Source organism: Peromyscus eremicus, chromosome 7 (assembly GCF_949786415.1).
Source record: "Peromyscus eremicus chromosome 7, PerEre_H2_v1, whole genome shotgun sequence".
Classification (NCBI taxonomy): domain Eukaryota; kingdom Metazoa; phylum Chordata; class Mammalia; order Rodentia; family Cricetidae; genus Peromyscus; species Peromyscus eremicus.
In genome coordinates, this window is record NC_081422.1 from 61,606,073 (window position 1) to 61,677,390 (window position 71,318).

General features: G+C 46.8%; 1 protein-coding gene and 1 pseudogene across 10 annotated transcripts; both read right to left on the reverse strand.

The window, feature by feature from the left end:
* Positions 1-867: 867 nt before the first annotated feature.
* Tpm1 (tropomyosin 1) lies at positions 868-27,746 on the reverse strand. 10 transcript variants are annotated; one of them, XM_059268173.1, is made up of 10 exons: positions 27,545-27,746; positions 26,638-26,763; positions 26,309-26,434; positions 14,713-14,846; positions 12,358-12,475; positions 11,157-11,227; positions 10,307-10,382; positions 9,791-9,853; positions 9,434-9,503; positions 868-1,721 (listed from the first exon to the last, which is right to left on the reverse strand). In XM_059268173.1, the coding sequence occupies exons 1-10, from the start codon at positions 27,656-27,658 to the stop codon at positions 1,639-1,641; spliced, it is 981 nt and encodes a 326-aa protein (XP_059124156.1). In that variant the 5' UTR covers positions 27,659-27,746; the 3' UTR covers positions 868-1,638. The 10 variants fall into 10 exon arrangements, with proteins under 10 accessions (XP_059124156.1, XP_059124153.1, XP_059124152.1 ...); XM_059268172.1 differs by lacking the exons at positions 868-1,721; positions 26,309-26,434 and adding exons at positions 6,169-6,359; positions 7,839-7,917; XM_059268174.1 differs by lacking the exon at positions 868-1,721 and adding an exon at positions 6,169-7,917.
* Positions 27,747-36,143: 8,397 nt separating this feature from the next.
* LOC131915637 (small ribosomal subunit protein eS25-like) lies at positions 36,144-60,653 on the reverse strand (annotated as a pseudogene).
* Positions 60,654-71,318: the final 10,665 nt, after the last annotated feature.

The window sequence follows — 71,318 nt, forward strand, 5'->3', positions numbered from 1 at the left end:
GTGCTCACTTCATCTGTGTGGAATACCTCAGGGCTCCTTTGCAGCAGCTCCTGATGGGAAGCCAGATCCGAAGGGAGAGTGCTGTGTTTGGGGGAGGACTTCCATGCCTACAGCAGAGCAGGAGCTGGGGGTGGTGGAACAGGGGAAGGCTGAGACTCACAGAACTGATTTCCTAGGGTAAGGGAACAGCTTTCTATATAGATGGGATGGCCGGACCTCCAGGCTCCTGTTAAGGTTATTTGCCATACAACCAGCACAGCTAATGCTTGTGAGCCAAAATGTTATTTGAGCATGCAATTGAGTTTTTGCTTTATACTCCACGATGTTTGCTTTTGGTGAGAACCACCTCCAGCCCCTTTAAATCTTGCTGTCGTTCAATCAAAGCCAATGGATTCTGTTTATAATGTTTCTGTTTGTTGGTGTCTTCAAGAGCTAAGAAACATTGTTTTCGGTTTCTAACGCTGAGAAAATGAAGATGTATTGAAGTGGAGAACTCACACGAATTTGAAAACAGAAAATCACAAAGCCCTACCAAAGCCAAGCAGAGCCACAGATTTGGTGCTTCAACCCACCACTGGCTGCACTGAACTGTGGACCCCTCACTGTTTAAGACTTAGCTACAGTCTGAGGGGAAAACCCAGAGCTGTAAGCTCACTGTAAAAGATCTCCTAGTCCACAGAGCTGTGCCAGTAACACGGAAAAGGACTTTTGGAAAGGGCTTTTCCTGACCTCTGCCATGTCAACACGTAAGTCATTGCTGAGAGGGTAACCAGGAGATCTAGATGGAACATCACTGCAAGCAACCAAGCAGGTCAATCACAGTCTAAAATTCACAAAGTTAAAAAAAAAAATGACAGGACCACCAGATTTAGAAAATGTCCTACAATGTGCATTTTATTCCATATCATTATACAATGTTTACATATAGTTATAACTCTTAAGAAAATGCCATTTCTTTACCAATTATGTATGTAGTGCCTAGATCTTTTACCCTGACATGGAAAGCTGAAAAGAGGGGCAATCCTCATTGAATGCTCTCCCTGCTGAGCTGGAAAGGGCTGCAAGTGTGTTAACTGGGAAGGAATGGGACTCTTAAAAGACCAGTGTGGCTTTCAGACCCTTGACTTTAATGAACACAGGCATAAGAAACCCACAGTCTTGTCTTGCAGTCAAACTCAAACAAAATAAATTAGTGTTGGACAGAAATCTAAATTGCATAATATTGAACAGAAGACCCCCAGGGATCCTTTTGTTTAAAGTAGCACCGATCCACACCTGATTGTCTCCAACATCAATCTTCTCAGTGGCTCCACCTTGGCACTCTGGCTAGAAACCTTTCTGCTCTTGTGAGGCTTCCTACCTGGCTAAGCAAAACGCATGCCTAAACGCTATGAAGTGTGGCAATGTCAACCTGGGAAATGGCACGTTTAAATCATCAGAGACCCAACATGGGTTTGCCCTTCTGTGTGTCTTTCCCCACCCCCTGCCCTAGCTGGTTCTCTGCAGATGTTTCAGTGACAGTGGTTAAAAGTATATAAAAATGCATCAAAGGAGTTTCCTGGTAAGCAGGTGTTTAAAAACAAACTAAAACAATGATAGGGAAATGAAAGAATGTGGCCGCAGAGGCCAAGGAGGTTTTCACATGTTGTTTAGCTCCAGTAAGGTCTGGTCCAGCATCTGGTGCATACTAAGGTTTTCTTCTTTGGCATGGGCCACTTTCTCTGTGATGGGATTAGAAAATTAAGTCATGAATAGCTGCATGTCAGACTCGGCAGTGGTTTGTACATTTAGGAAGCAAACATCAATCACACACAGAAGAGAAGCAGCCCTCCCCATGCTTAAGATGTCACTCATCTCCAGACAAGGCCCTGGGTGCACCTCCACCATCGATCCACCCTGACTTCAAGTGCAGGGTGCATTTGGTGAAGGCTCACCCACTGCGTGCTGTGGGAACAAGGGAGGGGTAAAAACCAAATACAGGTACAGCATTGTTACACAAACTCAAGTTAATACCAGCACAGGATTCTGAGTTACAGGCAGTTAAAGATCTGGTAGCTGTACGACCTCACAGAAACAAAGATGACATAAAATAGGTTTCTGACCGCTTTTTAAATGGTTTATTTCTACTGCTCACAAACGGTTATTAACACATCTCATGCACACTTCATTAGGACATTCCCTTAGTATTTTTATAGTATCCTATGTATTAGCATATCACCCATCAGATTCAAACACCGTTAAACTGAACAAAGCCTACCTTTCGACCAGGGGCTTCTGATAGGAACTCCTGTTTCCAAAAGCTATTTTGCCCAAGCATAGGTACACTGAATCGCATTTCAAACACTAGACATGTCATGAAGGTGTTAGGAATACAACTTTGTAATAGATATTTAAAGCAGGACTCACAGACACGTTATGAAGATGTTAGGAATACAAATTTGTAATAGATATTTAAAGCAGGACTCACAGACATGTTATGAAGGTGTTAGGAATATAAAATTGTAATCGGTATTTAAAGCAGGACTCAGCTATTTAGAGGAAATAGAAAAAAAAGGTTTTTTTTTTTTTTTGGCGGGGGTGGGGGAAGGGTCCTCATTATCAGTCAGTTCAAAGTGGACCTGTTGATGCAGGAAGGGCTGAACTGGTATAAATATTTTCACATATACATAATATATCATAAAAACTTTTGGGGGTTAATGAGAATCTAACTGAGACATACAGAGGAAAACGAGGCAAGGCGGGCCTTCCAACCAATGCCTTCCTTCCCTTCCCATTTCTGCAGGGAGTGACGTTTTCAACCCCGTGAGTCATCGATCTCCTGAACCATGGGCTCCATTCCTAGAACTCGGCCCAAGTTTTTAATCCTCATTCAGGGCCAGCTTTAGTTCGTTAGTTAGGCGGCGGTTTTGCTCGAGTTGATGGTAGAGTTGATCTGGACAGGTCAGCAAGGGTTAGCAGAAAAGAGGAGACAGAAAGAAGAGGTTAGCTAGAGTTAGCGAGAGGCAGTTAACAGACTGGAAAACACAGATATGAAGGACAGCAACGGTGTGCTCTGGCCCCACGGTCCTGTGCCCTGTGCCCTGTGCCAAGGGTGCACGGCAAGGCCTGTCAGAATGGAGAAACCCGGGATCTTGATGGAGATGTAGAGCAGAGGTAAAGAGGTGCAGGATGCGAGAAGGAACGAGCCTTCCTTCTGCACCTCATTAAAACCACCCTGTGACCTGAGCTGTGTGCAGTTTGGGACAACAGATTTGGGGACAGAGGCCAGGCTCTACCAACTCACGCCTTGCTAGAATTCAACAGAGATTCTGCTCAGGGTACAGAGTGGTGCTGAGCTGGTACTACTACCATTTCTGCCCCGTGGACACGTTTTGAAAAGCTTCCCATTCTCTCCCTAGACACCGGGGCACACACAAAGTCTGAACTCTCCTCCGACTTTGATAGTGTACTACCCACAGCAAACAAGTATTTATCACCACTCCACACTGATTCAGAACTTATCTGTGTGCTTCAAGAGGATGATGACATTCATGCTGGGTGCTGACGGCATGCATAAACTAAATAAAACTGGGCCAGGAGGATGACTCAGCGGGTAAGGTACTAGCCTCAGAGCCTGATGACAAAGTTTGATCCCCAGGTTCTACATAGTGGAAGGGGAAAAAAAAAAACCCGACTCCTAAGAGCTGTCCTCTGACTTTCAGATGTACATTGTGGTATGTGACCCCCCCACTCTCACGCCCCCCAAAAAAACCCTCTCAAACATCTACACTTGCCCAGTGTGGTATAAGCTTTATGTGGTGCCATGTAATCCAGTCAGGTGGTAAAGCAGTCCAGCACAGGACTCAGTCTGTGCCTGACGATCCAGGGGACATTGCTGACAAAGAAGCTGGCCTACACTAGTAGAAGTGGGGTGTCTGTGACTGCTTTGGAGGATGGTGACTCATCCTACTCGATGATCGTGGAGAGCCAACAATCCTACTGCCTAGTGATCGACCACAGCACTCACCGCTGGGAAACGGAGTGGGTCTATCAACGTTCTCTCATAAATGGCAGGAGGTGGGGGAGGTTGTTATGCTCCTTCCGTTTTGTTGGGTAGTATGAAGAACTACATCCAACCCATGCCCTTTCCACTTATCTAAATTTTCTGAATATTCAACACTCCAGTCAGCTGTCACCTCCTCCAGGTGAGACTTTCTGTTCTCTGTTTGGCTCCAAACACACCATGTCTACCAGTGTAGACTCACCCCATTCCTCTCTTCCTACACGGGCAGTTTAGCAGAGCACACCCAGATCAGCTCTTCTGTTACCGTGCTACCTTCCAGTGTCTCCCATCTACTGAGAAGTTGCGAAACAGAAACCCCATGACTACATCCATCGTATCATCATGGGAAACTGCCACCATGAACAGCAGGCAGACTGTCCCATTTGCTGAGCCCAAATGTTGGGCCATCTAGACTAGAACACTGGAGAAACCCTAGGGAATCCACGGCTTACAGGGCAGTGCTCCCCATCTCAACCCACTTTGGGCCTTGTTCCTTCTAGCTGCAAGGGAGCCGGGACTGAGATAACCTGAGGGCAGGGGTCAGACACACCGTAAGTGCTCTTCGTAAGTGCTCTCCCTCCTGTTCTGCACAGACCCCAGTTGTCTTGAGGCCTCTGGTCTCAGGGCTGGTGGTGCTGTCGGTTTGGTTCAACTGAGGCTCTTAAAAGAGTTGCCGATACAGGCTGGCCCTTGCTCAACTAGAAGCCTGCTGAGCAGATCCTTGATCAACTCAGCTTGCTGTCTATGCTCCTGACGTACACACCTAAGCTACCTGGGTGTCCATTTGTTCCTATTTCCCTCACAGTGAACACTCATAGGTGTAGAAATCTCTGGGAGAGCCAAGAAATTTGGATCCCAAGATGCATTAATGTCAGCTCGGCAGAGCTCCAAGAGTCTTGTTTCCTCTGTGGCAGAAAGCTCAGAGAAAGAACATCGCTGTTATTCTGAATTTTTCTGAAGTCATTGAGAAGTAGGCCCAAGGAGCGTCAGGGAAAGAAAAAAAACAAAACAAAAAAACCCCAAAACACTAGAAAACTGCAGAAGCCTTTGTACCCTCCTATGGAGAGACACTGCCTGGATCCTAAAAATTAGTCTACCATGCCATTAACTAAAATATTTTAATTCAGACCCTTGTTTAAAAAAAAAAAAAATCCTTTCTGCTCTGAAGATTTCAGAGTAAATGACTACTTTCAGAGTTTGCCCAGATTTATTTGAGGAGAGTGGTATGCCAGCCCTATTAGGCTAACAAGTACCACACATGAGACAGACGAGGGTTATTCATGCTTAAAACACAAGAATGGAGCCAGGCTTATGTTAAGAGCTAAGAAGCTAAAGGTCACATTGTTTTAAAGTCCGACTTCTGATATAAAAGTTACCAAGCTGCTGTTTGTGACTGAAATCAAGCATTGTTTCTTGGGGGTGTGTCTGTCACGAATCAACTGCATGGTTCCTAAACAAGGGGGGGAAACTCCTCTCATATACACACACCTTCTGCAGAATATACGATGTGCTTCAGAACACAAAAATAAACCACGACTCAAATATAATTACTATTTAGAAATCCTATAATGTGATTTTTGTGCTCAATATGAAGGTATGTGTGTAATGAATATATTTAACGAAAAAAGTTGTATCTCTGCAATAGGACAATAAATAATAACCATGACTTACAACACTAGAATCCTAGTTCTTCACGAGATGCAAACCTCCTAGCTACAGAGTACAGGATGACTACACAGACTTCCATTATGCAGCCAGGCAGCACCATCTCCGTATCAGCACAGAGAGGGTGCCACACCCCAAACTCAACTTTTGGCAGAGAAAACGCTGTTCAGGCCAGAATTTGATTCCCACTATCTACTATGTGGAAAAGGTTCTGAACCTCAACTGTCAGAACCCCCTAAAACCATAGCTACCTGGGCCTCACGCCAGTACCTGAAAACCAGGTATTCTTTTTAAAAGTTGCACAAGGAACTACCACTTTCAAAACTCCTGATGTCAGTATATAGTGTTCAGAAAAAAAAAAAAAAAAATGTTCCCTTAGATCCATGAAGCAGAACCATCGTTTTATTCAGTGTTGAGATGAAACGCCAATAAATAAGGAGTAAAAGAAGAGCGAACAGGAATAGCTTACAGTGTTTATTTTACACTGGGTGAATAGCTCCTGTACAATAGAAAGCACAGTATGTGCCTGGCCCTAAGGTGGGCGCTAATGGAAACCCGGGTCAGCTGGAGAACAGACAGACGCAGAGCTCAGAGAGGTGGGACATGCAGCTTGATGAAGGACTCTTGGGAGGAGTGAAGCAAAGAAACTTATCTGTGTGAAAGAAAAGGTAAGAGAAAGAGGAAAAGTGGAACAATGGAAAAGGAAGAGGAAAACCACACGGATGACAGGAGCAGTTGAAATGCAAGCAAGTATCAGGCATGTAAAACCCACTGCCAGCTGCCCCTGGGGGAGGTCATCCTTGGCAACCACTGCCTGAACCCAAGGCGGTCATGGGCCAACCTCAAGGAAGATCTTCAAAACTTTACTTTAAAAACAGAACTTAAACTAAACCTGCCTTTGGGGACATTTCGTCACACTCAAGAGTTCACCCCCCGGGGGGCGGGGCATCACATTTTAGCACTGGTGGATTGGTGGCTACAGATGACCTGGTTCCACTCTTCATTTACTAATGGTGGAGAAGAGGCATGCCCATGTTTCTATGGTGACCGCCAGGTCTCTAAAGGATATTCTGGAACCTCCAAGGCAGCAGGCACAGGTCATGCTCCTGAAGCTACTATATTTCTGAATGGTTAAAGAAAGGCCACTCCCAGCTTTGATGGAACCCAGCGGTATTAGAATGAAGAGCCCTCTGTGAAACACTCCAGGGGTTAGAATTGCAAGGGGCACAAGTGTGGTTAGTAATATGTAAATTAGCTGTGTATGTCTGGGGGTCCTCAAACAAGGCCGACTATTACTCACATGAGTAAAATATGGACCATTAACTTCCAAACTCATGTTGTATAAATGTTTTATTTCTTGCTTCTCTGATGTCAGTTGTGGCAAGCATTTACTGTGGGGTATTTTAATTCCATTCAATATAATAAACACAACAAATAAAAGACTTGGTTCCTCGGGAGACCATTCATGTTTGCTCTGGAATTCTCTCTCTCTCTCTTTTTTAAAGACAGGGTCTCACTATACAGGCCTAGTTGGCCTGGAACTTGCTATAGACCAAGCTGGCCTCAAACTTAGATATACCTGCCTCTTCCTCCCATATACTGAGATAAAAGCCATGCACCACCATGCCTGGCCGTGCTCCGGAATTCACTACAGGGAGGGATATGTACCGGGTCATGACCATTTCCTTTTCCTCAGGTTTTCAATTATCTGATACTTTAAACTTAACAGTGTGAATTGAAAATGACCATATTGTCCTTCCCAGAATCTCAGGAAACAACCTGGTGTTTCTTCCTAACTTCCTGCACCACTGCATCACAGCACTCTAGTGATATTTGAGTCTGGTTTAAGGTTTTAGAAGGACAGTACTCAGGGCCATTCAGAGTCTAGTTCATCTCTTGGCAGAAAGAGGCCAGGTCTGCATTTATGAAATAAAAGGACTCTGAAATGGTTTGCATGGACTGAGTCCGCTTGGCTTTTGTTAGTACAATGTGAAAAAGACCATGGCTATCCTAGGCTATGCAACCAAAGATGCCGAAATGGAGACCACAGATTGAGAAGGGAGCCGTGGTGAGTTCATCACACAAGCGTGAGAGTGAAGGGTGCAAGCAGGCAGGGTGCATGAACATTTACATGGAAGTCATATCGTTGAGAGCGTGGTCCAGCTCCTCGCTGATGGCTTTGTACTTCAGTTTCTGAGCATACAGCTCATCTAGGAGCAGGAAGTGGAAGGCAGAGGTGCAAGGGCATGGAGAATGGTCAAGAGATGGAGGGTGAGCAAGGGTGGCGAAGATGCCATCCCGACACACCAGCAAGGAAAGGCAATGCATGGAGGGGTTGGTGCCGCAGCAGATGGCCAATGCAGGAGGCGTGCGATTGGTTTTTAAAGAAATTGAAACAAAAACAAAGAGAACAAAAACCCATTAGAAAATGAAATGAGAAAGACCCAATATGAAAAACACAACACCGAGGGTAGGTAACACCAATGAACCCGCTAAATCCTAAAGACACCCACAGAAGACCGTTTCCCCTGGTGGGTAATGGAACCTCTTTCTTTTCACAGAGCTGTCTATTTACACTGGCGTAGTCAGCCACCTGCAGCTATAAGCTATGGGAGGGGGGGGGTGCACGGGCGCGGGTGGGGGTGTGGGGGGCGGAGCTATCCAAAGGCTGCAAGTTCAATTTCCAATGACAATCTGCAATGCTACCTTCAAACCGCTCACTCACTTCCAGCCCAAGCCAGACCATGGGATATTGATTTTTTGGTGACACTTAAATTATTCCCATGGTTTTCTCTCTCTCTCTCTCTCTCTCTCTCTCTCTCTCTCTCTCTCTCTCTCTCTCTCTCTCTCTCTTTACCTGTTGCTAGTAACAGAAGTCTGAAAAGCAAAGGCAGCCACAGTTAGGGGCTTGTCTGCGGTTTAATTTTGGCAATGGTGGTGGGTCTGAGCCTTGCCATATTCCTAGCAGGCTTGCACCCACACTCAATTCTCTCTTCCCTCTGCTATCTTCCTTTTTGTTGTTGTTATTTGTTTGCTTGTTTACTTTTCTATTTTTTTTCCAGACAAGGTCTCGTTAGCTGGCTTGGGATTTGCTATATAGCCCAGGATCAAAGGTGAGTATTACTAGGCCTGGCTGCTATCTTGATAATTAACTGCACCACCACCCTCCAGTCCCTCCTTCAACCCCTTCTGCCTGTGATGTATGGTATTTTTTTGTTTTTGCTTTTAAAAGTGCTTAAGTGTAACCTTGAGACTCAGTGCTCTATTGATCTCTGCCCTCTGTCCTTTCAGGATATAGAATATTTTGCTAATGAATGGCTTAAAAAAAAAGAAAACAAAACCAAGCCCTTCTTCTGGGCATACTTGGAAGATGGGTGTGTCTAAAACAAACCCACATTGTTCTGACAATTAGGAAATACCACTAGAGACAAAGAATATACCAGAGTCACATTCATCTATAATTACTTCACTCAGTGAAAAATAGCTCAGACCCACTTCTGAAGTCCAAGAAGCTGGATGTAAGCTGTCTGGTGGCTGACTAGTCACCCCAAGAGCTGAGGACTTGGGTCCGAGAGTTTCAGTGTCACAGGTGAAAACCCCAGAGGAGAGCCAGACAGGAAGTGCGAGAGCAAAATGGAGCGCCAGGGTGGAAGCCCTCGGATCGGAGGACGGCTTATCAAGACGGTTGTTCAACAAGGACTGAATTTAAAATGTTAAAGACCTTACCTTCTAAGTCATCGATGCTTTTCTCCAATTTAGTTACTGATCTCTCTGCAAACTCAGCTCGGGTCTCAGCCTGTAATGATTTAATTCATTTGAGTCAAGGTCAGGGAGATTCAGTCCAGTAGCTACAGATAGAGGGGAAACCAGACACAGACAGACCCGAAGTGTCTATCACCTGGGAAATGTCAGGTTCAGTCCCTACTGTGAGCTATGGCAGCTAGCTAACACTGGACGTGAACTCCAGGAAAACCTCCGAACATGCCTGCTTTGGACCATCCGTCTCCAAACGACGGTGCCTTGACCCACCCCACAGAACCTTAATCACAATCCAGTCAGTCTCCTCCAGGCTCTCAACATTACCTCCTTCAGCTTGTCAGAGAGAACCTTGATCTCTTCCTCATATTTGTCCTCCTTCTGCGAGTACTGTAATTAGAAAGAGCGTTCCAGATGTCAGGCTGCAGCTCTCACACTCACGCCTTCTCACACAAGGAGCGTGCCAGCCCAACCAACAGATGTTGGGGATCTCCTAGCCGGTAACAGAACCTCGGGTATCACATGGCACACTACAATACATTCTCTGCTCCCTTGCCTATTGCTTTACATGGGATAAGAGTGAGATAACTTATCCACTTGGCACTTTGTGTAAATTAAATTGATGATTTACCCAACATAAGATACATTCTCTGTTCATCTTCTTTAAAACAAAACAAACAAAAGCAAACAAACAAACAAATCCTACTATCCGGTAACCATTAGGAAATCATCTCAAAATATCGTCCCTTGCTCAAATGCCTCCTGTGCGGTTATTTTCACCAGCAGGGCTTCTTTGGAGCAGCTCGTACAAAGGTGTCTCCCCACTCCCTGCTCCTGGCCTACCTTCTCAGCCTGAGCCTCCAGTGACTTCAAGTTGTTCGTCACCGTTTTCAACTCTTCTTCAAGCTCGGCACATTTGCTAAGGTTTTCGATCAGAAGCAGAAAGGGTGGGGGACAAGCCCAAGGAGCGAGGAGAGAAAAAAAGGAGAGGGATGGGAAACAAATGAAAACCGAGTCCTAGAGATGGGGCGGGGGGCTGCCTTAAGTAGCCAAAGCACGAGGCACGAAGCTCGGTTTTGCCATGGGCTCTGCCTTCCACTGCAACAGCGGAGGGACAGAGGGACAAAAGCCAGCATGTCCGTCCGAGTTGTGATCATTTGGCTTCTTATTGGCCGCCCCTCAGAGTATTTATGAGGGGAAAAACAAAGAGCATAAAGGACCAAGAGAAAGCACTTGAAGCAAGATATAAACAGCAGAGGGTGTAGTGAAGGTACAGTCATTACACCAAACCAACCAGTAGGCATTGGAAGCTCAAAGCTGCCTGGGATGCAGTTAAACCTAAAAACCACACGTGAGCCATCAGTACCTTATCCTCGGCAGCCATTAATGCTTTCAAGGTCTGATCCATTATTCTTAATTGTTCCTCCAGCTGTCGAACTTGGCTGTTAGTGGACACAGGAAATGCACAAGGCCATTCACAAAATCAGTGCAGGTAAGGCATGCAGTGCCACACGCATTCACAGACACCCCACGTGGTTCCTCCGTGTTCCACGCTCGTGGCTCATCCACGGGACTTTGAGCACACGAGGAGCCCGGAGCCGCGGTGGGTAAATGTGCAGCAGCCAGAAGGTCATGCTGTTTTTAGTCACTGCTCTGCAGCATCCCCACATGGGGTGGCCATGGGCCCGCTTACCCTTCCGAGAGCTCAGCCCGCTCCTCTGCGCGTTCCAGGTCACTTTCAATGATGACCAGCTTACGGGCCACCTACAGCAGGGCAAACGGCACATACACACACACTGTGGTCTTATGTACTTTGTGGAGGGGGTGGTTATAGGGTAGATTACATCCACTGACCCTAGGGATTCTTCTCTACAAATGGAATGCTCATCTTTCTGCAGACTAGAGACAAGGAACTCTCACTCAGCGGAGGCTGAGGCCCCCCGCTCAGAGACCAGAATGGTTAGCTCTTCCCAGGTGGAGTCTAGATAATTACATGGCACCCAGAGCAATTCTCGGAATGAGAGAAATATGAAATCTGCAGTCTTAAAAATAGCAGGATGATGAGACATGAGGAGGCATTTTAGACTGAAAAGGAAGGGGCTGCTGAGAGAGCATCAAAAATAAACCCAAGGACTCTACCGCACAGAGATCTGCGCAGAAGGCGAGAGCCAGTGAGGTAACGGCTACAAGGTCAAGTCTGCAGCCAGAAACGCCACCCCAGAGAAAGGGTGCCTCCGAGGCAGCTCAACACCATGGGGCAGCTTCAGCCATGATGAAATCCAGAAAGAAAAACTGGAACCTACAGTCACTCTGGCTGTCATCATCACATGTCATTTCACAGGGACAATCACCAGGGACGACTTCACTGCAGACAGAGCCTGTGCTAACAAACGATTTTTACTACCTCGGAGAAGCCTCTATGAATCTCCCAAGGAGCTCTGTCTGTGGTCTGTGTTCTCTACAATGTCTGAACTGAAACATCTGAACCATGACAACAGGCCAGCTTCTTTCCTAAGGACCCAGCTCTCCCCTTCCTTTTTTTTTTTTTTTTCCTCCCCGGAGCTGAGGACTGAACCCCGGGCCTTGCACTTGCTAGGCAAGCACTCTACCACTGAGCTAAATCCCCAACCCCCCAGCTCTCCCTTTTCCTGGCTAAAGATGTTTTTGTCCCAGCTTTCAGGGTGTGGGGAAGTGCTGATCTCCCCTCCTGGTGCAGATGACTGGCTGGCTTCATCACGGGAAGAACCAGTTTCTGCAGGTAAAGGAATCCTGCCTCTCAGAACCACCCACTTCTATCCGGGAAGCTGACTCTTACTCCCAGGGATCCAGACAGCATCCCGCTCCCCCGAGGTCACGGCTCTGAGTCTGTAAGGCTCTGGGCCCCAGAAACTGACCTCTTCATACTTGCGGTCAGCATCTTCAGCAATGTGCTTGGCCTCTTTCAGCTGGATCTCCTGAATTTCCATCTTCTCTTCATCCTTTTGGGCTCGGCTTTCAATGACTTTCATGCCTCTGGAAAGACAGACAAGCAGGAAGACCCACGATGGAGAGATGACCACTGTCACTGTGGAATATGGGGCTCTATGCACACGGCCGGCCAAAACTGAACAGAGAGCCGTTTATTTTCCCAAGCACGAAGCAAAACTTTCCAGGAAAGACACACATTTCTTCTCTCTTCTCATTGTAAATGAGATCTTCGGGTGCACTTTAGGGTACTGGTGAAACTTCTAAGTCACCTATTCTTAAATGGAAGGTGCTATGTCAGGATCCTAGTTGACTCTGGGCAGCATGGAAACAAGGGAAGCCACTAGGCTTTATTTGTTAAATGTAGATATTCTTCCCCTTCTCCCTTTTCCTGAGGGAAGTCTCAGATTAAAAATGGATGCATAGCCAGGTATGGTGGTGCATGCCTTTAATTCCTGCACTTAGGAGGCAGAGGCAGGTGGAACTCTGAGTTAGAGGCCACCCTCGTCTACATAGAGAGTTCCAGGACAGCCAGGGCTACGCAGAGAAACCCTGTCTAGGGGGTGGAAGGAAGAAAGAAAGAAAGAAAGAAAGAAAGAAAGAAAGAAAGAAAGAAAGAAAGAAAGGAAGGAAGGAAGAAAGAAAGAGAAAGGAAGGAAGAAAGAAAATGGATGAATAGGTGTTGGGAGGTAAGACTGACACTGGATGTTATAACATGGTGATATAGTTCAGAAAATGTTAACTGATCTAGATTTTACAGATTTATGGCATAAGCAAACCATAAATGGGTTTCACTTAGAAAAAAATTAAGCAAGTTTAAGTAAAGCATTGTTTTTTAAAAGGCATTGATTTTTATTTGATGTCTATGAGTGTTTATCTACATGTTTGTATATGCACTATCTATGTGCAGTACCCTCAGATGCCAGAAGAGGGTGTAAAAATAAATGAGTTCTATATCCCTTTTCCTCCAGTCTTGTACTGCCAGATTGCCTTTAAAGTTCAGTACCAGGAAGAAGTTATGCACAAGACTACTCTTGGCTAGCAAAGAAAAACTAAGTGGTGGTAAATAACAAGCTGAAAACTTTTGACTAGCTTTCTTAGCCCTAAAGTCTGCAGGGACTCTTTCTACCTGGTGCCAGACGGCAGGGGCTCACTTCAAAGTAGTGGTGGAGAAACAGACCTTCACCTGCCCACTTCCCAGCTGGGGTAAGGCATACCTGCCCTGTTCTGAGCTCACACTGCTATGCCATCCTTCAACCAATAGAATACTCTACTCTTACGAAGTATCCCCACACTTTGTGGCTTGTACAGCAAGAGTACAGATTCTAAAAGCTTTTCAGAATGCACGAGGCTAGCTCATGTGGTGTGATGGTTAAAACAGACTGTTAACTTGACAGGATCTAGAATCATCTAGTAGACAACCCTCTGGGCACACCTGTGAGGGAGTTCCTAGATGGGGCTAGTGAGGGTGGGGAGACCCACAGGCAAGAGTCCCTGACTAAATAAAAAGGAGAAAGCTAGCCGAGCACAACATTCATTGCTATCTGATTCCAGACTGTGGACCCAACGTGTGACCAGCTGCCTCATGTTCCTGTCACCATAACTTCCCTACCAGGACGGGTGGTATCCCTTTGAACCACGAACCAAAACAAACTCTTCCTTTCTTAAGTAGCTTCTTGTCAGGTCTTCCATCACACTAACAAGAAAGAAATTCATAAAGCTGGCCTGTGTGAACCATGGTCCCCTTTATGACAAGGCTGGGTCTTTACATATAAGTCAGGTTACAGCAGGAGTAGGTGCAAAACATAATTGCGCCTGTGTCTGTGTGTACATATGTATTAAATCCAAAACATTTCACTTATGCAGAGCCTATAGATAATATCTGCTTTATCTATGCTTTCTCTCCTACCTGTTTGGCTACCACGGCTCCTTTCCCTAGGTCTGAGACTGTTTGGTATATATATTATTTTATTTGTTTTTATGTATTTGGGTATTTTGCTTGCAGGTATGTCTGTGTATCATATGCATGCTTGGTTGCCTGCAGAGGCCAGAAGAGGGCATCAGACACTCTAGGCAAGGGTTACAGAAAGTTGTTAACTGCCATGTGGGTGCTGGGACTGAGACCAGGGTCCTCAAAAGAGCAGCCAGTGCTCTTAAGTGCTAAGCCATCTCTCCTCCTCGTGTGTGTGTGTGTGTGTGTGTGTGTGTGTGTGTGTGTGTGTGTGTGTGCGCGCGCAAACGCAGTGCACACACACACACACAGGAGCTGGATGGTGTGGTCTCACCTCTCACTCTCGTCTGCGGCCTTCTCAGCCTCCTCCAGCTTCTGCAGAGCTGTGGCCAGACGCTCCTGAGCTCGATCCAACTCCTCCTCCACCAGCTGGATGCGTCTGTTCAGAGAAGCTACATCAGCTTCAGCCTAGGCAGAGAGGGAGACACTTCAGAGCTGGGAGGAAGTGAGGGTGGCACCTTCAGAAACTGGCCAGGACTAAAGTGCTGGCCCCAGACAGGAAGTCTGGGGCCTGATGTGAGCTATCTTCCAGGGTATTGCAAGCCCCGACCAGCTCAAGTCCTCCTCACACAGGAGCATCATGCTTGGAAGCACACAAACCTAGAAACAACTCTCAGCAGAGAGAGGGCCATCAGCAACTTGCAGGCTCGCAGGATTGCAGGGCTCTGTCCTGCTCCAGCGCCCAGTGCCTTGCCTTTCACCTGTTGGTTGAAGGAAAGCGTCCTCACAGCTGATGGTAGGCTCAGCCACAGAGTCCCTAGCAGTTATGATCAGAAGTCGGGATGCCATGTTTCATCCAGCTATCCTTTCTCTGACAAGACTTCTCAAAGGAGCTTTATAACGAAACTGAATGTTTTAAAATCCAGTGGTTTTAAAGACACATACCAGGAAAATTAAAAAAACAAAAACCCAAAACCAAAACAACAAAAACCATACCAATGGAGATCTAATGACATCTAGAAACTTCCCCTTTGCCCCACCTTTTCAGTAACCTCTTAGGAATAACTGGTCTCACTGGAACAGGGCCAAGATAAATTTCCCAAGGGTTTTTTACCTAAGCTTACTGGAATTTCTTAAAAGTCAAGGTTGCTACAAGAAAAGTTTCACAGGCCTAAGGAGAAAAGCAACGTAGATACTGTTTTTATTTGGAATTTAGCTTTGAATTAAAGATTTTCTTTCTTGGGCGGGCAATGACTGCTTCCTGTTGTAAGTAAGTACTTTTGCGCTGAGCCTGGGAATACTTGCCTCACTGTGACAGGAGCTGATCCTAGACTATTTACCTGATAGAGAAGGTGGAACTTGCTAATTAGGTAGCAATTATTAATCCTCATCCATTTTGAACCTGTGTTCATCAAAGGCTGATGAACCCTTAGGATATTCAGGAGCCAATTTTCTAACAATCGCAATACACACTTGAGAGCCCAGGCCCCTAGCTTTCCACGGATCGGTCTTTAAGTCCAAGGCATCTGCTCTCCACAGGCCTGGGCTCCATGTCTACTGAACTGAGTAAGTAAAAGCACCCTAATTTAAACAACGGCAGCTTTCAAAGCTCATGAGGGAACTGGAAAAGTATGTGTAGTTAGAGAGAGGCGGGGATCATGGCCTTGAGTCACAGGAAATGAGACCATTTAATTCTGTGCAGGTTTTATCTGGAGAATGGCAGTGAACAGTGAATCTCCCACCACCATAAATGACTGCTGACTTTTTTTTTTTTTAAATATATAAACACTTTAGACTCACTTATCTCAAAGAAAAAAAAAAACTACTATGTAGTAAGCGGTGGCCAGAGACAGGAAGCAGGGCCAGTGTGAAATGAATGGGTGGAACAGTCACAACTGAACCATCCCACAAGGTCAATCCTTATCAAAGAACAGCTTGGAACTGGGCCAAGCTGGGAAATGTCCTGAATGACTGAGTTTTTCCTTGAAGAGTAAGGGGATTGGAATAACCCATTTCTTAACAACAGAGAACTGCCTTTGAAAGACCATTCCTTTATTTTTTTTATTTTAATTTTTTATTTTATGTGTTATTAGTATTTTGCCTACATGTGTGCATATGTACCACATGTGACCTGCAGTACCCATGGAGGTCAGTTCCAGGTGCCCTGGAATTGAAGTCAGGCATTATAGACAGTTGTGAGCTGCCATGTGGGTACTGGGAACAGAACCCAGGTTCTCCATGAGAGCAGCAAATGCTTTCAATCTCCGAGCCATCTCTTTCAGCCTCGATAATTGGAAATATATACATATTGAGGCTATAGTTTTGGGTCAGGTTAAATTTCTTCATCTTGCATGTATTACATTTCTAGGAAAAATTCTATTCCTTTTACAAAGAGGGAAGGTGGGAGTGGAGACAGAAAACAAAAACAGAAACAGAAAATCGACTGGGATTAGTGGTTTCGGGCAGCGCCCCCTCTTCTTTCTTTTCTGACACCAGAGTGGAAGGTTCTGGGCTACCTCCTAGTACCCAGTGCCAAGTAAGTCTAACATATATGGACAGATCCTGACCAGCATTAGTTACTACAAGAAAATCAGCCATTAGACAAGTCATGTAAATCATTTTTTAAAAGGCCAAGAAATGCTGGTATGGATTGTTCTAGAATGCCTAGGTCATGTTCAAAGGTACCCTTCTTATTATAATGCTATATAATGGGATCATTATTATTTAATATAAGAGCAAATACCCTCGCTATACCAGCTGTTGTGAGTCAGAGAAGTATGGGCAGGATTTAAAAACACTTCTGCAGCATCCAATTCTAAGTTCCCTACGCACTCACAGGATGACTGCTGATGTGCAGAGGTGGGAATGAACTGGGGCAGGTAGAGCACCAGAGAAGGCCATGACACCCCACATTCACTGTAGCCTCTCTGCACACAAGGGCCCACCACATTCGGTCCGCTTCCTTCTCTCTGCCCCCACCCCCTCTATACACTCTTCCCATTGGCTATTGATACTGCTCAGCCAAATGCTGCTTTGTAAACGTCCCTCACACCCTTCCCCCAGCACTTTTTTTTAGAACTCCAAACTCCCTGACACTCAGGTTATTTATTGTCCTCCAACAAGACCAGCCAAGGGTCAACACAGGGTGCCTAGGCAGGGGCCAGGCTTAAGGACTGGTTCCTTTGGGCCCGTTTTGGTAGAGGTGACTGGCACACAGGGCAGTGTTTGGGGACCACATCTGGAAGAGGCATTTTAAGTGTACCTAACAAAGCCCCATTGTTTGAACTGGAATAGAACCTGGGCATCACACAGGGGCCACCACTAGCTGCACACAGGACCCCACAGGGAGATGCACCCCACTGGGAGATGCACCCCACTGGGAGATGCATAACAAAAACAAAGACTCCCAGGTCCCATACCTACAGATTAGGAGAGCGAGAAGGGGCTGGGACCACGATGTAAATGGCAAACCCTTCTCCTCTTCCATCGCCACCGAAAGAAGCTGGGAAGTCATGCAGGAGCTGCCCAGCAAGCTGTCTACGAAGACCAAGAGAAGGCCCTCTGAAGTAGAGTGCTAAGGCAAGCTTGGGAGTACCCCGTCAGTGCAATGCGAGGCAGGACTGAACCCAAGCCAAAGCTTTGGCTTCTCAAATATGAGATTAAGGATCCGTTGAGACTGGTGGTTCTCACCCCTGGAGTCTTGCTCTCTTAGACACCAGAGTGGAAGGTTCTCTATCATCCCCGGACCTGCAGCACCCCGAGTGATTTAAGAGATTGTCTGGACAGATCCTGGTTAACAATAGCAGAGCAGTTTCTGCAAGAAAATCAGCAAGGCACCTCAATTCTTTTTCGAAGGCAGAATGTCCCAGTGGGTAACCAGAGGCTCACCCAAGGACACTGCTCTCTAACTCTCAAGGATGGGAACTTGAGATTAGTGCCTGGGATTCATTAACAGACCACCTTCCTGAGGGGTAGGGGGTGGGGGACCCTGTTCTGGCTCCATGGGCTCTCTTATGCTGGTCTAATAGTTTTGAAGATCTCCTCAGAATCCAAGTTGACAAGTTTAATTTCCTAATAAAAAAAAAGCCCCGTCTCTTATTCTCTTCCCCTCATTTTGAGACTCTGGTGTCCAGGCTGACTGGTGATGCTCCTGCCTCAGTCATTTCAAGGGCAGAGATTACATGCATGAGTTACCCTGATTTATGAGGTTCTGTGTTTCATAGGGCCACACCTGTCACCTTTACCAGCTTTTGTGTCCGGTTTGGGTTTTCCCTCAGAGTTGAGGCTTTTCTAGATATTTCCCGAGGGCCTTGGGATTACAGAACCCAGGTCATCTTAAGTATCTGTTGCCGTCTGTCAGAATGAGCCTACTGCCCTGTGCCTATCTGTTAAAAGTGGACAGAAATAACAAGGCGTTTGGGGAGGGTCAAGACCCCAGATGCAATTATTCCTAGGTATGTAAATCACTCTTAGTGCACTGAATTAGGTTTCTTCTAACAGTGGCCCCATACATCAACACTGCCAGCAAAGCCTTTCCAGTTGTGTTGCTAGTTTCTTTTATTTCAAAAGTACTACTGGATCCCAACATGTAATGAGTTACCCAAAAAGGAACTGTTGTATTGGGGAGATTATGAGCCCTGGTTAAACCACCACCCGGTGCTCACACATGTGAGATCCTTAGTGCTCTACATGCTCCCTGCCCCGGTAAGCACTAGCTCCCACCAAGGAAGTCCTGCAAGCTCACCATTCCCACCCTTTCGCCCTGCCCCCAAACCAGGAAGTGGCTACCTTCAGAAAAACACAGGCACACACCATTGCCCTACCCAAAAAGGTAATATGTAGAAATCAAGTGTTTCCTCTCCAACTCAGCAAAATGTGATTCCAAACCAGAATTGAATAAAGCCTAAGATTTACATGAAATTCACGTTTTAGACAATACAGAAAGAAGAAAATCTTTTACTCTGAAAGCCAATGCTCTGGACTATATTTCCAAAGTCCTGACTGAATCTGAGCGGAGCCTGGAATGATCAAAGGTCAGATCTTTTATTTCATGTAAACTGTAGTTACAGAGAGGGATTCACCCAGCTTGCTGTGTGAGACCAAAGTGACTAGGGCCAAGCTAGACTCCTGCCCTTATATGGTCAAGAAAGGGGAAAAAAAAAAACACAAGGACCACATTAGGGGCACTCCCATGGATAGCAGATAAACACAACCTCCTCTATCTGGGCCAAAGCCTGTAATTTGTGAGGCATGTTTGTGTAGCAAGAGAGGAGAGAGTGAGGTACTGAGGTGCCTTGCTGTGACTGCAGGGGGTGAGGGGGAGCCCCGAGTATTGTCAGTCACAGCCACTCTGGAAGTGCCAGGGCAAGCCAGAGCACACTCAGTTTCCTGGTTCCAGAAGGAGCTGCTCATGCTGAAGAGCCAGGAAAGGGCTGGGGACTTCTGGAAATCGGTTATTTCCCATGATTAATAAAGTTATCCATTAAGAATCTGCCCATACTTCTAAGTCTCCTCATCTGCTAGGTTCTGCCCAGAAAGCTGGAGAAAGAAGTGACTTTTTTTTTTCTACTTTAAACACACATCTCGACGCCCCACAAAACCCTTAAGACACAAGACCTAGAGTCAAGCATTACATCAAGAAAGGTCATTTCATTCCGGGATTCTGAAGGGCCCACACACCTTGGGAAAACAAACAGGGAGTGGGTGATATCTGCTTCTTCCAGGGCACACACCAGTTTGAGAGGGCCCATTAAGTCTCTGCCTGACTCTCGGAGCACCTGAACCCGGGCCAACGACACACTGAAATATTTTCTGCAGCGGCTCATGGCTTTGTCACCAAACCTTAACCTTGGCTGCCAAGAGAAACTGACTGCTAGCTTAACTCACAGCCTAAGTAACGCCTAATAACTGCTTAGCTTAGCTCCATCCGTATGCAAGTTCCAGTGTAAGAGTCAGGTGTAGCCAGCAATTTGCAATTGTCTCACCCGTTGCTCATACTCAGTCTCTACTAGGAATCCTGACCAATCACCCTGCTAGAGGATTCCTGAAAAAAACGATTTTAAAATTTCTTTACAGAGGATTTTGAGCTGCTCAAATAAAGGCATGACGTTTTGAAAGGAATGAAAGCTCTGTCCTTAGCGAACTAGCCTGGGAAGGCTGTCACAAAAACAAACAAACAAAACAAAAATGTACAAAGTAGCAGGTGTGTCTTTTGTGTGTACCACCAGTCGAGGCCAGGAGTCCAGTAAGGCTCCATCACCACAGTCCTTCCTACCTGCCCGATTCCCTTCCTAAAACTGAGAAAAAGAATTGTTGATGGAAAGCATTAAGTGGGGGAATTTTATGGTTAATGAAGTGAGCAGGGCCATTTTTAGGGGCGCCTGCCAAGCAATTATGGTAAAGAATGCTAGGCAGGGTGGTGCTGGACACTGTGAATCAAGGCTTGTTTAAGCAGTACTACGTTCATCTGCGGAGCCGCGCTGTGATCTCTACATCTCTACTAACCACGTCTGACTCACAGGCAACCAAAGCACCAACAGTTGTCCCCAGCTAGAGAGGAGATGGCCAAGATTCAAATCCTGGCAAACTGGGCCCAGTGCTCTGCCTCACCAGTTTTTTAGCTCACTAGTTCTCAGTGGTTAGCCAGGCACGGATCAGAATTCCTACATCACCAGCCACCTTGAGACCTCTACAGTGGGACTTCCGCTAACTAGTCCTCTCAAGCAAACACTGCAAGTTATCTTTTGTCTACTATTTTTTTTTAAATCTTCATCTGCATTTTTATCTTAAACTTCCTCTAGTTGGGTCTTCCTCTGAGGAAGACTCCCTTGGTTCTCTGTATTTTATACAAAACATGTTGTGGAGTTTCTGCAAGACGCCATGCAACCATTACAAACACTTGGCCAGGAGGAATGACTCAATTCAGAATAGTCCTGTGTATATTAAGCACAGCTGGACACCATATTATTGTTTGTCATAAAATTCCCAAGGTGTTTGAGTACCTTGATTTAAAACACAGGCGTGTAAGCGTGTGTACACACACACACACACACACACACACACACACACGACTGATAAATATCTAATACCTAAACTCCCTTTGGAACCCCGTTTCTGTTTGCTGGGTACATTTCCTTAGGAAGAAAGGAAGCCAGGTACTACATTAGACAAGGAGGAGGGGAGGCCGGCAAAAGGTATAACCGGTAACCGTTGACATCTGGCCAACTTTTCCAAAACTCGTAACAAAGGGGTATCTATTGCAGAGGGACACCTACTTGGGAGATGGGAGGGCTAAGAAACCTAAAGCTATAGTTTGCAAGCTATGAAGCTAGCTTAGAACCTGGTACTGTCGATGTCTTTAACCTCCATAGAGAAACAGCCTCTAGGAACGACAGGATCAACAGAGACAAAAGTCCAGCATCCGCAGGCCCCCAAGTCCCACAGTGCTTCTCCCCAGAGACTGATCTTTAAAAGGAGGGACGCCTCCTTCCAACCCCAGTAGGAGTAAATAAATGCCAGCAGCGCAAAGTGCGCATCCCTGGGACACAATTCATGATCACCCCAGAAATGTAGCCCTCTCACAGGAAAAATGCCGCTCCCAGAACCTTCTCAAGAGCACTCTTGCTCCCCACTGGGGGTTTTGACTTTAGACTAGGGAGATACATAGGCAGGACCGAGCAGCCGGATGCCGGTCGGCCTAGGTGCGCCAGGTGCGGCGTGGGGCCTCGGGGTGATGGGTGGGTCCCTTACGGTCTCCCGCAGCTTCCGCTCCTGATCCAGTTCGCGCTGCAGGCTGCCCGCACGCTCCTCTGCGGCGTCCGCCTGCTCTTGCAGGCTCCGGATCTTTCTCCGCACTGCCTCCAGCGAGCTGCTACCCGCCATGGCGAGGCGGCGGCTGAGGCTGCGCTCTGCCTCCGCGCTCTACTGCTGCTACTGCTGCTGCTGCTGCTGCAGCTACAGAGCCCAAGTCCGGCGCGTTCCGCCCAGGCCGGCTTTGCAACACCGGCGCCCCCTGCGGCCCAGAAGCAGCCCGGAAGTCACGGCCCGGGGGCCGCACCAGAGAGCCGCGGGCGGGTGCGCGAGCGCAGAGGACGGGCGCGGCTGGCAGGCGGGCGGGGCACGGCAGACCCCGGGAACAGGCTGCCAGTGGAACCATTGCGCGTGCGCGCGGGGACGCCTGGCTCTGGGCTGCTTCGCCTAGAGCGAGGCCACCGCAGGAGGGCGTTTGCTTCCACTCCGCTGCGCCTGGGTGGCCACAAGTAGAGGGTCTGGATGTTAAAGCCTATGGCGACTCCTGCTGGTCGCTTGGAGCGCTCCAGAATCCCGATTACTGAAGCTGAGCCAGGCTGGGAGTCTGGACCCTGAATGTTCCCCAAAGGAACTGTTTTGGTCATAAGGAATGCCATCATTCTAAATGTTAAAAGGCCATGGCGACTCTGGCTGGCGGTTCTGAGCGCTCAGTAATCCCGACTTCCCAGAATCCGAACAAGGAACTTGAAGCCTATAGTATGACTATCTTAAGGGAAGTGGTTCTTGTAAAGAATCCTAGAACACAAGCTCCTGACTACAAGAACCCCAATACCCGAACTATCTCACCAAGTGCAAATTACTATCTGACAATGCGCAGTGGTCAGACTGTTCGAAATACAGCTTTTCTAGATTTGAATCTAGCTCTTAGGTCTCTGCTGGCTTTGGACAAATGACTTCTCAGGGCTTCATCTCTTAAAAACGAGTATAATAGTACAGGACTCTTTACAGGGCTGTTGAGAATTATCAGATAATATAAAACACTTAACAATGCCTTGCATATAGTTAAGAACTCAAACGATATAATTAAACAAACGCAGGCACTACCTTAAGAGTTTGGTGGGGCCCCATGTCCTGTTGTGCAATCTCAGTCAAGGCAAGCATCCTAACCTTCCCTGGCTTCAATTCAGTCTGATATCTGGAATCCGATAAACCCAAGCTACAAAACAACAGAAGCCTGTGACAGAACCTCTGGTTACCAGCTGCAAAGCCACACGGATACAATCTGGAAGAAGCCATCTGTCAAGTCTCTGGGCTTTATATCCTCCTGCACCTTTGTCAAAGAGAGCTCTTAAAGTCAGTCCTGGACCTATTTAAGTGTGTGTGTGTGTGTGTGTGTGTGTGTGTGTGTGTGTGTGTGTGTGTATGTGTGTGTGTGTGTGTGTGTGTGTGTAAACAAAGGTAGAAAAAGAAAACACTCCTGCCAAGGCTGTCTTCCAAAACCAGAACACCTATGGCATTCCTAGTCCCCTCTGGCCTCTGTTGCAGAAAACAAGCCTCCAAACTCTGGCTAGAGCCCTCAAGTCCTGTAGGTGGAGCCTCTTGCTTGGTTTCCAAGCCCTTGGTCGGCTGAGCAGTGGTTGGTACAGCTCCTCCCCAAAGCTCACAGACCATCTGCCTCCAACCTTGAGGATGACCAGACAGGGCATCTGCAACCGTCCAAGGGCAGCCAGGGAAAATGCTGGCCACTTGCCAATGCAGTAAGCAGCCACCCTGGTGACTTAATGTCTTGCTTTTCAAGCACTAGGAAGTCAGTTTCGGGAGTTTATTTTCAAGCTGATGTCACTACTGAAGAGCTATGGGCAGTTAATTGTTCGGTTTAGCTACAGGATGGAATGCCTTGGTTATTTAAGAAATACTGTAGCTGGGTCCCATCCCAAGAGATCCCAGGGGGAAAACCTGAGTTTAGATAAGCCTGAGTCAGTACACTAGGTAGAAGACCTAGAGAGAGAAAGACTCATGTCCCAAAAATATCAGCTCCATCAGTTACTGGGGGGGGAAGGAACCAAGATAATGGAGTAAAAATCCAAAGCAGATTGCTGGGGATGCTAGCTAGCTCCCGTGTGACAGCCTTTTAAACTGAGGAAAACCTGTTTCTGGAAGACCAGTTTGTAAAGTAGGTTGGTAAATTGGGAAAATGTTTTTAGCAATAATAATAAAAAAATGTGTTTTTTTAACACTAGAGAGTAAAATGTCCTCACTGTAATGCTTCAGGAGGATGACTTCTCTTCCACCTCTTCCCTTTAGTGACACATGTCTTTTCCTCTTCAAGCCTTAGCTATTTCAAGTGAGTCAAGATCTCTCTAAATATAACGAGTCCTCATGAACCTCCTTCAACATTCCTTATCTCCAAAGAGCTAAGAGTGTTTTCCAGGGGTAGATGATCAATACACCAACCAAAAGAAACTGAGAAGCGCACGCTCACACCATATTTAGAGACAGTTTTCCAGCACATAGAAAGAACCAAAACTGGCTTTAAGAACCTCCCTCTCCTCCTGGCCCCACCCCCACAGCTGACTTTAAATAGCCTCCTTTCTACTTCTGACCCACCCCATTCCAGTAGCGCCCCCCCCCACGATTTCTCATTAAAGACATGATTACCACTCCATAGTTACAACAATTATCATCCCCTCACCTCCTTAAGAATTATAGTAACATTTTTTCTTTCTGCTTTCTTTCTGCACTGGGCTATTTGCAAATTCTCCGAATTCCTTTCCTTATAAGGAATATCTCTCCTAGATCTATCAGCGGCTCTTTTGAAAAACCTAAATAAATGTCCTGCAGGAGGATTTGGGGGAGATGGGCATCCTCCATTTAACATGTACAAAGCAGACATCTGATCCACATTATACAAAACTGGCTCAGAGTCGTGAAGGCTGTTCTGTTGTTGTTCTTTTTCTAAAGTCAGGTAGGTTTTAGTATGAGTTTTAGCCAAGCAGTGCTTCCCGAAGCCTCCTTCCCAGGAAACTTAATCGTCACTGAAAGTTTTCTTTTGTCCGATCCCAGTTGTTGGCTGGTCTAGACCACCCATTTACCAAGAACACTGGATAAACCTCCAGCCTTTCGGGACACAAAAGGCCTTGCAGGTTTCAGAAACCCTTGGGTAATCTGCATTACACATTAGCCAAAAACACAAAACCAGAAAATTACAAACTGCTGTCAAACTTGGGGGTTCGGCTTCTGGGTGTAGCTTTCTTCTCTGCTACTCACACATTCTTGGAATTGTTATCAGCTCCCCAAGGAATTCTTTTCTAATTGGGCCTCTAGGCTTAATTGGCTTCTCCAGTGGAATGTAGTGGTGTGAAAAGAAGTCAGTCCTTTGGAAAACTGACCCTCAGCTTGACTTTCTACACAGAAGAGACTAGCCCCGTAGTTAAGATTCCAAAGGGCAGTGGAGAGGGTGCTTAGCAGAGTTGGAGCTGTGTCTATCACCCCCTGGAAGTATGCCGTGGTTGTCAGAGGCCTGACAGGTGGGGGTGGGGCGGGCAGGGGGCAGTCAGCTCACTATGCCATATAAAGCACTGAGCTATATATAACTCCCTGCGTACTTTCTGGGTCTAGTGCCTCAGACTGCAGACCCAAGCAAGTATCATCTTCCCTGGGCAGGTCTTAAGGCTTGCCTGAGTGAGAAAGAGAGCCTCAAAGTGTCCCTATAGTCTTCAAGCTTAGCCTTTGAAGTAAAAAAGTATGAGTGCATGTAAAGGCCAGGCTCTCTGTACCCAGACTAGGCCCATCATCGGAAACCACGGGGGTGAGGGGGAAACTAGGTATTCTGTTTTGCACAAACCTTGGCGATGACACACACTTCAGAGGTTTTATACCAGCAGGAGGCGAAGTTCACCTCCAGAAGTCCCCATTTCAGAGTCTGTGTTCTCCCAGCTTCTCACCCACCCACCTCCAACCAAAGGGGAGGAGGCAAAGAAGAGGAAAAAAGAGAAAAAGGAACGGAGGAAATATAAATGAATGTGCGCAGCGGCAGTCAGAGGCGGCATCCAGTGCTCTGGGCCACGGCCAGGCTGTGTGCAGGTGTCCGGCAGGAGGAGGTTTACCTCCAGCCCCTGTGGTGACCCCCAGAGTGGCCACGCGGACAGGAGGTGAGGGAAGCAGTGTGAGCGTGCACTTACATCTGTGGCCTTTTTCTCCGCCAGCTCCAGCTTCTCCTGGGCATCTTTGAGAGCCTCGGAGTATTTGTCCAGTTCATCTTCAGTGCCCTTGAGTTTCTTTTGCAGTGACACCAGCTCGTCTTCCAGCTGGGAGTTGGCGGTGGGGTACGGGGAAGGGGAGAGGGGGGTGGGGTGCGGCAGGCAGCGTGATCCCGCAAGGTGCGGAGTGAGGGTGCACAGACCATAAAGGACAGGGACAGCGGGAGAGAGAGAGAGAGGGAAAGACAGGGAGGGAGAGAGAAGAGAAAGTTAGCCATTCGTGCGCCGTGCCACGCCGCGCGCCCGGGTACCTTGGCGGCGGTCTCGTCGGCAGCCAGGAGGCTGTCCTCTGCCTTGTGCAGCTCCTCCAGCACCCGGTCCCGCTCGTCCTCCGACGCCCGCAGCAGCTTCTCTTTCGCTGCGATGTCCTCCTCGAGCTGGGGGCAGCAGCGAGCGGGCGCGGGCGGCCGGTATGGACCGGGTGTGAGACACACAACAAACGGGTGCCAGGTTGGCTGGGGCCCTGGGGCTGAGGGATCGCTGCTTTGGGGCTCAAGGGACCCTAGAAAATCTCTCTCCCGGAGCTGGAATCTCTCAGTGACTCATCTCGCACCGCCCCCCGCCCCTCCCGGGACCACACTCTCCTGCCGAGAGCTCAGAGAGCTCAGGTCCCCGACTTGAGGGGTTGCAGAAACACGCCCCTGTTTGGCTAGCTTTCCATCTGTGTCTTCCATTCTGTCCCATCTTTGTTCTTAGGAAATAATTCAGCGACTCCCCTCTTCCCTCCAAAGTCTCCATTCCATGTTCAAGGGCTCTTTCTCCCCAACCAAAAAGTCCGAAGAACTCCGGACACTCCAGGACTTTTGCCTTGCCCCGCTCCCCCGCCCTTCCCTCCGGCTACACCGGGAATTGGTCTCCTTTCTCCCTTCCTCTTTCAGAATTGATTCCCAGTCAAGAACCCCTCTAGGGAGTTCATGGACCTCGCGGACCGTGGGATCCAGAGAAGGGCCACAAGCGTCCTTGGAGGAGACAGAAAAGTTAAAAGTCGCCTAACTCGCGCTTCTTCTTCTTCTTCTTTTATTTTTTTTTTTAGACGCGCGCTCCTGGACACCCTGGGCTTGGGATGGGATGGGGAAAGGGTGCCAGCTCCGGTATCGGGGGCGATCCACCGACTCTGAGTCGGGGCGGTGGGGGGTGACGGTGGGGGTAGGAGCAGACCTGCTTGCTCCGGTCTTCCGCCGCCTTCTTGTCAGCCTCCGCCTGCTCAGCTCGATCCAAGGCGTTCTCTTTGTCGAGCTTCAGCATCTGCATCTTCTTCTTGATGGCGTCCATGGTGGCGGTGGCGAGGGGCCCTTAGGCAGCGTCAGGAGCGAAGACACGAGCGCTGTGGGGTGGCCGAGACGGAGTGCGAGCGCGGAGCTGCCCTGCTGCTCTCTGATATGTACTTTCCCAGGGGGGCGACCGCATTCCTCAGGACAGCCAATACTTTTTTGGAAAAGCTTGTTCCTCCTGCCCCCTTTCCCAGTCTCCTGCCTCCGCCCCGTGCCCCCTCCTCGCTCCTCCCGCGGGGGCCGCACGCCCATTCGCTGCCGCCTGCCGGCCTCCTAGTTGACGGTGGATATGACTATATATGGGGACCCGAGCCTCCGAGGCGGCGGCCGGGCGAGGCCGTCCTATTTCTAAACCTGTGCGCCTGGGAAAGAGCGCCCGGACCTCGCTGGAGCGGAGCCCGGCGCTGAGCGAGAGTCTCTAGCCACCTCCCAGAGCCATCGCCTGGCCATCAGGATCCCCAGAAGAGCCCGCTTGGAGCCACTCGGGATCCTGGGAACAGGGCAGGTGGTGTGTGCACACCGGTCTCACTTGGCGTCCAGATTCTGGGGTGCTCGGCCTAATTACCTGGGGGCCACCTGTCACAGCCACTGCACCTCGAATCTGGGTCTGGGAGTTCTCAGTACCCAGCGGCGCTCTTCTGGCAGCTCTTGGCCTACCAGGTGTAGACCCGGGCTCTTACGTTCTGGAAGTTTCAACCAGAGCAGAGAAATAGAGCTGGAGGAAGGTGTGGGGGTCATTCCTGACTCTCTGCCCTTGCTGATGGACACAATGACAACGAATAGGTCTCTTGAGTCTTTTCACCAAGATGGGGGTGGGTAATAAAATACTTTAGGGACTTAGGGCCCAGTTGGCGGAGTTATGTGTGTATGTGGTGCTTTGGAAAGGGTAGAGGGAGTGCGTTAGTGTGTAGAGGTTTGGTTTTTTCTTTTCCTGTGGGAACTGGGGGAGGTGCGTCTTGGCGTCTCGTCTTTAGTCATGATCAGCTGTGTAGCCGTGATTAGTAACAGCCTCAATTCTGCAGCTCCCTCTATTTATGTATTTGGATATTTTATTATACTCATTTACTTACGGGGAGGGGAGCTCACAGAGGTGCACTCTGTCATGGTGGGCTGTGGCAGTCAGAGGACAACTTTTAGGAGTCAGTTCTCTTTCCACCCTGTGGGGCTTGGGATCCAACACAGGTCTTTGGACTTGACTCCTTTATCTGCTGAGCCATCTTGCTGGTCTGGTTTCCTCATATCTAAGATCAGAGGGTAGAGGAGTCCCAAAGACCCTTCAGATCTTGCTTTTCATCTTTTCCTTGCACTGATCCATACAGAGAATCCATCTCTCTCTCTCTCTCTCTCTCTCTCTCTCTCTCTCTCTCTCTCTCTCTCTCTGTGTGTGTGTGTGTGTGTGTGTGTGTGTGTGTGTGTGTGTGTGTTAAGCACTTGGGTGCCAGGGTGCTGAGAACATGGTACAAATTAGTCTAACAAAAAGACTCTATCCATCGCCTGAACTCTGCAGAGGGAAGGGGCCAGCTCTGCGTTGTGGGAGAAGTTTGTGAAGGCAGGATTTCCCCCTGTATCTCTTTAAACGTACCCCAAGGAGGAGAAGCCTGATCTTTTCAGTTTCAATGAGGCTTCAAGAGAGGGAGACTGTCCCCAAACCTTACTGATGACCAGCTGAGACAGGGCTGTGAGGGTCTTGTGACCAGTCCCTACAGAATAATTTACAGCCTGTACTACATGGATATCAAATATTCCCCAGACGGTGTCCGAGCAGATTAGGCAGGCCAAATGACTTGTTAAGTCCTCCAAGAGAATGATCAAATTCCTCTTTAGGATTTTATCAGATTTCTGACTGCCCAGGAGGGAAAACACAACCTCTTGTAATGACCAGAACACTGGAGCCGGGTGCACAGGGGCTTTGTGGCACAGAAAATTCACCAGAGCCCTTGCTTGCCACATGCCGAGTGACTTAGAGCGCTGACACAGTGGGCACAGGCCTTGGGCAGTATTCAGGTGTGTGGGCTGTAGGAAGCTGACTCTCCAGCTTGGGGTTAACAGAGGGGGGAAGAATAGGGACGCGGGAGTTAGAAGTTGAGATCCAAAATGGACGTGGCCACTTCTTTTTAATGCAGCCTTAGCCATGGTAAGCCTTCCTCCATTCTCTGTTCTCTGAATGGGGTGCTGGAGTCGACACTGACTTTCTCAGTGTGCTGGGCAGAGCTGAAGATCTACTGAAGCTGAAGGGTCACTACAGCCTTTTAAAATGAACTAAGGCTACAGTTCATCAAACACGGCACAACTGGCTACCCGCTACATACACAATGGGCACTACTGGACTCCGGACTCAAAACTGGGTGACATTCATCTTTCTCATGCGTGTGTTGAGAATGAACAGGGGTGTAAGACCTCAGAAAGGGAGATGCAGGAAGAACCAAGTCAGAGCAGACAAAAAAGTCTTCTTTGAGAAGCTTTTAAACAGATTTTAGAGGAGGGTAACAACAAGGAGTGAGAAGCCATTGACGGTGGTTGGGTAGTAGGTTTTCTGGGACATCAGACTGGAAAGGCAAGGTGAGGCCAGATGGCAGAGGACTTGGGAGTCTAGGTGGTTCTTGAACTCCGTTCTCTTTCCTCTGTCTCCTGAGTCCTGGGGTTACAAAATACATGACTCTTGTGTGGGTAGAAGTTACAGATTTCTTTCTATTTCTCCTTAGCCCTGGGCTGTGTCTCACCTACAGCTTTACTCAAAGGCTGGAGGCAATGGAGCTCAAGTGTGGAAATGGAGTTACAGTGAGCTAACGTGTGTGTGTGTGTGTGTGTGTGTGTGTGTGTGTGTGTGTGTGTGTGGTTAACCTTGATGTTGCTCCTCAGGATGCCATCTACTCTGGTTTTGAGACAAGGCCTCCTAATGGCCTTGTAGGCTAGGCTTGCTGGGTGGAGATCCCCAGGGGTCCTCTGCTCTAGCGCTGGGATGGCAAATATACACCACCATACCTGGATTTTCAGCACAGATTCTGGGGAGTGAACTGAAGTGCTCACTAAGCTAGCTTCCTAGTTCCAGAGCTACCGTTTATCGCCACTGGTGGCTTGACACGGTAGGTCCCTGACTTCAGCCATTGCCATTTCACTCCTGTGGACTTCTGTTCTCTGATTAATAGCCTGACAGCTGGCCAGGTCCCACCCAACTTCATGGATTGTCCTACCCATGGCCTTCCTTCCATCAGGAGATATGACAAGGCAAATACCATGATTTCAACAACAAACTCTGTGCTGGGCAGGTCTTCTGATCTTCGAAGTGGACCATGAAGAGAGAGCTGGATAGCCACTTGCTATATGGTATATCTTTGTTCCCTAGTAATTGGCCATGAACAAGGACAGGTAGAAAGATGAGCCAAGGAGCTAATGTGGCCTGTCAGGCAAAGGTGAACCGGGCTACTCAGCCTCTCTCCCACCGTAGAGCACACTAAGGAACATGGAAAATATGAATCATAACTGCTGAAATGAAAAGGCTTATTTAATGGTGCTTGGGCTCTCTCTGTCTAGCTAGTGCCTTGGCAGGATTATATATCCTCACCAAAATCCATTAGGTGCTTGCTTTGGTCAAGGAAATGTGAGTATATGAGACCTGTGATGGATACTTTAAGAGCTGGTCTATGCCTCACAGTGTTTATTTTTTAAGATTGTCATTTCTCTATAATTCGGAGTGACCTCCTCCCCCACGACTAACTCTTGGTGGACATGTAATGAGACCAAGATAGAAGAAATCTTTGCGTTTCTATTTTGCGATTTTAGGTCACTGAAATCTGGGGCTTGTTTGTTACTGAAACAGAGCTAGTTTTACCTGACTAATACACACTATAGGCTGTTTCAGATAGGGGGAAGCAGAGAACTCTGATCTTAGAGGTAGGAGAATGCAGCAGCCATGTTGAGATGAACAGAATATAATTCAGAGAGAGATTAACGCCTTATATTTCTCATTTCCCAAGGGCATAGGAGAAGGCCAGTGTTTCTTGACAGTAAAACAAACAAACAAACAAAAAACTGACTTTTTTTTTTTTTTGGTTTTTCAAGACAGGGTTTCTCTGTGTAGCTTTGCGCCTTTCCTGGAACTCACTCTGTAGCCCAGGCTGGCCTCGAACTCACAGAGATCCGCCTGGCTCTGCCTCCCGAGTGCTGGGATTAAAGGCGTGCGCCACCACCGCCCGGCTAAAACTGACTTTTTTTAAAATTAAAAAACAAAAAAGCAAGTCACCAAGTAATGGTGGAGTGGGAACATGAACAACATCCTTGGCTCACTTGGCTCAGAGTTTCTGTGTGAGCACTGGATGTCCACACTTAATCAGGACCTGTATTCAGTCATTTCTCCACAAGTATTTGTTGAATGTCTTTTTAATGGCAGTAATGGGGAGCTAGTATCTGGGGAGACATATTAGTGACATTTTTCACTGTTGTGACCAAATATCTGACGAGAAGCACACTTAAGGAAGGGAAGGTTTATTTTGGTTTACAGTGTGAGGCGACACAGTTCACTGTGGAGGGGAAGTCACGGCAGGGGGATTTTGAGGCGGCTGGTCGTATTGTGTCCACGACCAGGAAGCAAGGCACAAGGAACGTCTGTGCTCAGCTGGCCTTCTCCTGTTACTCAGTCTAGGACCCCCGATCATGGAATGGTGTCCCCTACATTCAGGATGAGTCTTCCCACCTCAACTAACTTTATCAAGATAATGCCTCACTTGCAGGCCTAGAGATGCCCCCCCCCATGACAATTCTAAATCCCAGCAAGCTGAAAATCAACATTAACCATTAGAGATGGTAAGGCATCAAAACAACATTCAAAAGGTCTCATTTCCACCCAAGATAGAAACTTCTATTTTTTTTTTAACTTTCTTTTTATTTACTCTTTGTCTTTCACATCATGCCTCCCGATCCCATCATTTCCCCCACCCCCACTTTTAGTTATTATTACGCAGTACTGTGTTATTCATTTAGCAGTGCTGTTTGCCTGTTTACCGTGCAAGAAAAGCCAAGAGGTATGACGAAACCCACTCTAAGAGTTTATTAAGAGAAGGAACAGAGGGGAACGTGCTTAGGCCTATGGAAGACTGCAGAGAGAAAGAGGAAGAAGAGGGGGCAGGAGTCTGTGACCGCTTTTTATGGACACCTCAACCACCCACCCTACACACATGCGCAAATGGGCTTACATAGCTACGCCATGCATGCACATAGATTACGTGAGCACTCTGCATGCAAATTGTGTGATCATACAGCACACGGATGATGTAGGACGTAAAGCCCTGGAATGATTAAACATCTTGCCTGGCTACTGGACAGTGCCTGTGCGGTCATGTAGCTGGGGGAGTGGCTAGGAATTCCAACACTTACCCCACCCAACTAAACAAAATTTAAAAGAAAAGCCGGGCGGTGGTTGCGCACGCCTTTAATCCCAGCACTCGGGAGGCAGAGCCAGGCGGATCTCTGTGAGTTCGAGGCCAGCCTGGACTACCAAGTGAGTCCCAGGAAAGGCGCAAAGCTACACAGAGAAACCCTGTCTCGAAAAACCAAAAAAAAAAAAAAAAAAAAAAAAAAGAAAAAAAGGAGAGGAAAAGTAGAAAGGGAAAATCTCGTCATGGAAGCTGCAGTGTGACACAGTGAGTCATGAAGTAAACCCCTTTATCCATACGTTTTTACATGTAGGTGTTCATTGCAAAGAATCAATGGCCTGGTTCAAGGCTCCTGGTCTCTGCTACACCATGAACACTGGGCCCTCACTACCCAGACTCTTCCTGGATATCCTGTGGCTGCCCTGTGTCGTGGGACATCTGTTTTCAGAAGAAGGAATACAAGAGATCTAGTAAGGTCTGACACATGTCTCATGAGCATTGGGTACCTTAAAAACAAAATCATCTGTGAGAATCAAACTTAGGACCTTGTACATGCTAGGTGAGTGTGCTACCATTGGGCTATGCCCCCACTTCCTTCCTTCCTTCCTTCATTCATTCATTCATTTATTTATTTATTTATTTATTTATTTATTTATTTTTGGTTTTTCGAGACAGGGTTTCTCTGTGTAGTTTTACGCCTTTCCTGGAACTCACTTTGTAGACCAGGCTGGCCTCGAACTCACAGAGATCCGCCTGGCTCTGCCTCCGAGTGCTGGGATTAAAGGCGTGTGCCACCACCACCCGGCGACTTCCTTTGTTTTTGAGATAAAGTCTCATTTTTTAGTCCAGGCTGGACTCAAACTCAGGGCAGTCCTCCTACCTCAGCATCCTAAGTGCTGAGATTACAGATGTGAGCCACCACGCCTATCTTTGGATACTTTTATGTGCAAAATATTTAGGGCTTTTGGCACTAAGGGATATGGCAAGGAGATACGCTAGTTAGTTTTCTGTCACAAAATACCCGAGACAGTTGACTCACACAAGGAGCAACAATTCATTTTGGCTCAGAGTTTAGGAGGCTTTAGTTCATGGTTAGTTGGCCTGTTGCCTTGGGCCTGGGACCACTTAGCAAGCCCCAATGGGAAAGTGAGATAGAAGAGGGATGTTCACCTCCATGCAGGCAGGAAGTGAAGAGGTGGGAAGGAGCCATGACCCCAATCCCCTCCGAGGGTATTCCCCAATGCTCTAACTTCCTTCTGCTAGACCTCACCAACTAACGCTTTCTCCATTTCCAAATGACCACCAAGCCTTTGACACATGATTTTAGAGGACATCCAAGGTCCATGCTACAGAAGAGACATGGGTATTTTCCTCTAGGAAAAGTATCTGTGTAATGCTGGGTAAAACTCTCTCTTTGATATATATATATATCCAATTATGTTACCATTGCCCCAGCCGACTGCTTGAGATCTCTTACCGTTCAGAGGATAACATAGGCAGGCCAGCTTTCCCTCTCTTTCCCTTCTCCCCTCCCCTCCCCCTTCCCCCTCCCCTCCCCCTTATTCTCTCCAGTCTGTCTCCCTTTCCTTCCTTCCTCTATCCCATCTTTCTTTCTGGACCAGGATCTTGCTAAATTGTCTAAGCTGTCCCTAAACTGGATATGTAGCCCATACAGGCCATGCCTCTGCCTCAGCCTCCCCAAGGGTGGAGATTACAGGCATGTACCCTCACACCTGGATAGCTCAGTTTTCCTAAGAGAGTTTTGCTATTAAATATACTGCCCCTTCCCCTCGGGGAAGGCCTCTGTACCTACCATACTACATTCCCCAATATTTAATTACAAAAGAAAGTCACCATGTGCAGAGCTTTCTAACTGACACCCTCAACAGGAATGCTCACTTGAATGTGTACATGAGGGACGGCTTGTTTCAAAAAACAACAAAGCAAAACAAAACTCCCATTACCCGATAGTCACACCTTGTTTAACAGCAAGAGCTACCTGTGCATTGTGACTCCCCCAGAGTCAGCTGCACTGACTCACGCACTGAAGAGAAAGTGAAGCATCTATAATTAAATGCAGAAACAATGCTCCTTCTACTAGGTTTTGGAATGCAGCGTGATATACTCATGGCTCATTGTCCTTTGGAACAAGATTCAGCACGTTCTCATCAACACTAGAGAGTGTTGTTTCCCAAGGGTCATTGAGGGCCCATGGAAAACAGCCTCTGCCTGGTGCAGGGGTGGGGGTGGAGCCCTGAGAACACTTTGGAGTCTTTGGGCCATCATGGGTGCCTGTCTTCATGGGTAGTGACCACAGCTGGCCTTGATTCTGCTGAGACCCTAGAGTGTGCTAACTCTCTGGAAAGATTGCATGGGCAAAATCATTTCCCCAATACATTAAAGAAAAAAAAAAAGCACAAGGATTTTCCTGTTTTATGTTTTCTGCCTCTCAACAGAAGTATCGATGTGTGGGTCTAATCGGGTTAATCAAGCCCAGTTAGTGATGGAATTTAGCCATCTCAAGAATGATCTCTTTTTTTTTCAAAGATTTACTTTATTTTACTTATGTGTATGTATGCATGTGTGTGCCTGTGAGTTTTTGCAGAAGCCAGAAGGTCTCCTGAAGCTGGAGTTGCAGGGGTTGAGAGATCCCACTGTGGGTGCTGGAACTTCACCCAGGTCCTCTGGAAGAGCAGCAAGTGCTCTGAACTGCTGAGCCATCTCTCCAGCCCTCTCCCTTTAGAAAGCACTCTCAAGTTCCTTCCCTCCTTACAACCCCTTCCGACAACTTTAGGGTGAGTGGTGTAACGGCCACACTGTAGGTCAGAAAACCAAGAGCCGTGGGATGTCTGAGTCCACCTCCCTGGGAGGTGACAGTTCAGGGAAAAGGATACAAATGGTTCCGCTCCCGACAGGAAAGCTCCACTCTGTTCATTCCCAAGCCAATTTTAATTTTCATATTTCATTTCATGCTTTAAAGCACTATGAGGTAAAGATCAGGAGAGAAGGAGCCACCAGAGGGCTTTTTGGTTTTTTGTTCCTTTGTTTTGTTTTTCTTCTTTCCACTGTGACCAAATATCTAACTGAAGCAAATTGGGACGAAAGATTTGCTTGGGCTCACAGTTTCCGAGGGCCCATCACGGCTAGGAAGGTGTGGTGGAATTGAGTGGTCCGATCATGGCAGGCTAAGAAGTAAAGAGACAGAAAATGCTGGCTTTTTCTCTGCTGGCTTTTTCTCTGCTGGCTTTTTCTCTGCTGGCTTTTGTAGTGGCCTAGCGCCAGCCCATGGGATGCCATTGCTCACATCCAGGATTGCCTTCTGCTGTCAGTTATGAAAAGGCCTTCCCAGAAACACCCAGACGTGAGCTTCACCATCTCCTAACAGATTCTGAGTCCAGAAACACCCAGAAGTGAGCTTCACCATGTCCTAATGGATTCTGAGTCCAGTCAAATTGTCCTTGAAGATTAAGCATTACGCTTCCTTTTCCCCAAATTCTTAGTCTGGCCAAGCCTGAGCTGCCAACCCATACAGGTAGTGAGTATATGGGGAGGAGGCGGGGAGGGAATTGAAAAACCCACAGTGGGAGACAGCATTCAGGGCTTCTTCAGAGAGACCCACGCAGGAATGAAAGTACCTCTAGACCTTGTAGACCAGAGACTCCAGCCAGCTGCAGGGCTCACATCTGAGCTTGGAGATGGTTTCCATCACTACTTCCCAGTGAACTCTGCATTCTTTTCATATTGAAAGCCACCTGTTCATTTCTATATTTTTATACTTGGTTCTCAAATTTCCACTGAGGTACTTAACAGTAACACACGTGGACGTGACCTCTGCAGAGCTCAGCACTTACTCCGCAGAGTATAAAATCCAGGTGGCGGGCGGGAAATGTGGCTCAGTTGGTAAAGTGTTCACCTAGATTCAGGAAGCCCTAGGTTGAGTTCCCAGCACAGCATAAACTGGGTGTGTCCACAGGTTTATAATCCCAGTGCTCAGGAGGTGGAAGAAGAAAAATTAGAAGTTCCAGATGATGCTTGGCTACACAGTAGATTCGAGGCCAACTTGGTATACATGAAACTCTGTCTCAATCAAGGGGAGAAGGTTATGGGAAGATGGTTCAGTTGGTAAAGTGCTTGCCTTGCAAGAATGAGAACCTGGGTTCAATTCTCAGAACCCGTGTTTAAAAAAGCTGGTATGGTAGCATATGCTTGTAATCCTAGTGCCGGGGAGATGCAGACAGGTAGATTCCTGCATCTTGCTGGCCAGCCAGCCCAGAATAGAGTTCTGGGGGCAGTAGGAGATTACCCCTACCCATTTTTGTTTGTTTGTTTTTGTTTATTGAGACAGGGTTTCACTTTGTAGACTAGGCTGGCCTCAGAGTCACAGAGATCCACCTACCTTTGCCTCCCAAGTGCTGAGATATTATAAAGGTGTGTGGCCCTCCTCAACCCTGGGATAATAATACTGCCAGAGGAATAACACGCAAGATTGACAGAGCCTCCACACACGTGTGTGAACACACACACACACACACACACACACACACACACACATCTCAGGGTGGCTGGCCTGTGCACTGTACTAGTCATCCAGCTACAACTCACATAGATGAAGGAAGGCAGACCAGGCACTTGCTGAAGGACTGTGTGATAACTACCCTTCACTGAGGCTCAAGCAGGGCCTTCATGTTGAGTAAGTTTGAGGCAGACAAGCTCAGGGAACAGCTGGAGAAACCTGGGACTCTATTTGCTTGGGTTATGCACACATTCCTGCTCTGATATTGCACTTGGCAGCCCAGCTCCTCCATCTACATGGACTGTGCACACATATCCCTCTCTGAACAATGCACCGGGCAACCTTGGACCCCCACCTGCTTGAGCTGACCCCTACAGTCAGACCTTCCTTAGGGCTGAGGCAGAGGAAACTGTCCTTTCCTGAAAAATGAATTAGTTTTCTCCTCCCTGAACAACAATCAAACTTAACAGTTTCTGTTCAAACCTGTTTCACATATCTAGTTACGGAGAATGGAAAGGTTAATCCAACCTTAACTGGCTTGGGATGCATGTGCCGTGAGGCAAACTGTGTTCTCCAGGTGAATTTCTAGGGAGAATCTTCTATTTACCATCTTAAAATTTTTTTTTTTTAGATTTTTAAAATTTTAACATTTTTATGTCTATGAGCTTTTTGCCTGTATGTCTGTGAGCTACATGTGTGCCTGGTACCCACGAAGGTCCAAAGAGGGCATTAGATTCCCTAGGACTGGAATTACAGGTGGTTGTGAGCCACTGTGTGGTTACTGGGAATCAAACCTGGGTCCTCTGCAAGAGCAGCCAGTGTTCTCAATGGCTGAGCCAATTGTCTAGCCCCACTATCTGCCATCTTATGCCTGTGTATAAAAGAGTGTGCATACAGCTAAAATCAAATATGTTATGGGAAGGGACATGTGTAGGAGAAAAATGGCTATATGCCCTAACCTATCAATCAAAATAGAAAACCACCCAAACTATGTCCCTTAGTAACCAGCTCTTCCTTTCTTTGAACCTCATACAACGAGAGCCCATGTAGTAACCCACTCTCTACTCCGTTAGCTTATGGGGCCCACTGTTTTCCTGAAGTGTATTCAGAACTATTCTTTTTTTTTGTTTTGTTTTTTGTTTTTTGTTTTTTGTTTTTAGAGACAGGGTTTCTCTGTGTAGTTTTGGTGCCTGTCTTGGATCTCACTCTGTAGACCAGGCTGGCCTCGAACTCACAGTGATCCACCTGCTTCTGCCTCCCAAGTGCTGGGATTAAAGGCATGCGACACCACCACCACCGGTCTTTTTTTTTTTTTTATTTAATAAAGTTGTATTTTTCCACATGTACAGCTGATTGAACGTGCTCCTGCATCTTCGCCAGCAGCTGGGGCATCTCCATCGTTTGTGTCTCTGTGCTTTGAAACCAGCTTGGTAAGTCCTTTGCTGAGTGTAGCTCCTGAAGGGCTGCCCTGGCTGAAGAACCGCGAATCTTCCGTCTCTCAGAGACCACAGCTGGAGTGATGAGCTTGTAGTTGGGAACCTCCTTACAGAGTTTGTCAGACAGGACCAGATTATTGAGCTTGTCCCGAACTCTGCCTTTGGACCACTTCTTTGTGGCCTTGCCACCAGACTTATTTACTGGGTCTTTGTCTTTTCTGGCTGACTTTCCGGCATCTTTCTTCTTCTTGTCATCCTTGGGCGGCAGGATAAAGCTCGGAGAGTGGCGACGACCTCTGCAGCCTCCCTGAGATGTCGGGAGAAAAAAAGCTCAGATCCTATTCTATTGCTTTCTTTTAAATAAACTTTCCTTGCTACTTTTGCAAATCTGTATGGGTTTGTATTTTAATTCCCTGAATGAGAGGCCAAGAACTCAGAAACTGCCAATCTTGACCCAGACCCAGTATCAAGTTCAAATTCAGATGTCTGGCATCCTGCTTCTGGGTCTCTGTCAGACCCAGGGCCAACAGCTTATTTTTCAGCAGAGGTGGTTTGTTTGGGAACATGTGGGTGGAACTGAGGAACTAAGAGTGAGTAGTGGATTTGCTTTTTGCTTTTGCAAAGATTTCATTCTGATGATAGGTAAGATATTTCTCTAAGACTTTCCAGTGGGCTCCTGCATTTTCCTTAAGAGAGCCTGTGAGGTTTTTTTGTTTGTTTGTTTGTTTGTTTTGTTTTTTGCTTTTGTGGAACTTGCTATTCCTCCAGAGAAATGCCTCCTTTAGAGTTTTCTCCTGAGAGCTGTTCTACCTTGGCAACTCCAGCCAGGGACCTTCCTTAGGGCTTGAGGCAGAGGAAACTGTCCATTCCTTTTCTGAGGCCCTGCTGCCGGAGGAGGGAACTCCATGCTCAGGGTTGTTGGTAGGCAGAGTTCCAGAAGAGGCCGGTATTTTTAGCATGGCCTTCTTCACTTCCCAGCACCTGCCATGCTCTGTAACCCAAGGGGCTGCTTAAATGCCAGGGAGATGACTGAGGACAAGGCAGCCTGAGCTAATGTCCTAAAATACCACCCAGGAGACGGTTTTCCAATGGGAGCCATTTTGTATTCACGTCTTCCTGAACCACAGGGCCGTCACAGCCCCTGGTTGAGAACAGTGGCTAGAGATGCCACCATTTGCTCCTCACTTCAATTTTCTCCTCTACCGTTCATACCAACAATAGAGTATCTGCATATTTCCCCAGAGCAAAATATTTTTTTGATAGCCCTGAAAATGAGACGAAGCTCAGGCAATGGCCAAGGGCATCAACCTCCTTCCCATGACAGATTTAATTCACTGCTTTCTAAAGATGGTACACGCTGGAATTGGAAACGTGTTTTCAGGAAGCCCAACACATTTGTGGAGGACAGATGCGTCGTGGGTCACTTGGCTCTAATCTTGGAGGTTGACATCAGCCCATACCATCCACAGCATTCCTCAGTGTCACAGTCAGTACAACGAGGGGTGATAAATTCTCGGGCTGACCCGGTGTGGACCTGTGTAGACCAGATTTGTCTCAACTCACTATGTGGCTAGGGATACTCCCCTGCCCCTACCTCCCAAATTCTGGGATTGAAAGGCATGTACCATCACATCCAGTTTAATTTGATGCAAGAGATTGAAGCCATGCATGAGACATGCTAGGCAAGCACCCCACCAACTGAACGGCATACATAATCTCTTCTCTGGCTATCTTCAATGCTTCCAAACGCTATTATGTAAAATGCCACGAGTATGAAGTCAATAGATTGTGTCCCCTCCCCCTCCCCCCGCTACAAGACAAGGTTTCTCTGCCTAAGCCTGGCTGTCCTGGCACTTGCACTGTAGAGCAGGCTGTCCTTGAACTCAGAGATCCTTCTGCCTCTGCTTCCAGGGTGTTAGAATTAAAGGTGTGCTCCACCATGCCCAGATTTTCTTTTCTCCCCCCCCTTAAAACAAGTGAACTAGAAGTTAAACATTGAAATGGGCTTACCCCCCTTTCAAGTTGTCGGTTTCATTTTGGTGCATGAAAACTGTAACCAACAAATCACACACACACTGGTAAAATTTAGTTTAAAATAGTGTACATGATGGACATGCAATGTGCTTCACACGTAAGAATGAAAACATGTTTGGAAGTTCGCAGAACAATCTGGTGACTGAATTCACTTCTCATGGGGAAGGGGGAGGGGGAGGGGGAGGTCTCACTATGTAGCCCTGGCTACTCTTGGTTCCTGGGTTCCTCCACCAGGGAGCTCAAGGTGGGTTTTTATGATCATTGCTTGCTAAGCTGCTGGATCTTACCACCTTGCAAGGACTGGAGACAAGCAGAAGAGACATTAAGAGCCCTGTCCCTGGGCACACCTGACCTAGTGCTGGGCCAACTTACACATAAGCCCTTCCAGGTTAACTTGTTGGCCCTTTGAGGACAGTTCAGGGGTTAACTTGGGGCACAGATGACATTCTTGGGCATAGATGACATTTGGAGTCACCTAGGCAAGAGTCTGATGAAGGACTTCAAATGCTCCCCAACCTCAGCATCTCCTGAAACTACAGATAAGAATATATTTTGTGGGGTTGAGGAGATGGCTCAGTGGTTAAGAGCACTGGCTGCTCTTCCAGAGGACCCAGGTTCAATTCTCAGTACCCACATGGCAGCTCACAACTGTCTGTAACTGCAGTTCTGGGGATCCGGCATCCTCACACAGACATACATGCAGGCAAAACACCAGTGCACATAAAATAAAAATAAATAAATTATAAAAAGAATACATTTTGTATACAATTGTGTACTATAGTAAGTGTGGCATAGAACCCACTTCTGTTGTTTCCCTTCCATTATTCATAGGTGGGAAAGTGATCATCAGCAAGTTGAATATTTACTCTTTTAAGTAAACATGCTCCCTTTGGTTTGACACAATGTTTCTGTAGTAAAAACCACTGGTTAACAAAACCAAAAGTTCCTGCTTTACCCTTCACACAGAGGACTCAAAGGCACCTACCTTTGTACCTTCGTGAAGTGTTAGGTTTGGTAGTTATTAGTTGTGTGACATTAGCCAAGGCTCTGGGTCTCTGCTTCCTTATCTGAAATAGAGATGATAATAACATCCACGTCAGTATGCTAATGTGCCGTGTCTTCAGACTCCCACTTTTCTTTGTTGATTTATTGATTGTTCTGGGGACAGAACTCAGGATCTTGCAGATCCCAGAGAAGCATTCTAGCAATGAATTATATCCCCAGGCCAATTTTGGTCATTTATTTTAGTCAGATCTCACCTGTATGCAGAAGTTAGGGAAATAGAATGTTTAATTCTTTCTAGGACAGAGTCAGGTGGTTTCTAGGAACACCAATTTACTGTTTTACTTTTGAACCTTAAAAATATTGTTTTTTAACTAAGCATGGTCCCACACACCTCTAACCCCAGAAGTAGGGAGGCAGAGGCATGTGGATCTCTATGAGTTAGAGGACAGCCTTGTCTACATGGTGAGTTCCAAGGCAGAGGAGGGTGTCTGGTCACTTGGCGCTAGGGTTATAGGCAGTTTTGAGTCACCTGACACGGATGCTGAGATCAGAACTCAGGTCCTCTGCAGGAGCAATAAATGCTCTCCAGCCTCATACTTTTGAATCCTTTGGAAACATAAAGCATACATAAGAAATGTGTGTCAAATACATGTAGATCAATGAATCTCTACTAGACTCAACAGACTAGTAAAACCAACACCCGAATCAAGAATCAGAACATTCCAGAAGCTCTCCTTATTCTGTCTCTGCTACAAATAACCATTACTCCCAATGGCTTTCTCGTGTTTTTGAACAGTAGGAAGTCTTACACTTGGTTTTGAACAACTAAGCGGCTATGCATTTCTCTCTAAAATTTACCTTGTAATTAGGTCTCTATCTGTCCTGGATGACTAGTTTAAGTGTCAACAAACTCACTCATGGTACAAAGCACCCTGTAAGTTACCAAAGCAATGAGGCAAAGAAAGTCTGTGTCTTTGGTGAGATGTTTTCTGTTTGTGTTTTTTCCCCCATATGTCCCCTGGAGCTGTGTCTCTCTGAAACAAGGCAGAAGTTTCCAGACTCTTCATTTTTCTGTCTAGGATTCCATCCTGTCTCTGAAAGTGGGGCTTCCTCATCACAACAGAGGCCAGTGTTTCCTGTGTCCAGTTCCAGAATTCCAGGAGAGAGTTCACAGGTCTGGCTTGTTTCACACTTGGTCATTGTCTATGACCTTAGGGTTTATACATAGGTGATGTGAAAGGCCTGGAGACCTAGCCCTGAAATGAAAGAGCGCTGCTTAGGAAGGGGAAAGGTGGGGCTTGGAGATTTACATGAGGGATTTGGGTCTGTGTAGGTTCCTTCCTTGGGTGTTTTGTGGTGTCCTTGTCATTTCAAATGCAGATTCCCAAGTGGACATCTCAGTCCATGTAGTGATTGAAACCAGGCCACTTGACCCAGAAGGACCAGGTAACACAGGTCCTGGAGGCCCATGGCTGCTGCACCTCATGCTGCTTTGTGGCCACCTCTGGCTCTGTGGCAACAGCAGCCAGTGGCTTTTTCTTTTCCTTCTGGGGATTAGCTGTGATTTTTTTTTTTTCATGCACGTGCTCTGCAGTCTCTCACTGTTTAGTCCTAGTACAGACCTGGGCCCTGAAAACTAATTTCCTGGATGCAGAGACTCCAACTGTTTATGATGACGATGATGATGATTATTGCAGAGCAATGGAATTTCTGCCCAGGTTCTAGAAGCCACCCCTGTGGAGGACGGTTTACAGCCGCATCCTGAAGCCTGTGCAATGTTGTGTAAAGAATAGAATACTCATCCAGTCTAGGTTTTGTTTATTTTTGTCTTTGTTTCTGAAACAGAGCCTCAAGTAGCCCAGGGTAGCCTCAAACTTGCTATGAAGCCAAAGACGTCCTTATACCTCTGATCCTCTTGCCTCCACCTCGCCAATGCTAGGATTATAGGCATGTCCCACTGTGACAGGTTTATGTGGTGCTAGGGATGAAACCCAGGGCTTGGTACATGCTAGGGAAGCACTTTACCCACTGAACCACACCCCCAGCTCCAGACTCTGTGTGTGGGGGCCAGAGGTGGGTGAAGGAGTGTGCTTAGTGATGTGTGCACAGGAGCTTGCTTAATCTTCATGGCTAATCCAACAGGAAGAACTCACTATTATGAACACCATATATGGTCTTCAAACTGAGGCAGAAAGAGGGCCAGTGTAACATAAGTAATGTTTGTACTTGCCCCTCTACCATCTCATTTCACCCTCATGAAACTGTTTCACAGATGATTTTTCTAGTGACTCACTTTCCCAATTTTTCCAGAGATGAGACATGGACTCAACCTCCTGACTCCTAACCTCTAAGGCCCAGTTGCAAATAACACATAGAAGCAAAGAATGGTAACACCATTGCGTGAGCAGGTGAGATGCTGTGGCGTTTCAGAGAAAGCAGGGGTCATACACTCAGGAGAAAAACTGAGAAAGGCTTGAAGGAGCAACTAGACAAATAAGGAGGACACTCCAAACGGAAGAACAATATGACCCCCAAACCCGGAGACAGTGCGTATTGGGGACTAGTCAAAGGTCATTTGATACGCTGAGGAGACTCCAGACAGAACAGAAGATGAGTTTGAAAAAACACTGGACAGCTCCGTGGGCAGCTTCATCTGCACAGTGGGGCAGGTGGAGTGATAGCTCAACAAGCCACCGTAGAGAGGCCCGTGGCTGGAGGAGAATCATCCTGTGGGTTTCCTTAGCTCACTGGGTGCCTGTGGTCATGACAGGTGGAGGCAGCAGCTGGAGCCATATCCTTTATGAGAGCTGGGAAGATCTAGCCAGCTTCTAAAAGAAGGAACAATAAAACCTTTACAGACCATTAAAGAGTCAGATGTTCCACTAATGTAGGGTCAGATTTCGCACATTTGTGTGTGTGTGTGTGTGTGTGTGTCTGTCCGTCCATCCACATGTACTATGGTCTTTGCAGGTCAGGGAGAGTAGGAAATGAGCCAGCCAGTAGGTGACAGTTGAGCAAGAATATCTCTGACTTGCCGGGCGGTGGTGGCGCACGCCTTTAATCCCAGCACTCGGGAGGCAGAGCCAGGCGGATCTCTGTGAGTTCGAGGCCAGCCTGGGCTACCAAGTGAGTCCCAGGAAAGGCGCAAAGCTACACAGAGAAACCCTGTCTCGAAAAACCAAAAAAAAAAAAAAAAAAAAAAAAGAATATCTCTGACTCAAGGTTATTTTCTCACTTCCAGAGGCAAGGCTTGTCAGAGTCTGCCATCTCTTTTCTGGGGCCTCAGTGTCCTCATCTAGCAAGTGGGAGATCATAAGATCTACCACTCAAGACTGCTTTAAGAATCTGGAGTGATGTGCCAATTTTCCAGAGTCAACTTTTTTTTTTTTTTTTCCTGAGGCAGCGTCTCATGTAGCCCAGGCTGGCCACCAACTATGTAGCTGAGGATAAGCCTGAACTTCTGATTCTCCTGTCTTCACCTGAGTGCTGAGATTACAGCCCTGTGCCACCACACTGGTTTTATGGGCTTTGTGCAGTTTGGCAATTTTACCAAGCAAGCCCTGCCCCTTACTATCATTAAACTTGAGTTTTCTCAAGAGTGCATACTATCTCACCTAGAAAATGAAAGATGTCTTTAGGAATAGGGACCGTATTATCTGCTTATTCTAATCTTTACAATTAATTAGTTGAACAGTGATTTAGCTATTTTGGGTGTCTTTGTGTGTACAAGCAGGAGCCCCCTCCCTCCTCTTCCTTTCTGTGTGCATGTAGAAGCCAGAAATCAATTTCAGGTGTCTTCCTCAGTCACTCTCCACTTTGTTTTGAGGCAGAGTCTCTCTGTTTTATCTGCAGCTCATCGATTCAGCTAGGCTGTCTGTCTAGCAAGTCCTAGGACCTCCCCATCCACAACTGCCCAGCACTGACATTGCAAACTTGTGTCACATGCCAGGTTTTGCTTACAGGGGTCCTAGGGATCGAACTCAGATCCTCAGGTTCGTGTGGTAAGCCCTTGACTGAGTCTTCTCTCCAGCACCCTCACCTCCACCCCTCTTTCAACATCTCTCGATGCCTAACAAACACATAACGCACTGTTTTAACAAACAACATAAAGAAATTCTAGTGAGGTACATTTGCCCCTCAGCAGGAGCTGAGGTAAAAATATCAAGCTTCATTGGACAGCATGAAGTTCCCGGTGTGTCTGGCTCCAGGAGTCCTGGACACGAGTGAGTTCTAGTCCATCTTTCCACTCTATAAGAAATAGATACTTTAGAATCTAGATCATGAACTATGCTATGGTAACCTAAAGGATCTTTTTATTGAAAAAATGGGGGGCTTGTCTTTCTGGCTGTTCCTGCAGCCTCAGCAGCAAAACAGAGGTGCTGGATTGGGGATCGGGGTGGATGATAAAGGAATGTACATGGAGCAGACAGGGCCAAGGACACAGGGACCAGGGCAGCTGGATGTGGCAGCTAGCCCTGCACACCTTCCCCTGGCTCATGGGATGCAAGGGCTGACAGTAAGGGCTTTGAGTGTGTGACTCCAGAAGCAAGGGGGAAAGCTCCCGAGCTTTCCCGGAAGGTGAATCTCAGCTATGAATAGGTCTGACTGTCCTGCAGAAGAGGTCAAGGGATTGCAGTGTAGGGTTGGAAAGAGGATGGGATGGGAGACCTTCCTTCCTGACGTGGCAGAGGGTGGGGGAACACTTGGGTGGAGTGGCTGCTGAAGGGCCAGACTCCAGTACCCTGCTGTGGAGTGGGCTCCGGCCTGGGCTGGCCTTGTAGATGTGTTTGTAGAGCAGCCCACCTCTGAGTGCACCCCACAAGTTGGGACATCAGAACACAAGGATGGCTGCAGGTCTTGTCATCATTCTCTCATGGATCCCAAAGGCTTTGATAGCTGGGGACAGACAGACAGACAGATACAGACACACACACCATGGACTTCTTGCTGAGCTAGGTGAATGAGGGATTGCAGCCTGACTTGATTTAATTCAGAAGTTTTTTACAATACTACCTATTCTTATAGCTCAGGCAAAATGGAAAGATTCACACCGGTGCTACGGAAATGCTATGCTGGGGTTAGGTTTTGGATAGCTCCAGTGGTTCAAGAGGATTATTGGGACTGGAGAGTTTATTAAAAGCTATTAACACCATGGATAGAGAAACAGAGGGGGCAACAGTATGGTAGAGGCTCTGGAGGAGAGTTCAGACCCTAGCACCAGAGACAGACAGCATGGCAGCATCTCTGAAGGGCCCCTGTAGCAGGAGACATAGCCTCTTCATACACCTTTGAGGATGGGGGATGTCCACAGCAGGAGCCTGCAGTCCAGCAGGAAGTGGGGAGTGGGAGGTGACATCCCATTGATGTAAACTCACTTCCCAGGTGAGAGGTGTCATGCATCAGCTAGTTTGGCGGCTTGGGACTCAGACATAATGACCTAGTTGGGCACCTGTCAGTATCTGTGGAAGGAGGCTTGAGGTTTGGACATTACGTTTTATGCCTAGTACCTGAACAATGAATGGGTGGTGAGACTCAGAGGACATGGTGGAGATTGTCGGGGAGAGATCAGGGCCAGCTTGCATGGTCTGTAGTTGACTAACTTTTTCTTGAAGAATTTACTTTTGGAATGGATGTCTGGATAATTGAGGTCTTTGATTTATTTTAAAAATCAGATAATACAGGGGCTGGAGAGATGGCTCAGTGGTTAAGAGCACTGGCTGCTGTTCCAGAGGTCCTGAGTTCAATTCCCAACACCCACATGGTAGCTCACAGCCATGGGTAACTATAGTTCCAGGGGATCCAACTTAGCCTTTGTGAACACTTCATGCAGATGATACACATATACACGCAGGCAAATGTAGCTAGAGTTTTCCTGCCTGGCCCACGGTCAGGACAAATCTCTCTCACCCGCCAGTCCCACAGCCACTCAGACCCAATCAAATAAACACAGAGACTTACATTGCTTACAAACTGTATGGCCGTGGCAGGCTTCTTGCTAACTGTTCTTATATCTTAAATTAATCCATTTCTATAAATCTATACCTTGCCACATGGCTTGTGGCTTACCGGGATCTTCACATGCGGCTTGTCATGGTGGCGGCTGGCAGTGTCTCCCTCACTCAGCCTTCCACTTCCCAGAATTCTCTTCTCTGCTTGTCCCGCCTATCCTTCCTGCCTGGCTACTGGCCAATCAGTGTTTTATTTACTAACCAATCAGAGCAACACATTTGACATACAGAACATCCCACAGCAGGCAAAACATCCTCCCCCCCCCCCACAAGTAAGTAGTTAATACAAACCTACAGGTAGTCTGCACCGTTAGGGAGGAGCTTGTTTCCTGTCCTGGTGTTTCACTTTCTGTAATACTTTCTGTGACAGTGTCTAGTTTTTGCAGAAGGCAAGGGTATGTATGGGAAGTGAGGGTCTTATCCTAGCTCTTTTATGATTCTTTGATTATCCCTAGAGCCCCTATGTTAAGACTTAGTTCAATGCTAGAACGGTGATTCACACATAGCAGCTTAATAAGTATCTCGTGGGTATATAATTGCGTGAACATATACGCTTTCAGGAAGGATTTGATGTTGTTTAAGCTTCTGTAGGGCTACTGCCTTACAGAAAGTCAACACCTGCTTAGAGCACTCCTTTATTTTTTTCTGTCTATTTATTTATTTACTTATTTTGAAGATAGGTCTCACTATGTAGCTCTGGCTGGTCTGGAACTCATCATGTAGACCAAGCTGGCCTCGAACTTACAGAGATGCCCCTGCCTCTAGCTCCAAAGGGCTGGGGATTTAAGGTGTTTGCTTCCTCTCCCAGCCCAACTCAACTCAGAATATTCCTAACACAGCAAGGACACACACATGCCTTCAGCAAAGTCTGGCTCAAGGTCACACAGCCCCCCTCTGACATCTTCACTTTGTGCATTAGTATCTATCACGTGATCATGCTGGGGCCTTAGTTCACAGGCTGTTGCCCACATTCATTGGCCGAGCATCGGCTATCTGGAAGGGATGCTTGGGAGGCTGAGCCAACTCTCTCATATGGTTTACAGGCCAGCCTTATTATGAAACCCCAAGGCCTTCCAGAGAAATTCCTTATTATTTATTTATTTATTTATTTATTTATTTATTTATTTATTTATTTATTTATTTATTTATTTATTTATTGACACAAGCTCTCATGTAGTCCAGGATAGCCACAATTCATTATGTAGTAGAGAATGACCTTGAACTTCTAATCCTTCTGCTTCTGCCTCCCCAGTGCTGAGATGACAGACAGGCATGTGTCACCATTCCAGGGCTAGGGATTGCACTCAAAGCCTCATGCATCCCAGGTGAGCACCCTACCAGCTGAGCTACATCCACAGCCCAATTCCTAACTTTTTTTTGCCAAGTGAAACCATCTATTTGTGGCTTAATCCGTCTGAGTGAATCAAGTTCTAGAACCATAAGCTGCTGGCTAACACAGTCTCTCAGGGTGGTACAGTTGCAGGCATTTGTTAAAGGCAACACAGGGTCTCAGAAGGGATGCCCTGGACATGCAGCTGGTTCCCTTCATCTCAAAGGAGAAAAGCATATGGACATTTTCAAGTTACATGCTTTTTCTTTTCAAGTTTGCCTCCTGGGTGAATATTATGAAGATTATTACTAAGGTAGTCTAAACAATTTTAATTACATTTATTTGTGTGTGTGTGTGTGTGTGTGTGTGTGTGTGTGTGTGTGTGTGTGTACTTAAGTGTACATGGGGGCCAGAGGATAATTTTCAGGAGTCATTTATCTCCCTTTCTCTGGTCATTAGGCTTGTACCATCCCATTCTAACCTGGAATGTCTTTTAGCTCCAGGACCAAGTGAAAATTCAGATAAAAATTCATATATTATGAATGGATAAAATCAACAAATTATTATTATTATTTGAAACACAATCTCTGAAGCTCTGGCTGGCCTCTAACTCACAGGGATCCTTCTATCTCTGCCTTTCAAGTTGTGGGATTAAAAACATGTACCACCATGCCTAGCTAACAAATTATTTTGAAATCAAGAAACAGTTGTAACAGAAGAAATGTCAGTGCCAGGAAGCATCAATTCATTAAGACAAAGGTGCATTTTGGAGATAAGAAACAGGGACAGACTGCCAGTGGACTTCACCGCTAGGAGAAGCATCTCTCTTAGACAAGGCTTCCACTAGAAGACAAATGTCCCCTGTGATACACGGCTCCCAGCAGCCTAGAAGAACAGGGAGGGGACTCAGGGAGCTGGAGCTGTTCCTGTAGGCTCAAGGCCACCCATCGACTCCAGGGCCCCAGATCACCCAGCCCCACCCCCATTCAGGTAGGCGCTCTTAGGCATGAGCAAATAGAATGAAACCCAGAAGAGACATTCTGTGTTTATTTAAAATTAACGGCTGTTCTCCCGCCTCCCCCCGCCCCTTTCTGTCCGTCTTCTGTTTCAGAAAAAGCCTTTGTCTTTGGATTAGCCCAGCTGAAGTTATTTTTCTTACCATCTGTATGGGGAATTTCCCTCACTTTTTCAACAAGAAAATAGCTCTTGGGCCAAAGGAACCGTGAAAATGTTTAGTCTCCAGAAAGGCGTGCAGAGTTGGCAGAGGCAGCCCTGTGGCTCAACTTTACACAGGAAACATTCTCTCCTGCTTTTCCCTGTTACACTAGCACTCGGTGTATGACCCCATAATTCATGACAAATGTTCTTTGGGATGCTAGGAGACACTTATTGGGGTGGGATGCTGCAGAGAATGTCATGTAGTTATCCCAGCGGGTGATGTGGAGCCAGTGAGTGGACGCTGAGCTTGGAGCCTGGGGCCTGCAGCTTGGTTCATTTTTCTTGCTGGCTGATGGAGGTCAGTCATTTGCATTCTTTCTTTCTTCATTTGCCTCAGTTTCCCTAGTTGTCAAGAGAGTGTATCAAACTAGATAACCTCCTTTCTAGGTTAAAAATTCTTTCCATCACATTTTATCTATTTACTTTGTGTACATGTATGTATCATGTGTGTATGCCACAGTGTGTGTGTATGTGTGTGTGTGGAGATCAGAGGAAAACTTGCAGGACTTGGCTCTCTCCTATCACATGGCTTTCAGGATTTAACTCAGGTGTTCAGGTTTGTTAGCAAAAGCTTTTATCTGTCGAGCCATCTTGTCCGCCCCTCCGTTCTAGTTTAATGATTTACTTGTTACCCTGAAATGAAGGGCGAGCTTATTGCTTTAGTTAACTTTGCTTTTTCTTTCTTTCTTATTTTTTTTCCTTGGTTTTTAGAGACAGGGTGTCTCTGTGTAGCCCTGGGCTGTCCTGGAATTCACTTTGTAGACCAGGCTGGCCTCTAAGTCACGGAGATCTCCCTGCCTCTGCCTCCGAAGTGCTGGAACTAAAGCAGTGTTTCTCGACCTTCCTAATGCTGTGACCCTTCAGTACAGTTCCTCATGTGGTGACCCCACAACCAAAAAACTATTTTCGTTGCTACTTCAGAGCTGTAATTTTGCTACTGTTATGAATCATAGCGTAAACATCCAACATGCATTCAAGGGGTCACGACCCATTTGAGAACCTCTGTGTTAAAGGCATGTGCCACCACCGCCTGGCTTGTGGATGTTTCTCACTGCTGTGACAAGGGACTGGGGGAAGTCACTTCAGGAAAGAAGGGCTTGTTTTGTTTTACAGGTCGGGGTGTACTAACTCCATGGCTGGGAAGGCATGGCAGCGTGCCAGTGAGGCGGCTGAACCAGAAGCAGTGAGTAGTGTGTGGTGAGGAAGGAGAGAGAGAATGATTTCTCTTTTATGGACTTTGGGGTTCCAGCCCAATGGGGTTTTGCCACCCACAGTTCGAATGGGTCTTCCCATATCATTTAACCCAGAAACTCCCTCATAGATATGCTCAGAGGTCTGTCTCCTAGAATATTCTAGATACTGTGGAGTTGATGATCACTATTAGCCATCACACTCATAATAAAAGTATTATATATATATATATACATATATATATAAAATAAAACATGAAATGAGTGAGGAAGGCCAGTCTGTATTTTTGGGGGGAGAGTTAGGGGATAGGGTTAATTTTAGTGGGTGTTGGGGATTGAACTCGGTCTTGTGTATGCCATTAACACTCTTTACCACTGAGCTACTGCTCCAGTCAAGGGTTGGTTTTTGAAGCGCATTCATATTAGGGAACCGAAGCAGTCAGGTCAATGGCTATCGTGAGATATTTGGTGGGAAGTTAGCAGTGATGACCTAAGAAGGCTGTCAGTGACCTGACCCAGGAGGACAGTGACTGATGCTATCTATCAGTCAGGGCAGACCAGGAAGCTAGGTGAATCGTCCAAAAGCCAAGGTCAAAATAAAACACAGTGAGGGCCTGAGCAGTGCACACACAGCAGCTAAAATAGCAGCTGGGTCCCCTCCTGCCCCAGCCAGGGAGCCCTTCATGACTTCCTGCTGAGTGAGGTGCTGAAGATTAGGCTCCATACCCCAGCATCCTACTGTTTGCTGGCCCAGGAAGAATCCTAGAGAGGGGAGTAATGGGGACCAGAGTAAGGGTGAATCTGCCTAATCTTAGGTTGGACAGCTACAGCAAAGTCCTGTAGACTCACGGCTTAAAACATCAGAAGTTTCTTCTCACTAGTCTGGAAGCTGAAGTCCGAGATCAGGGTACCTCCATGCAAGGGTGGTCAGGGTGCTTCCATGCAAGGGCTCATGCAGGGTGCCTCCACGCAAGGGTTCATGCATGGTGCCTCCATGCAAGGGCTCATGCAGGGTGCCTCCACGCAAGGGTTCATGCAGGGTGCTTCCATGCAAGGATTCATGCAGGGTGCTTCCATGCAAGAGTGGTCAGGGTGCCTCCATGCAAGGGTTCATGCAGGGTGCCTCCATGCAAGGGCTCATGCAGGGTGCCTCCATGCAAGGGTTCATGCAGGTTGCAGACTACTGACTTTTGGTTGTACCTTCTGAAGGCAGAAGGAGTGGGGCATGACAGGTTCTGCCTTTAATCCCAGAACTCAAGAGGCTGAGGCAAGAGGACTGCAGAGAATTTGAGGCTAGTCTGGGTTACGTGGTTCATTCTAGGTTAGCCTGAGTGGTAGTGCAAGAGACCCTGTCTAAGAAAAAAAAAAGCATTAAAATAAGAGAAGTGCTAAAAGAGCTAGCTAACGCTGCTACTTTCTTGGGGTACCAGCCCCACTCACAAGGACTCTGCTTTCCTCGTTTAGTTACTTCTGGGAAGCCCATATTCAAATCCCACGGCCCTAGAGAGTTCACATCTGAATTTTGGCTAACCACAAACGTTTCAGTTATTACATCAGCTAATGTTTTCATGATACAATATTTGACTAAAATGTGCAGAACAATCTGCTGAAATTAAAAAGTAAAATATGAATTATATTAAAGACATATAAATTTTGAGTTTTTAGTATATATTAATTGGATAAAATAATATTCTCATAATAACATTTCATACATAAATGTAATGTCCTTTGGTAATCTTTACCCTTCAGCTCATTGCTCTCATGTTTTCATATGGCAATATTTATATGACTAAATATGTAAAGCAATCTATTGAAACTTAAAGATCTAATGTAAATTATATCAAACTTTGAAAATTAGCTTAGATTAAAAACTATTTAATTTTTTGAAAATATAATTAAATATTTAAAATAGTATTATGAGATTAAAAACTAGCTTTGAGGTCTGCTATGCCAATATAAAGAATTAGTATTTAGACTAGAGAGCTAGCTCAGAGGTTAAGAGCACTTGTTGCTCTTACAGAGGATTTGGCTTCTATTCTCACCACCCATACGGTAGCTTACAACCATCCATAACTCCAATTTCAGGGGATCCGATGCTCTCTTCTGACCTCTGAGAGCACCAGGCATGCACATGGTGCACATACTTACATGCAAGCAAAACACACATAAAATAAAATGAATAAAGCTAGTAAAAATACAAACAATAATTAGTACAATTTATCCTATGTGTCATGAATAGACCTATGAATACAAAACCTGTAAATATTATGACTTTTTTTTTTTTCGAGACAAGGTTTCTCTGTGTAGCTAGCCATGGCTGTCCTGGAACTGGCTTTGTAGACCAGGCTGGCCTCAGACTCACAGAGATTCACTTACCTTTGCCTCCCAACTGCTGGGGTTAAAGGTGTGCACTTATTTTATATTGCAGGCTATTTCCCAGCCACCATGTGTAACTATTGTGACTACTACCTCAATTTTGAGTACCTCCAGAATTACTTTTCAGAAGACAGAGAGAAACAAGAAACAGAGTCGCTACTAGTAGGGAATGGCACTCTACTTTGTAGGTAGGGAAGACTAGATAAGCTGATTAACTGGCTTTTATTCTTATTTAACTATAGCCTCTCTTTGCTCAAATCTCTTTCTATAGATTCACTTGGAATTTTTAATTATGTATGTGGGGTATGTGGGAGGTGAGTGCTGCTACTCCTGGAGACCAGAAGAAGAGGCTGCACTTCTGGAGCTGGAGTCACAGACGGTTGTCAGTCACCCACTGTGCATGCTGGCCACTGAACCCCAGTCCTCTGGAAGTGCAGTACAAGCTCTTGACTGTTAAACCGTCTCTTCAAATGTTATCCGGCTTGTAAAGGGGAGTCCATCTGTAACACAGCAACATCACAAATCACAAACCTCTGGGGCATTTGGACGCATTTCTTTTTGATCCATAGACACAGGACAAGAGATGTGGAGAAGTGTTTCCCTGGGGCCTGACTGCGGTTACTCACAAGGGTGGGTGTTTAACAGGACCAGATGCACAGCCTTAGTGCGGTGTTCTCGTCCTGAGAGGAGGGGGGGGCTCTCCTGATCTCTAACACCTTTATTTATTCTGTGTCTGTGATGTATGAGTCTGTGAAAGCACAGGTTCAGAGAAAGGGCCCCTTTGCTGGAGCTCGACCAGACGAGGGGTGACTCATCCAGGAGACACTAAAGATTACACACCCAAAACAGAAAAGGAGTCGAGTCACAGATAACGAGTCTAGTCATTGGAGTGTCTCTCTGTGAAGCTGTCTCTAATCCTTCCTCCTTTATTGACAGAATTAATCATCATTCGCTGGTGCACTCCTACACACACACACACACACACACACACACACACACACATTTTAATTGTATTTGTGCACATGTGTGTGTGTGTGTCTGCTTGTCTGTAAGTGCACCGTATGCGTACAGGTGTCTGTGGACATCAGATCCCCTGGAACTAGAGTTGCAGGCAGTTGTGAGTCATTCAGCCTGGGCACTGGGAATCAACGCAGGCCTCTGCAGGAGCAGCAGGCACTCTCTACCTCTGAGACATTTCTCCAGGACCCATCTACTTTTATTATTACCAACCGCACTACGGGGCTGAGCAGACGGCTCAGTGGGTAAAGAGCCCTTGTTCTTGTCGAGGACCTAGATTCAGTTCCTAACACCCGATGGTGGCTCACGACCATGTGCGACTCCATTTCCAGGGGATCTAATGCCCTCTTCTGACCTCTGAGGGCACCAGGAATGCAGGTGGTATACATAAATATGCGCAGCAAAGCACCCACACACATGAAAATGAATAAAATTAATACTAAAAATATTCTCTATATCAAAATGGGTTAATCTAATTCTTTAGAGTAGATTCTCTAGTGAGGTGGTGTCTTCCTTCCACCTCCAGCATTTAGTTCAACCGCTGACATCTCGTAGATGTTAGGTAAATGGGTAGAAGCAGCTGGATAGTGTTAAGGGAATGGTTCCATTTTTATTTTATTCTTTGAACTCTATTATTTATTTTTGTCTCTCTCTCTCTCTCTGTGTGTGTGTGTATTGTCTGTGTGTGGAGGTCAGAGGACAACTTGGGAAAGTCTTAGGTTCTCTTTTCCTACCATGTGGGTCCTGGGGATTGAACTCAGGTCGTCAGGTTTGGCAGCAGGCACCTTTACCCACTCAGCCATTTTGCTGGCTCTGTTTATGAATTTGTGTAGTTTTGAGAACTGAACCTAGGGTCTCTTGTAGGCTAGTCAAGCTTTTCCCCACTGAACATTAACCCTATTTTCACTTTTGTTTAGAGACAGGGTCTCACTAAGTGTCTCAGGCTATCTTTGAACGTGTGACCCTTTTGAGGAGCTGGGACTCCCAGGCTTGCATCACTGGGCCAGGTAGACACCCGAGTTTAAATCCTTATTCTTATTCCTTCCCAGTTCGGTGGTTAGATGTTTCTTTCCTTTCGAAGTTTTTGAGGCAGGGTCTCACTGTGCTGTCCAGGCTGGCTTTGATGTATTGATCCTCCTACTTTCTCCAGCTCCTAGGATGACAGGCATGTTCTACAACACGTGTGACTTGGAAAGTCTCTAAATACTTCCTAAAAAGTCTTTTTAAGTTCTTCTTATCGTGTGCATGTGTGTTGTATGGGCATGTGTGTGAGCCACACAGCGAGCCTGTGGAGGCTGGAGGACTTGATGGGATTGGTTCTCTTGTGTTGTCATCAGGCCTGTGTGAGGAGCACTTTGATCTGAACCATCTCCCGGGCCCCAGCACATTTTTCATCCCTCCAAGCCACCATTCACTCACCGGGAAACCAGTGCTCTCTCCCTCCTATGGTTTACTTACACAATGTTAAGCACAATGTCGGCTGTTGCTGCCTTTCTATCGCTCAGTACCCGGTAGATATCTAAACCCAGCCTTTCCTGTCCTGCCTCACAGTGTTGACACTGGATAAACCAGGCGGTAGATACTGGGGCACTTGCAAGGACATTGCAAGGAGGCACTATTGTTAGGTCAATTGCTAAACTTGAAAGGGACACTGGATGTGTGTGTGTGTGGAAGGTTTGCAGGCTTCTGAGCTGACTGGGAGGAAGGGAGGGAGGGAGGGAGGATTAAGGAACCCTGTGAAGCTAAAAGAGTCTTGGAACAAATGAAATGTAGACCTTGCTCCTCCTGGAAGGTGACGCTCTCTGGCAACTATTTCCCACACTAAAGGGGTGGCTGTAACTGCTGTGCGCTGAAGCAGCTCCTCCCATCAAACGCTGAGCAGAGAAAGAAGCCCTGTAACCTGAGACCTGGCTCCAGGGGCCTGCAATGTCTGTGGAGACAGCACCAGACTTCAGTACCACAGACAAGCTGGGGCTGTGCTTGGTGTCTTAGGCCTGGGCTCTGCCTTCTTGACCTGGGAAGACATTTGGGCTGTGGTAGGCTGGTGTGTCTCTATCTGTCAACTGCCTTTCTTAGTCACTTGCCCTAGCCCTGAGAGGTAACCCAGCTTTTCACTGTCCTTCCCCCCCCCCCATCTGTGGCATTCTGGGTGTTGGTGGCCAGGGCCTGCAGCAGAGTCCTGTGCTGTCAGTATAACAGTATTTTGCAAACTCGGATTCATTCCCGGGCATCCTGCTAGGTGCAGAACACAGAAAAAGCACAAGAAGGCATTTTTGCTAAAGACAGCATTCACTTTCCCAACTGGGAAAGATACAAACTGCTCTCCAGCTGCTGGTATAAGAAGTTAGGGCTGGTGAAACGGCTCGATAGTAAAGGTGCTTGGTGTGCAAGCCTTGGGTCCCCGGAACCCATGTAAAGTCTGGTGTGACCCTATTTACATGTCCACCCCTCTCCTCAGAACCCACGTAAAGGTGGAAGGGGAAAACAACCCACAAACTTGTTCTCTGACTTCCATATATGCACTATGACACATGTGCAGCTCCATTGAGCGCGCGCGCGCGCGCGCGCACGCACACACACACACACACACACACACACACACACACACACACACGCCCAATAATAAAATTTAAAACTAAGAAACAGTGTGTCAGGTATAGTTGTGCCTTTAATCCCAGCACTCAGGAAGCAGAGCCAGGTGGATCCCTGTGAGTTCGAGGCCAGCCTGGGATACATAGAGAAAAAAAAAATATCATAAAGGTTTAGCTTCCTGTCTGGGGTGAGGAAAAAAAAAAAAAGAAAAGAAAAGGAAAGAAATGTGGATTTACAGACAGCAAAATACAAAAACATAGAAAAACATAAGGTCATGGAGATCCTAAGGCAGAACACCAACTGATTTCCAAGTTTATTATTTGATTTGGGTCCCATGTGAGACCCTGTCTCAAAAAACAAACAAACAAACAAACAAAAAACAAAAAAGAAAGAGGGAGAGGAAATGTGATAAGTATCATACTAGTGTTTTGTTTGCTTTTGTTTTGTTTTTGGACAGGCTCTCAGATACTCCAGGCTGGCCTCGAACTTGCTATGTAGCTGAGGATGACCTTGAACTTTTTGTTTGTTTGTTTGTCGACGGGGTCTCACTGTGCAGCTCTGTCTGGCCTGGAACTTGCTATGTAGTAGATCAGGCTGGCCCTGGGACTCCAAGAGATCCACCTGTCCCTTTCTTTCACGTGCTGGGACTAAAGGCCTATGACACCATTCCTGGCTGACCTTGAACTTCTGATTTTTCTGCCCATACTGGAATTACAGGAGTGTACTACCACGTCTGCTTTTCTTTGGCGCTGGAGACTGAACTCAGGGCTTCATGCATGCTGGGCAAGCATGACTGAACTATATCCCAGGTCCCCACATCAGTGCTTTGGAAAGAGAAGGAGGAGCCCTGGAGTTGATGGGGTTGATCCTTGCTGATGGCATTCTCTCCTTGTATAGCTCTTTCCCGTGCTGAATCAGGGCTGAAGCATGGGGACAAGAGATGCAGTGAAGGGTAATGTGTGACTGCTACAGCCAGGCCTAGAAGAATTGCAGCTTCTTCTTTGGTCTCCTGGATAAGCAGTTGGGAAAACCAGTTGCCATGGTTTTCCATGCCATCTGGACCCCACAGGCTGCCTCTTGGAGAGGAGCTAACTCACCAACCAGGTGGGTCTACCAGTGAGTTGTGGGGGTGGCTTGTAACACGACAACCACTGGAGATGGGGAAGAAAGGGGGTGTCATGTGAGAAGGCAACTCTTACCGCCTAGAATACAGTCCTCCTTGGGGCTGACACAGTTGTCTAGTCAATGTGGACATTTCCCTGGAACATCCCTGATAGGTACCTAGATTCAGCAAGCCTGGTGCTCCCATGCCTCGTCTTTGTATATGGTTGCTGCTGACAAGAAAGGCTGTATAGCTTGGCCTTCTGAGTCAAGAGCAAGGCAAGGCCAAGGTGGTAGAGTCATAGGCAAGGCAATAGTAGAGTTAAAAGTTATCGTGGCAGGGGGTTCATGGTGGCAGGAGCTTGAGATGGCTAGATGTCATGGTTAGATAACTAACATTCACAGTTAGGAGGCAGAGATGAATGCTCGTGTTCAGCTCATTCCTCCTTTTTATTTAGTTCAGGACTCCAGCCTAGGGAATGGTGCTGCCCACATTTGTGGTAGATCTTCCCTCCTCAAGTAAACCAACTGAGATAATCTCTCATAAGCATGCTCAGAGACCTAGTCTAGATAATCCTTTACAGGTGTGCCTGGAAGCTTGCCTCCCATGGGATTCTAGATCCTATGAAGCTGACAATCAATATTAACCATCAAAGCCACCATCCTTCCTTACAAGTCCTGTTTGAGCAGTTGATTGAAGAGCCAACACCCATCATACAAGGCTTTTAAAAGCATTCCTTAGGTGCCTTTTGGCTAACATGAGTCGTGCGGTAGCATCACACTTGCCTGCACTGTGGCCAAGGTGTTATGGGAAGTTTTCAGCCCCAGTTCTCACCAACTGCTAGAGATTGAGGAAGTGGAATCCACTGGGCCCTTTGTCTCTCTCTTCAGTCTCAGGCAGGATCTCAGACCTCTTTTCAGATGCTAACCCTATATGGCTAGGTTCTCCCTGGCTGCTAAGGTCCTCAAACTCCTTTCCTTGACCCTGCCTCTGCTCCATGTATATTCTTTTTGTCCTTTGAAAACCCTATTCTCTTTGCCTCTGTCCTCTCAGATAAGGGCTGCTTATTTGCATGTATCCCTCTCAGGGTCAGAGGTCAGTTTGAAATCCTGGCTCCCTAGGCCATTCCCAAACTCCTCTTCATCCTGTGAAAGACCCTATTCCCTTAAATTCACACCCTTAGTTCCTTCCCATCCCTGATTCCCTCCTGGACCATCTGGTCAACCCCTTAGTCATTGTCTATCATGGCTCCAGGGTTCCTAGGTATCCTTTCACTCTATCCTGGGCCCTTTATCATCTATGTGGATAGATCTTCCAGATCACAGCCTTGAGCTCCTAACCCAAACCAGCTTCCTTCTAAAACTATTTGTAAACGTCAACATGATATCTGCTCACCTAGGCCCACTTTGTCGCTATCCATCACCATCTGTCTCCCGGTATAGTGCCACCTTTTCCTGCCATAGACTCCTTGGTCCTTCATTGGAATCACCCTCTTCTAAACATCCCCAGCTACCTCTCTTCTTCCCCACAACTCCACTCTTCAATTTACTTGGAACAATGCTTAGCTTAGTACAGGACTCTTTGGTTGGTAGAATGTTCTATTTATTTTTACTTTTTGTCCTCCCCCGCATCCCAGAGTCTCATGTAGTCCAGGCTTGCCTCACAGCCAAAGAATACCCTGAATCTGATTCTCCTACTTCCATCTTCCAAGTACCAGGATTATATATGTGTGTGTGTGTGTGTGTGTGTATATGTATATATATATATTATATGATATATATACAATACATATATATATACCGCCATGCCCGCTCAGTCTATTGTAATGCTGGGGATTGAACACAGAACTTTACGTATGCAGGGCAAGTACTCTAACAACTGGGCTATAGTCTCGGCCTCTTAAGAGCTTTTTGGAATGCATAATTTAATTTTGTTTTGTCAATCACCTCTGACAGAGGCTATGGAATAGGGCAGGTGTACATACTTCATCTAACAGGTGAGGTCCAGTCATAAGGCTCACAGAGGTCCACTGTCTTTCCCAGATTCATCCAAAGCTGAGTCCAGAACTCATACCCACTGGCCTTAGCTCCACCTTGACTTTCTAGAATAGATTGAGATTTGGATACTTGTTCTAAAGGTATGAACAGGGCAGAGCATGCCAGCTGAAGGCCCAGGATTCTCAAGCAGCGTGGGGCCAGGAAAGGCGGCATTCAGAGGGAGAGGACCCTGATGATCTTCACAGACCTACTAGAGGCAGAAAGATCCTATTCAGGATGCCAGCCCTGGCCATGACATGCAAAACCAGATGCTGTAGGTAAGGCGCACCCTCTGAAACAGAACGCTTCAAGCTCCCCAGCCTTCTGCAGATCCCATTTTCTTTCCATACTAGACTCGGGGGCCTGGGAGCCCTGCATCACTCAGCACATCAAAGGCGTCCCCGGGTTTCCCTGCACCACTCTCAGAGGCTTTTAACCAGCCTTTGACAATAAAATCGCTTTTAAATAAAAACCAAGCCTCAATATTGGACAGAAAGGGATTAACAGGATGACATCATGCTATTTTTGTTGGCATTTTCCCAGCACCAATGTGAGGAACCTGGGAGTGGAGGGAGGATACATATTTCTTTTCTTTACAACTGACTTGACATTCTAAATCTAGGTCTGGAAAAGCCAAGGAGTTGGAGGAGGCAGGCAGTGCTGGGGGCACTCCCTCAGCATGGTGCAGACATGTGCCACCTCGGAGGTGGGGGTGCCGGGCATTTGAGGGGAGCCAGACTGAAGCTGGCTCCACTCTCCGACCTCTCTGACAGAGGCAAGGGAAAGGCCCCTTTGGGTGATCAGGCCCCGAGCTTGTGGAAGGGTGACATTCTACTACACCCAGTAGAGGCAAAGCAGCCCAGAGATGCTGGCCTCAGTGCAGGCCTCTGGGTGCTGGCCAGCAGGCCAAGCCAGACGATGCTAATGGCCTTAAGACACCTGGCCCAGTGGGTTCCAAACCGAGGGTTTTGTAAGCTAAGGAACTCTTGCTTTAATTAGGATTCCAAACACTAGGGCTGGGGAAATGACTCCGTTGTAATGTGCTTGCCACGAGGACCTGAGTTCCATTCCTAGAAAACACAGAAAAAAGCCAGGCATCATGCATGGCATACCCTGGGATCCCAAGCAGTAAGAGAGGTAGAGATAGGTAGACCTCTGGGGCTCCCTGACCAGCCAGCCTGGCAAACTTGGCAAGCCCCAGGTGAGACCCTGTCTCAAGAAACAAGGTGAAGGGTGCTTGAGGTTGACATCTGGCCTTCATATGCACTCCCTCCCTGAACTCCACCCTCCCCACAACCCCTGCAAGAGTACCACTATATGCTGAAGTGGTGCTAGGAGACCCAGCCCCTTCTGCCTGGGCTTCTCCTCCTCCTGCCTGTTGCCCATCCAGACATTCGCTCAGCCACCCTCTCCCTGCCAATCCCTGACATGATCACTGGAATACTGGGGTCCATGAGGAGCCATGAAATGGGGAGAAAGTCCTAGTCTCACAAGCCGAAGGCAGTGGTACCTGTGGGTCTTCCTTGTCAGATCTCTGTTGTGTTTATGCTGCTTCTGTGATCTAAGGGTACTAGAAAATTACGAACATAGGAATACATCCTCCCCAAACAGCAGTTAATGTTGGGAGAGACTATCTGTTTGTTTGTTTGTTTACTTAACTTAGGGTCTCAGGTATCCTAGGCTGACTACACCAATCCTTGAACTTCAATCCTCCTGCCTCTACTTCTGAAGTGGCTCACAGGCATGCATCAGAGGCCGGGTTTGTGCAGTGCTGGGATAAACCCCAGATTTCATGCATGTTAAGCAAACGCTCTGCCAGCTGACCCGGTCCCAAGATCATCTTTTCTTAGTAATTTTTTTTTTTCTTCTTTTTTTGAGATCTCATAGCCATGGGGTTTAGGTTCACTTGGTTGCCAGGAATGGGTAGCATCTTTCTCTTTCAAGTCTAATTTCCTTATTTCTCGATGGTTCTGATGATACTCAGTCCTGTTGGGACACAGTCCAAGAATGGAGTCGTCTGAGAATTCTGAGGGCTTGTGAGAAAACTTTAAAGACAGGAGTCTGTGATCTCAGTTTCTTCAAAACACAGAATTGTTCCTGAAATGTGCCTTCGCGCTTCTCCCGGGTAGAGTCCAGAGAAGTGAGTTTCCTCGGCTGTTGTTTCCACATGAACGCTATGGAAAACCATGGTTTGCCACGTGTGGCTTGTCCTTGTGGTTGGACGCTTTACTCAGGTGACTCTTCTTAACCCTCAGAGTATAAACTGTTTGATGCTCTGAAGAAAAGTTGGCTATTGCATGAGACTTTTGTCTGCCTCATTTTTCAGCTCACTCACCCAGGTTCATGCCCACCTCTAGAGCAGTAAACAATACCTTCCAGAGTGTTACTATGGAAGCTACCAACACACAGCAGGGCAGCTTGAGGGAGAGGGAAGAGCTTCTGTTTGCCCTTCTGTGTCCTGTGGGGAAGGAAGGAGGTTGGGCCTGGCTTCCTCCCTGCTGGCCTCCTGGATACACTGCCTTCCACACACAACTTCCTCTGTCTCCCAGCTCAAATCCCTCTATCCCAGGGTGGTCATGTCTATTTTTCCATATCTACCCTGGAGTTTGCACTTGCTTGCTTGGTTTCATTAGTTTTTCCCTTGCCTTTGAAAATCGCCCTTTATTTTACTCCATTCACAGGGTTTGAGTATTAACTTGCTCCCTACTAGGACCTGACTGACAGGCTTACTACAATGCCTGGCCTGTGGTTGGCGCTCAGTAAATGGAGACAGTTGTGGCTGAGAAGGAATCTCTGCCCTGTTCAATAAATACCTGGCCGTATGATTCAACAGGACTCACAGAGTCAAAAGATACAGAGTTCAGTATACTAACCCAACATAAAAATTGTATTATTCACATTTATTTATTTTTATTTTTGATGTTGTGCCTTCTGTATGGTAGCCAGCAAGGTCTCTTGGGATTGAGGACTGGGGAGATGGCTCAGGGCTTTAGAGCATGTGTTGCTCTTGCAGAGGACTTGGGCTCAATTCCCAGCACCCCCATGGTGGCTCACAACCATCCCTAACTCCAGTTCCAGGGGATCTGACACCCTTTTCTGACCCCTCCCCTCCACTTCTGATCTCCACCAGTACCAGGCACACACATGGAGCATAGGCATGCATGCAGGCAAAACACTCATGCATATAAAATAGAATAAATAAACCTTAAAATTTTTTTTAAAGATTTGGGGATTAACCTGCTGAAGGTTGCCTGCTGGCTTCCCCGAAGGCATTTCCTATCTCATGCCCACTAACAAGCAAACTCACTAGCCACAGGAGGGCTGGCCAGTGGGGGCTCTCTCTTGGAATTGAGCCAGATGAGGACTAGAAAAAGTGAGTCCTACCTGCTCCCCAAGCAATGCCTTCTGGGAAGACAGAGTTAGTGGCGCGATTGAGATGGGCCCTTCCTCTGGCTCTGACATGGACATGAAGCCATAAGCTGCAGATAAGGCTGCTTCTCTCTGGGACTCAGTGCTCCTCTCTGAATCGAGATGGTCAATGTCTTTGTTTCCTAGACTTCTGGAACAAGTTATTGCCAACTAGGGGGAGAGGCAGGGCTTCCTTCACTCACGGCAGGCCAGGAGGCCAAAGTCTAGCAAACACACCCCCACCCCCAACCTGAGCCAGGCTTCTCGGCTTGGTCCGCTTTCCTCTGATGGCTACCTCCACCTTCTCCGCCTTTCTTTGCCGGCTGACTCTGAATTGCCCTTGCTGGTCTTTTCCTCTCTCCCTATACTCCACACCTCCACAGTGGGTCAAACATCCTAAGGTCCATTCCAGCCACCTCCCTTCCTTACCAGCCTCATTCTTGTAACCTTGGTAGGAGCCAAGATATTCTTTAAGAGATATTTGTGCTCCTCCCCTGGGCTATCAGACTATTGAAATAATGGTCCCCAGGGATATGGAGCTTCCCCCAAAATCTCACACTGGAAGAAGGGAAGTCTAAGCCTGTGCCAGCCACAGGAAGACTATCTCTTGAAGGAGACGTCACACAGTCCTGATGTGATACAACTCGTTAGACCATCTTGGAGGAGAGACTGGAGCCAAGACAGTGATGGGTCATGATGTGCTCCGCCACACCCTGACCAGGATTGCTTACTTCTTATCTTCCATTTAAACTCAAATCTCACATTACAACCCCAAAGAGGGGCCAGTGAGATGGCTCAGCATGCAAAGGAGCTGCTCCCAAGCCTGGTGACCTGAGTTTGATCCCTGAGCCCCACATGGTGGAAGGCGAGAACCAACTCTGACACCACACATACGCTATGGTGCACCCTCTCCCCAAACAAATCAATCAATAAATGTAATTAAAAAAAAAAAAAGACCTAAAGATGGACTTGGTCAGAGTGTCACCAGACCTGTTTGTTCTTCTTTCCAGTGTGGCCACATTGAGTAATGTTTTCCCTGCTTTTCACCATTGTGTTTTTAATTGGCTTATTGAGGACAGGTGGCCAATCCTGGTTTATTAGGGCTGTCAAGCCACAGGCTATGACCCTAATTCTGGGAACAGATCCAATCTACTATGGGTGCTATGGGGAGATTATACTTATAATTCTAAGAAGATAATTCCTGAGATAATGACTTGAAGACAGAAAAGGTTTTCTTGCTTTCCTAATGCCATTTACAACAGCAAACGTTTTGGCAGCAATCTCGGATTCCAGTTGGTTTCATAAGTCTTGGTGGCTCTTGCCTTAGGGAATGTAATACAGCTGTTAAAATGATGATGACCTCTCCGTGAAGTTAGGGAAAAGAAACAGGGCACCCATAAATGAATATAAATATATAGGATAATCAATATTACTGAAATAAAAAATTCACAGAGATCTGTCAGCTGGCTGAGATTGTGGCTCAGTGTGTAGACCGCTGGCCTAGCATGATGAAGTCCTGGGTTTGATCCCCAGAATCACATAAACTGAGTGTGTTGGTGCACCTGTAATCCTAACACTCCAGAGGTGGAGACAGGCAGATTGGGAGTTCAAGACCAGCTTTGCGTATGTGTTGAGTTTGAGCCAGCCTGAGCTAAAAGACTTTGTCTTAAAACAAATAAACTTCCAAGTGCTATTGCTTGTTTTGGGGGATATTTGTACCCTGTGTGTGAAGATGTATTGCTGTGATTGGTGTAATAAAGAGCTGAATGGTCAATAGCTGGGCAGGAGGGGATAGGTGGAATTTCTGGGGAGAGAGAGGAAGAGGAGGAGGAATTGAGGTAGGAGGATTATACCAGTGAGATGCCAGGGAGATACTAAAGAGGGGGGACATACAGTACAGAGTAGAGGTAACAGCCATGTGGAAGACTGTAGATTAATAAACACAGGTTAATTTAAGTTATAAGAACTAGTGGGACAAGCTTAAGCTAAGGACAAGCTTTCATAATTAATAAGAAGTTTCTGTGTCACCAGGCGGTGGTGGTGCATGCCTTTAATCCCAGCACTCGGGAGGCAGAGCCAGGCAGATCTTTGTGAATTTGAGGCCAGCCTGGTCTACAGAGCGAGATCCAGGACAGGCTCCAAAGCTACACAGAGAAACCCTGTCTCAAAAAAAAAAAAAAAAAGGAAGAAGGAGGAGGAGGAGGAGGAGGAGGAGGAGGAGGAGGAGGAGGAGGAGAAGGAGCAGGAGGAGGAGAAGGAGAAGGAGGAGAAGGAGAAGAAGAAGAAGAAGAAGAAGAAGAAGAAGAAGAAGAAGAAGAAGAAGAAGAAGAAGAAGAAGAAGAAGAAGTGTCTGTGTCATTATTTGAGGGCTCGTGGTCCCAACGAGAAAGTACTGTTAGTTTGCTAGTGAAGGATTTGGGTAAGTGGAGCTATGGATGATTTCTATCTCCTCCTTCTTTTAAAGTTTGAAATGTCAGCTTGAGCCTAGAGAGATGGCTCAGCAGTTAAGAGCACTTGTGGCTCCTGCGGAGAACCCAGGATTGACTTCTGTCACCCACATGGTAGTTCATATCACCCATAACTCCAGTTCCAGGGGCTCCAATGCTCTCTTCTAACCTCCGAGAGACCAGGCATGCACATGGTACACATACATCCATGCAGGCAAAACACTCATACACATAAAATAAATATTAAAATATGTTTAAAAATGTAAGCATAGGGCTAGGAGAGGAAGTCATTGGCAAGATACTTATGTCCCTATAATCCCCTTTCTGAGTGAGGATTTGCAATGATGGCCCCAATTTATTGGATTGGAATCAAAGTCTCAAAAAATAGGTGTGTGTGTGTGTGTGTGTGTGTGTGTGTGTGTGTGTGTGTGTGTGTGAATGCAGGGCACAGGCTCACACATCTATGTATGTGCATGTAAGAGACAGTGCCTACTGAACAAGAGGGAAGATAGGCAGAGTCCCTAGCAAAGAGAGACTCAAGAAACACACATCCAAACAGCCCATAAAGGTTCTGGGCACAGTCTGCGGCTTCTGCCTTGGGACAGCTTGAGGACACATTGTCCTCTAAGAGAAATGCCCCAGCTGATATCTCAAATTACTGCCCAGAGCCTGGGGAGAGAGTAGAGAGACATCCCAAGGGTGGGGAGCCTCCTCCTGGCTGCCTACAGCTCCTGGGGTGACATGAGCTAATGAGAATAGAATCCCCATAATGACAAAGGAGCTGGTTATTTACTGAGCCCACAATGCCCTTTTGCAAACAAGGATTTGTTCGGTAAACTTCACCTTACTTAATGCTCACACCCTCCCTAGAGAAAAGGGCTCTAGTCTCCATTCTGCAGAGGAGGGAGTAGATCCATAGGGGTTATACAGCTGGCCAGGCCACCCAGTTGGGATTCACGTTCTGGTTTGGTGGATTCCCACATCTTCCCTCCATGTCCGTGAATCTGGAGCAGCTGTCTATAGAGGGCCACCGATGATGATTGCTCCTCCTTTACTTTGCCTGTTCTGTTAAAGCACGGGGCCCTTAGAAGTGTGAGTGAGTGTGTGTGTGTGTGTGTGTGTGTGTGTGTGTGTTTATACACATCACAACTGCTGCCTACACTGCTTCAAGTCAAGTTCATCTCGGTCTTCTTTGGGTTGACCCGCATGCCCAGCCAGGGAGACAGAGCTTCTGAACTGCCTGTGTACACATGACCACATGGAACAGGCAGTGTCATAATCTTGGGGCCTCTGTGTGTCAGGGTGCTCACCAGTGAGGAGGGCACATGTAGAGGCCAGAGGATGATGTCAAGCGTCTTCTACGGCCCTCTATTTTTAGAAGCAGGGGCTCTCACTGAACCTGGAGCTCATCATTCCCGCTAGACTGGCAAGTCCCTAGGAGCTGCCTGTCCCCTCCCCTTAGTGCTGAGGTTACAGATGTGTGCCACCATGCCACCATTTTTACATGGGTGCTGGCGATCCAAACTCGGGTTCTTACGCTTCCTTGGCAAGCACTTTACCTACTGAGCCATGTCTCTAGTCCCTAAATTGTCATGTTGGTCCCTTCCTATTAATAGGAAAACATATGGTTAGCAACCCCCTCCCCCATCTCCTTTATCAGCTTTCAGCCCAGAGCACATACCTGTGGTTAAATTATTAACCCCTGCAACAGTCTAGAAATGATGACAGCTGAAATCCCCAAGCAGAACACACACACACTCCTTCACACCAAAACAATTTGCTTGAAAATGCTGACTTAATACTATCAGCCTAATTGCTAGGTGGAAGTGATGATGGTGAGGGCAATAACAGCAAAATTGCTCTCAAATTATTCCAAGAGACATTGCAACATCAGCTACCCTGCTCATTCCCCAAGAAGGAGGTTGTGTTTGAAGGTTCAGTTCACACCAGGCAAGTGGCTCCCCGGGAAGATGAATGATAGCCTAATGAGGTTTTACCTTTCCCCGAGTGAAATCTTACTCCTTCCTTTAAAAGCAGGTAAATGCCAAATATCTAGGCAGGATTTGGGCCCAGCTTCCAAATGTACAGACTTCCAGGAACACAGAACCTACTGGAAGCCTTGGGCTGTGATTTGAAGTGGCCTCTTGGTGACATTGATTTTTGCTGTGGTTTCAGGAGTGGTGAGCAATATACGGTAGGAATGTGGCTCTTGGCTCTCTCTGGAACACAAATAGAGGCAGCTTTTGTAGAACCAGAAATCCAGGATGGAATCTTCCCTCCAGCCACAGCAGGCTGGCCTGCCTACATAGCTCCAGCCAATTAAAGATGTGGGATGGGGATGCAGGCCCCGAAGGTCTCTCCACAAAGACTGAACACTGCTAGGCCCCACTGTAAAGACGGGGCTAGGAGACAGGCCTTCTCCCTAGGTTTTGTGGCTACTCAAGGCATTTGTCTGAACCAAGAACTGCCTGGGTTCAGACAGTGGAAAGTGGGCTGGGGGCTGGGAAGATGGCCCAGTCAGTCCAGTACTGGTTGTGCTAGTATGAGGAGCTAAGCTCGGTTCCCAGAACCCACATAAAGAACTGAACGGTGGTACAGACATAATCTCAGTGCTGGGGAGACAAGACAGGAGGATTCCAGGGTTCCCTGGACAGCCAGCCTAGCCTAATCTGTGAGCCCCAGGTTCCAGTGAGAGCCTAGTCTCAAAACACAAGATGGGCTGGGCGGTGGTGACACATGCCTTTCATCGCAGCCCTCGGGAGGTAGACAGGCAGGTGGAACTCACAGGCAGGTGAGTTCGAGGCCAGTCTGGTCTACAGAGTGAGTTCCAGGACAGCCAGAGCTACACAGAGAAACCCTGTCTTGAAGAAAAAAACAAAACAAAACAAAACAAAACAAAACCAAGATGTACAGCAGTTCCTGAGGAACAAACCCAGAGGTTGACTTCTGTTCTACACACACACACACACACACACACACACACACACACACACACACACATACACACACACACACACACACACACACACAGAACTCTCTAAAAGAAAGATGCTTTAAGTCCTTTGTGAGCCAAAGGATTAGAGGCAGGAGCTGGATTGGGTGAGTGGGTCCAGGTGCAGGGAGGAGGAGGAGCATCCCAGCCAGAGGCAGCCACAGGGGCAGATGCATGGAAGGACAGAAGGTATTTGAAACGCAGTGTGGTCCAGCATGCCCCAAACACATCTCCCACTGGCCTAGTTTTAAGGATTCACCTCTGCTGTTTCAGAACCACCCTGCTGGGATGTCCCCGTGTCATGGCATTTTTGTGGGAAAGTCATCACGTTTATGCATTTGTTCTTCACTGTTTTACTAGAGGATATTTTATTATCCTTGAGTTATAGTTTGTAATTTATGGCTATTCTTTTTATTCTTACAAGTGTATTTACAAGCTTTCTTAACATGTAGGCTGGTGTGGGGATACTTTACTTACTGACAGTTTTACTGCACTGAGGTCAGAGAACATGTCATGGATGCTGTTGGTTCCTTAGTGTTCTTCGGTGTTTCCTTGGTGACTCTGGGTACACGGTTAACTCCTGTAAGTATGTACTTGAAAGGCTGCTTATTCAATAGGCAAGTTATGGAATTAGCTTAGGTGTCCACAGGCAGAGGAATGGATAAAGAAAATGTTGCATGTATCTACAATGGAGTTTTATTCAGCCATAAAGAATGAAGTCATGCCAGGTGCAGTAAAATGGATGACACTGGAGATCACGATAAGCAAAACAAGCCAGGACAGCAGATACCACGATGTCACTCAGAAGGAGAAAGTACATTTTTAAAAAAGCCATGAGAAGAAAGGGATTTGGAAAAAAGAAAGAGATTGCTAGAGAGAAGAGGAGGGGAAAGAGAGGGTGAGGAAGGGTCAGTTTGATCAAAGTACATGATACACTTGTATGAAAATGTCACAAAGAAATCTTTTGTTTATACAGTGGATGCGTGCTAATAAAACAGAAAACAAAATAGAAAAGCTATTTTTTCTGCTATGGGAACCTCCATAGTGAACTGTGGCTCACATCTTCTACTTGCTTCACTTTTTTTGTTGATATTATTTAAATACTTGCTAAGAGAAGTTACTAAAATTTGATTGTGGATTATCAACAATACCATTTCAAAAATAAATTTTGCAATTTTTTGAGACAATAGCTTCCTCTCTGTATAGCTCCGATTGGCCTTGAACTCATAACAATCCTGCCTCAGCTCTGTGAGCGCTAAAATTACAGGTGTACCACAGCTGGCTAATTTTTCCAGCTTTTGCTTTATAGATTTTGCAGATATGTTGTAAGGTACATATAGCTTCAGGATAGTGATTATTATTAGTAGTAGTAAGTTGTTTATTAATATTATCCATGTTTTGTAGTAAGATTTATTTCAATAATAAATATTGATAAACTATTATTATTATTATTGATAAATTTATTTATTGGTATTGCTAAATCTGTTTCTTTTAGTTAGTATCAACTACTTTATTTTTTCTTAATTAAAGAAGATTCAGTTTTACTTATGTGTGTGTGTGTGTGTGTGTGTGTGTGTGCCATGTGTTT

What these genes read in the sequence shown, in the direction of transcription:
- Tpm1 (XM_059268173.1), bottom strand. Translation starts at nt 27,658, where the DNA reads ATGGACGCCATCAAGAAGAAGATGCAGATGCTGAAGCTCGACAAAGAG. An exon ending in GCCGCAGACGAGAGTGAGAG is followed by an intron (nt 12,476 to 14,712) that starts GTGAGACCACAC and finishes CTGTCTTTCCAG; the next exon opens with AGGCATGAAAGTCATTGAAA. An exon ending in CGGGCTGAGCTCTCGGAAGG is followed by an intron (nt 10,383 to 11,156) that starts GTAAGCGGGCCC and finishes CGAAAACCTTAG; the next exon opens with CAAATGTGCCGAGCTTGAAG.